Source organism: Mesocricetus auratus, unplaced genomic scaffold, assembly GCF_017639785.1.
Source record: "Mesocricetus auratus isolate SY011 unplaced genomic scaffold, BCM_Maur_2.0 Super-Scaffold_100003, whole genome shotgun sequence".
Classification (NCBI taxonomy): Eukaryota; Metazoa; Chordata; class Mammalia; order Rodentia; family Cricetidae; genus Mesocricetus; species Mesocricetus auratus.
In genome coordinates, this window is record NW_024429188.1 from 4,929,605 (window position 1) to 5,001,693 (window position 72,089).

At 40.0% G+C, this 72,089-nt stretch overlaps 1 long non-coding RNA gene across 1 annotated transcript; it reads right to left on the reverse strand.

Annotated features, from left to right (window-relative positions):
* Positions 1–14,218: 14,218 nt before the first annotated feature.
* LOC121139806 lies at positions 14,219–56,023 on the reverse strand. The gene is made up of 5 exons (XR_005876680.1): positions 55,945–56,023; positions 54,860–54,891; positions 47,121–47,152; positions 16,163–16,293; positions 14,219–14,286 (listed from the first exon to the last, which is right to left on the reverse strand). It is a non-coding gene; the product is annotated as an uncharacterized LOC121139806 (long non-coding RNA).
* Between the last annotated feature and the right edge of the window lie 16,066 nt (positions 56,024–72,089).

A 72,089-nucleotide genomic window follows, 5' to 3' on the forward strand; every position in this document is an offset into this window, starting at 1 on the left:
ACCCTCCTTTTAGTCCCCCTTCAACCAATAAAATCCACATGGGTTTGTTGATTGGCGGTTCATGTTTGATTACTGGCCGTTTCAGTAAAAAACTGATAATGTGTTTGTGTAGGTTCTCACTGTGTGTGTAAAACTCCTTGCAAGGCTACTTTCTCCAGGAAGCTATGTGCCAGTCTCTATTAGTCAATATTCTATTGCTGAGAAGAGATATGATAACCATAACAATTGGAGCTCCCTTACATTTTCAGAGGTTCAGCCCATTATCCTCATAGCAGGGAGCATGGTAAACTATAGGCAGATATGGTAGCTGAGATTCCTACATATGGATCTGAAGGCATCAGGAAGAGAGAGAACCACTAGGCCTGGCTTAGGTTTCTGGAACCCCATGCCCAATCCCAGTGACAATTTTCACCAGCAAGGCCACACATACCTTACAATAGCACACCCACTCTAACAAGGCTACTCCTAATCTCCTAATCCTTTCAAATGGAGCCACTCCCTAATCATTCAAATCAATTAGGCCATGGGGGAGCCATTCTTATTCAAACCAGCACATTCCATTCCTGGCCCCCTTAGGCTTATAGTCATAATGCAGAATTGCACTCACTTCAACTTGAGAAGTCCCCCAAAACTCTAACAGTCTTAACTCTGTGTAAAAATTCAAAGTCTCTTCTGAGACACATGGTAAACTCGTAAATGTAACCCCTGTAAAATCAAAATGCAAAAGCAGGTCACAAACTTCCTGCAATAATCCAAGTAAACCTGCCCCCATCACTTGGGAACTTGACACAGCCTGTCACCCCTCTGTGCATGGTAGGCAGTATTCTGGCCCTTTAAGAGTCAAACTCTACTTATTTCCACTCTCTTCTGCTCTTTTCCCTGAGGATGCAGTTCTATCTGTCTCCCTCTATCTCTCTGTCTCTTTTTCTGTCTATCTCTTTCTTTCTTCCTTTACCTTACTCCCTTACCTTCTACCAGTAAACTTTCTACAGAAGTTTTGTCTGTAGGTCTCCCTGTGTCTCCCACCCACAATGTGTTCCTCACCCATCACAGGACCTTCAGTCTCATGTATCACTGTATTTCTAACACTTCCAATATACAATGGCACAAAATACACATTACCCTTCAAAATGGGAGGAAAGGGAGGATAGTGAGGAAATACTGGACCAAAGCATGACTGAAAACTCTCTTAGCAAACTCCAAAGTCTACATCCCCATGTCTGATATAAACACACTCTTTAGGTACCAAACTTCTTTCTCTTTTGCTGACTGTAATATACTTCCCTCTCTTGGGCTTGATCTACATCCAGCTAGCAGCTTTCCTTGTCAGGTATCCTTTGGCTCTGGCATCTCCAACATCTTGAGGTCTCCAAGTCAATTCATGTTTCACATTAACTTCAGGGAATGGCCTCTCTGGGCCTCCGTGCAGGGATACATGCCTGTCCTCCCTCCTTAGCCATGAAGGGAGATTACCCAACCCTCATCTAGAATGATGTGGCTGAAGCTGCCAAATTCTTCTGCTTGTGGGGCTGGAACTTTTCCCCCTTGTTCAAATACATTTTCACCAGCTTTCTATTATTTGATGGTTTCCTTTATTGCTTACTATTTTCCTTAATTCCTCTTCACAAGATGGAAGCTTAGCTTGGTTGGATCCTGCCCTGTGGTTACCACTCCCTTCATTCCATTTAGCACCTGGCTTTTCTTTAAATGTTTTATCTCCTTCAGCATTGAACTTAGCTCCATTTCTCTTCCTGGTATCTCTTTTCTCTTCAATCTGTACATTTTTTAATTTTTCTTGTTTAGCTTGCTCCTTTTCATTATATACCTACATAAAATGAACACTAATAACCACAAAAGACAGTCAATACTAGGATGTCTTGAAATCTCTGTCAATGTTATTTATCCAAAACTCTTCAATTTAACCTCAAGAAGAATCTTTTTAGATAATGGTAGAAAGCAGTCATACTCTTCACCATCACAAGAACAGTGTCTAGGCCGTTTATTAATATTCTTCAGTGTTCTTACTACTATGGCCCATTAAGCCCCACATAAAGCATTTGACTGTTTTTCTAATCTAAAGTCCCCAAGTCCCAATTATACCCACAGGCAACCTGGTTAGGACTGTCACAGCAATACTCCACAGTCCTAATACTAAGTTCTGTCTTAGTGTTTCTATTGCTGTGAATAGACCCCATGACCTCTACAACTCTTACAAAAAATGCATTTAATTGGGGCTTGCTGACAGTTTCAGAGGTTTAGCTCATTATCCTCATAGCAGAGAGCAGGGTGACCTGCAGGCAGATATGGTAGCTGAGAGTCCTACATTTGGATCTGAAGGCACCAGGAAGAGAGAGAACCACAGGCCTGGCTTGGGCTTCTGAAACCCCAATGCCCAATGCCAGCAACACATTTCCTCCAATAAAGTCATACCAATCACAACAAGGCCATACCTACTTTTAGAGAATGCCATAAGCATTCTTATGTAAGAGCCTATGGAGGTCATTCTTATTCAAATCACCACATAAACTATTTTAGTATTGTGGAATCATTACCATATGTATAGCTCGTAGCTGAAAAACCTTCATTATGAAGTACATAACTGCACATAATAAATATAGTATTGTTGATCTATCTTTAGTATGCAATAGAACAGCAGACTTTTTCATTGTGTTTCATATATCTATATAATGATTTTTCATCATTTTCATCACCCATTCCCTTCTCTTATTCTCCTTCTACCAGAAACTCTCTTAATTACCCAAGCTACTTTCATGAATTATTTTGTTTGCATCCAGTTTCTTACGCAAATGTGGGTGCAAGGCAACTTCATAGGGAAAGGATACTATATCAATGGCTACACCACTTAAGAAAATGATAATCCCTTCTTCAACAAGAGTTAATTGCCAATAGTTAATGGACAGGAAGGGGTTGGGGCATCTTGTTCCCTTCTCCATCCATGAGGAAATATTAATGCTTCTGGTCTTGTATAGATCTTGTAAAGAACAAGTGAGTTCATGAGTGCAATGTTTTTCTGGTGTCTAGAAAACAGAGTTTTGCTCTATATTGTCCCATCCTCTCACTTACCTTCTTCCATTCTCCTTTCTGTATGTTCCTTGATCTTTAGAGGGGAAGTAATAAGATGAACATTCCACCGTCAATTATTGGCATAATGATAAAGTAGAAATACACTAGAGGAATACACAAAGGAAACATTTAAAGATATTAATATAAGTAATAAAACCAAAAAAGTCAAATGTCATTAAATTGAAATAATGTATATCTCCTCAGTAACGGGAATAATCAATACAACAAAGAGACAATACAGAGTGCAATAAAAATATCTATCAGGAAATAATTCATCTAAAAACATATATAGAAGATCACTAAATGAGTCATTAATAATAATTATTATTATTATCCCCAAGTGAGTCATCTACAAACTATTTGTTGTGAATATTCAGCAAGAAACCTGGGTATATAGTTTTCTCTATTGCATGCAGTCTTTGGCTTCTCTAGAAATATACACATAGGGGTGATGTAGCTGCAATATACAGTAGTTCTATTTTAGTCTGTGGAGTGACCTATATATTGATATCCATAGCATTGCCATCAGTAATATAGAGGGATTCTTATCTAGCACCAACCCAACATTTTTAGCAACATTTGATTTTTTTTTACTTCCTTTCTTGCAGCCATTCTCTGTGACATATGATGGAATCTCCAGACAGGTAAACAGCCTAGATGTCCAACAACAGGTGAATGGGTTAAAAATATAATACTTATATACAATGGTCCCATATTCAACCTATAGAAACAAAATCTCAGGCTTATTTCCTGGGGAGGCAAGAGTCAGTTCAGATGAGGCTTTTGTTCTCACGTAGTATACATCAGATGTTCTGCTTACTGGAAAGATCTGTAAATGTTCTTTCAACATCTGAGCTTTCTGTTTTGAAAGACATTTTCAAAGTGGAAAAAAAACCCTCACAAATATGGTCATCTGTGTTCTCTTTAAAGAAACTGGTTTTAAATAAAAGTTGTAAGTATGCTGCCAAGAAAACAATGAGGAATAGTGGGAACACCAAGGAGGAGATGGGGAAAAAGGGAAATATAAGAAAGCAGTGAGGACATTGGATGAATAGGAACAGAATATACTGATATATACATGTAAAAATACCATAATGAAACAAATTGTTTTATGTCTTAATTTAAAAATTAATAAAAACCAAATACTAAATAATAGAACACAATAAATTTGTAAATTTACATTTGTACTGTATATTTGAAGTAAAAAAATCTAGAGACAAAGAGAATGATTATATAACTTTATCAAGTCTACTTCCCAGGAATATGAATCTGTTGTTAACATGTGTTCAATATATGATCCATAAACAACAGAGCTTCAAAATGCATGATATAAAATATTCAAGTGTAATAGAAAATTCCACAATTATTAATGGGAACCTTAACACATCTCTTCTAATATGTGATAGAACAGATATTTGGAAATTATACTGAAGAATTCCAGAATTATAACAACTAGACAAAGAAAAATGTGTAATATGAACAGTAGCTTAATTAATAAGTAATTTAAAATTGTAGTTTAAATGTTTCAGATATAAAATACCATCATACTGATTATATCACTATTCAGGTATATGAAATACTTGAAGAAACCATGCCAGTTTTAAACAGTGTCTTCCAGAAAGAGGAGAAATCTTTTCAAGCCCTTTTCAAATCTAACATTCCTGTGATTGCATATGAGAAAAACTACACTAATAGAAACTATAGAATAATCTATATCATGAAAATAGGCACAAAGAGTCAATTAATCAACTAGAAAAAATAAAAAGTTGGTTATATCAAAAGCAGGCTTGTCATTTAACCGATAATATTGTGTCCATATCCATAATGAAGACTTGATAAACTTGTGGCCACATAAAATGTTGTCATTGAGGAAATCTTGGTAAATGGTACTGCTATTTTAAAATATTTTAATTGTGCTATTCTAAAGTTATCTAAACATGGTTTAAAGAATTAAAGATATCACGGACATGCATTTTCAATTTACTTAAAGTCTACTGGGATTGTAAACTTTTGGATCATTATCTAGAATTTTGGGTCAATAAAATGTTGAACCACATAGTATTTTCAGTCCACTTTTTTACCATGCCTATAGGCTGTGAAAAATTAAAATATTTATGGTGTGCTTGGATTTTAGACGATATGAGTTGGAACTGGAGATATGTAATCTTAAAAAGTTTATTAAACATGGAAAGGGAACTTGAGGGAGAGAAATGAAAAAGTAATGGATGATGAATAGACTGAAAATAAGTGGTATATTTAAACAAAAACAACATTATGAAGCCCATTGCTTTGTTGAATAAGTATACACTGATAAAAAATTTCTTAAGAAGTTAAAACACATTTTAACAGATCCACACGGTAAATGAAATTCTCAGGCCTTGCCAAGCACTGACAGGAATTGAGATGATTGCCAAAGCTGTGATTTTTATGTTCTTTAGAGATCTGGTCCCTTATGAAACATGCATGTGTAAGATAAACTATTTTTCAATTCAATCTGTAGGTTGACTATCAAAGTTAGATCTCTTAGGAGATAGATATATACATTCCAGATATGTCTTTTAGTTGTCACAGAGACGGGCACAAGAAATCAACAGCGAAGATGGTCTCCTAAGAAAGACCTGTTGAAGATTCCAGTCAAATGGGTATTACAGAAGGTGGGCCATTTAAAACCCAGGGATTCTGATTTTCTAACCCCAATGGATTTAGTATGCTAATTTCCCTGGTTCAGTCTTGTCTTCCACCTCATCATCATCAGATCTGGTGTTGCCCACATTTTAACTCATGCCCGCCCTTGATAACAAGTGATTTCTCCCTTTACATGATCAAGTTATTGACAATTGTCTTCCTTCCATTTATCACCAGTACTAATATTAATATCCATTTCCTGCCTTCACACTAGTACTTCACTAAACTTAAGATGCACAGGAAATTGCATTCTTTGCATAATAATAATTATAGAAGAATTCCAGTAGGAAATTCAGATTCACTTAGCAGTGTGGCACTTAAGTTCTTTTCTAGACATGTCTTTAAAACTCATCAGTACACACAGCAGGCCATAGACATATGCAAACAGAGAATCACTTATATAGTCAGAAAAATATTGATCTCTGTGTTTGTGTTATTTCTCAAATAAAAATCACAAATTAAGATCCACATGTTGATTTATTTAAGCTAATTTCACAAAGGCCTACATTTTAAAGTAACATTTGCTTTTGTAATCTAACAGGAGATTGAAATAGTCTGGCCTAGATTTCCTTTCTGCCACTTCACTGGTGACCAAACTACTTTCTGTGATCTCGAGACTTGATTTTGAACAAACAAGCAACTAAAAAACAACAGTGAGTTGGGTACCTCATGGGTGAGAATGCTAAGGCAAAATCAAATGTAACATTAAATTCTAATTGTGACTGACTGGGTTCAAATTCCTATTTCCACAGACTCCTTGGATACATCAATTCCTCTTATCTGCCCTGCTTCCAGTTCTACTATGGAAGAGTCAACATCTAAGCTGACAGAAGCCATCCCAGAGCCCACCGTTGCATTGGATGATGAGCTTAAAAATAGCAATCTGTCCAAACCATTAGAGAAGGCAGAATCAGGCAGGAGTGCTGAGTGGTCAAGTGACACTACTGATAGCGAATACTTGGGCCATAACTCATCCAAATGTTGCTGTGTTTATGATAAGTCACATGCCTTTGGTGAGAGCTCCTCAGAGTCAAAAAGAAGATTATGACAATTGTAAGCACTCTGTTCCTTGGGTCATCACAAGGGAAGATGTTGTGTTCTTTCAAGTACTGTTGCTAGTACTTCATCTTCAAAGACTCAAGACTCATCTGAATCCCTTCCTTCCCCCATTAATGGCTAAGTCTCCTTTTGCCTTTCCTACCCCTGAACCAGAATGAACCACAATATGTGTATGTATCTGCTCAGGGATTAAATGGTTGTTTGTTCTTGTGTGTGTGTGTGTATGTGTGTGTGTGTGCAGTATGTTTAATCTTTGCTGAATGAAAAAAGGTAACAATGAAGGAAGGCAGAGGGTAAAATATGGCTCATACAAAGTATTTCTAAGCTGTGGTATCACATAGTTCTTTGCTAACCACACAGGAATCTAGGTTCTCCAAGACACATCTGTTTACTTTTTTAATTCTAAGATACTTGGACTATCTGCACCTATCTCCGCCTGGTTATCCCATGGACATCACATCTAACTCCACAATTTCTCCAAGTCACCACCTTGTCCATACTACATTAATTACTTTTCTCATAGCTGTTTCAAAATAACTGACAAGAATCAATTCAAGGAGATTATTTTGGCTGACAGTTCTAGAGAATACATACATTCCACCATCGCAGGGAAGACATGGCAAGAGAAATGGAAGAAAGAGCTGGGTAGTGGTGCACACATGGTTAATCCCAGCACACAGGGGACAGGGGCAGGAGAATCTCTGTGAGTTTGTGGCAAGCCTGGTTTACAAAGTGAGTTCCAGGACAGCCAGCACTACAAAGAAAAACCCTATCTCAAAAAACAAACAACAACAACAAAAAAAGAAATGGAAGAAGCAGGCAGCTAGTTGGTCACATTGTATCTGGATTTTTGGAAGCAGCAGGAAATGAAACCCAATAGTTCACTTTCTCTTTTTCATTTAGTCAGGCAGTTAGAATAGGTTTCTCACCTCCATTAACCAAATCAATTAAATCCTCACAGACATGCCCAGAGATTTATCCTCTCAATGTCTCTAGATCCTGTCAAATTATAAATCAATACAGATTATTATGAGTCCACCCCCAGTCAACTTGACAGACAATCCTATTGATTAAAAATACTATGTGTTTGGAGTGTTTTTCCTTCATGTGTTCCTGTGTACCATGCACATGCAGTGTATTGTAGGATAGAAAAGGACATCAGATTTCCTAGAACTGGAGTTACAGATGGTTGTGAACTACCATTTGGATGCTAGGAATTGAACCCAGGTCCTTTAGACGAGAAGTTAGTGCTTTCAACCAGTGAGCCGTCTTTCAAGCACTCTAAACATTACTTTTATTTAATTTATTTTTCAGTTTAAATTTAGAGAAGAAACAAGGTTGCTTCACAAGTCAGTTCCAGGTCCCTCTCCCTTTCCCTCCCCTCCTCCCGTGCTCTCCCCCCCCCATTATCTCCTCATTTCCCCATGGAGGGCCTTGCCCTCCATGGGGGTGTCCATAGTCTGTCATTTCATATAGGGCAGGGCCTGACCCTTCCCCAAGATTTCAGGGTGAGAGTGCACCTCACATTGTTGGAGGGGAGTCCAAAGTCCGTGTGTATACTTGGGATGGGTACTGATCTGCTGCCCAAGGCTCAATAGATTACCTAGGCCTCCTCACTGACACTTGCATTCAGAGGGTCTTGATCAGTCCCATGCTGTATTCCCAGGCTGATGCCTGGGATTCAAGAGTTAACCTTTGTCATGTCAGCTGTTTCTGGGGGTTAAACCAGCCCAGTCTTAATCCCTTTGGTCATCAGTCCTCCCTCTCTGTTACTGGCTTTCTTGAGTTCAGCTCAGTACTTAACCGAGGGCGTCTGCCTCTTCTTCGATCAGCCACTGAATGAAGTTTCTGTTTCCCAGACTCTCTGGCCATGGGATTGTAGGCTGGCCCTCCCCAGATCTATGTCTAAAATCCATATATGAGAGAGTACATGCCATGTTTCTCTTTTTGTGACTGGGTTACCTCACTCAGGATGGTTTCTTCTAGTGTCATGCATTTGCCTGCGAATCTCAGGATTCCATTGGTTTTTTTCTGCTGAGTAGTACTCCATTGTGTAATTGTACCACATTTTCTCTATCCACTCTTCGGTTGAGGGACATCTAGGTTGCTTCCAAGTTCTGGCTATTACAAATAATGCTGCTATGAACATAGTGGAACAGACATCTTTGTTGTACGAATGGGCATCTTTTGAATATATGCCTAAGAGTGGAGTTGCTGTGTCTTGTGGTAGGTTTATTCCCATTTTTCTGAGGAATCTCCATACTGATTTCCAAAGGGGCTGAACCAGTTGGCATTCCCACCAGCAATGGACGAGTCTCCCCCTTTCACCACATCCTCTCCAGTATAAATTACCCGGGCGGGAACACTGCTCTATGTAAACATTGCTTTTTAGGAATAAACTGTTACCCTTTGTTCCTCTAAGTTCATGGCTGTCTTATAATAAAAAATGCATTCATTCAGTCCCGCTTCAAAAGTTCTCATACTCTTCAGGAATTCCAACATTACTTTAAAATTCAAAGTCTGTGTTTTATTGAGACTCAAGGCAATTTCTTAACTATAACTTTCTATTAAAAAGAAATTGGCATCATTATTCAGGGTACCCAGTCAGTGACCCAGTTTCAGGTTGACTACATTGAACCAGTTTCTTGTTGGAATGAGCTATACTTCATCTTAATAGAATAGGTTCTTCTGGTTATAGATTTGCCTTTCCTTGTGTGTCATGCTTCTTCCAAAAGTATCATCTGTTGGACTTATGCATCTGCACAGTATTCCACATAGTATTTCTTCGGATCAAGGCATTGATGTCACAATCAGAGAAGTGTTTCTCCACAATGGAGGTAAGAAAGATGATGTTTGGTGCGCAGGAGATACTTTAGGGCATCTCTTGGTGTTATCTTGTCCTGTGATTAAAGTTAATGGAAAACAACAACAGCCTAGTCCTGGCAGGATAACTAAGGATCATGTCTAATTTCCAAATGAAAAGAGTATCCATGTCATATTTCCACCTAACAAACATGACCCAGACCCTTCAGGAATAAAGGTATGGGTCACTTTCCTAGGAAAAGAGCCAAGACCTGCTGAGGTTCTTGCTGAGTGTAGAGGAAATACAGAAGGGGTAGTAGAAGAAGATAGTTTTAAAATCAGGTAAGGCCATGTGACCAACTACAGAAACAAGAATTGCAATTGTCAGTGGGCATTGGTGGCATTTGCCTTTAATCCCAGCACTCAGGAGGCAGAGGTAGGCAGATCTCTGTGACTTTGAGGCCAACCTGGTCTACAGAGCAAGTTCCAGGGCAGCCTCCAAGACAATACTGAGAAACCAAAAAAAAAAAAAACAACAGAATTGCAATTGTCATGTTTGTCTTATTTTGTCAAGACCACATTAAGCAAATATTTGTGCTCCATTTCTTTATCATGTAGTATAACATAGATTGAGATAATATCAGTGGTTACTATCATATTTAAGTTAAAAGTCATTAAAAGACTGAGCATTTCTAAAGGGGGAATTGTCGCTATTTAAAATTTAATGCATTTGTGGTTGTACATGTGATAGCTATATCATGTTAGGTGATATTATGAACTGGACTCTGTTTTAATTTGGAAATTAAGCATAGAGAGATGTGGTGATGTGTCAGGTTGACAAGGGATGGAAATGAGATGACTAATTTTGGTTGTTAAGGGATTCATCTAAAATTTAAACATCTGTGCAGGCCTGTGAGGGATTTTCTTGATTGGATCATTTTGCATATGAAGATCCACCTTAAATCTGGGCAATACCTTCTAGTGGTAACCCACATAAAAGAACACGGAAAAAGGAAGCATTTTCCCCCTGCTGTCTTCATTCTCTCTAAAATGTTCATTTATTCTGCTGTTTAAAGCATCCATCCACTGGTATTAGAAAGTACTCCTTCCATATTCCAATGAAAAATGTAACAGGGCCCCAGAGCTTAACATAACACACTCCATGGTGGAAATACTAATCAGGCTATAAAACTCAGCATGTAGATAGTACCCCCTGGCAAAAATGAAACAAAGACCTAATCCATCAAGTTCCATAGTTCTGAGAAAGTTTCTAAATTCTTTTCAGCTTCTGTAGTTCGGCTTCTGGCTAACTGTTTTTGTTAGCTGAAGTGTGTCAACCCAAGATGTAGTTTTTGTGCAGAGTGCTACACTGGGATCCTGAACACTCAGTGTAGTCGAGGGCAGCTAATAAAAACTTCATACTCTTTTTTTAACCTATGTCTGAGAAGGCTTCTCTTGTGAATACCCCATAATATCTCTGGAAGATCCACCAAGATCCCAGATATCAGAGTTTGAGACAACAGGGGTCTCAGAACTCTTTGAAGTAAGGAAGAGTACAATGGTCAGGGAACTTCTAAGAGGCTTATAACCTGAGATGTTCCAGGTCCCCAGGACTACCTATGCTTATTCACCACCTAACGCTTCAGAAGGGTCTGATACCTCCACCCTAAAAGGAAACATATTAGAAAGTCATCTGGTCTCTCACTTCCAGAGGTGAGTCTGGTTAAGGCGCCTTCTGTTTGGACACATAGGAGAGAGGTGGGACATGGCTGCGAATTCAGTGTCATGGATCCATGTGAGATGTCACTGGATCCCTCTCTCTATTCAGGTATATGAATGAATGATATGAATGATGTTCACTCTTCTTCTCCTTTCCTCTCTCTCTCTCTCTCTCTCTCTCTCTCTCTCTCTCTCTCTCTCTCTCTCTCTCTCTCTGTGTGTGTGTGTGTACGCGTGTATGTTTCTGTACACTCTGTTTCCCTATATTGACCAATGACTTACTTTGGTGTGACACCTTCCACGTACTCAACATCTGTACACCTTCCTTTTTAGGACCCCAAATCCTTTCGGCTCTGCCTGGTCATCCAGAGAACCCTGCCCCAATCTCCACTTATCTCAATCCTGGAGCAGGAGTGCTTGCTTGTTTTGTTGCTTGACTCCTGCTCACAGTCAGGTTTGGTCCCTATGGGGAGGTAGGAGGGGCCATGCCTCTCATCCAGGACCCTCAGCCATCGAAGTGGAATGTACACAGGGAGAGGGAAACAGTTTCCCCAAATGAGCATTCCCTCAGCTCTGTGCCTGCTCTAATTAGCCCCTGGAAATAGGAAAATTTCCCTTGTGTTGAACTCAAAGGTAAAGAGAAAGTTTCACTCCTTTTTCTTTCATGATTTATGTGTCTTTTTAAACCAGAGATCCATAAAATCCACTATTCTCTAAAAAAGGTAAAAATAAATAAAACAAACCCTCAAACCCCCAAAACAAACAACAACAAAAAACCATGGACAGGAAAAGGGGATCCTTGCTAGGCAATGCAGCCTGGAAAGAATGAACAGATTTTCACTTTTGTGGAATATTGATAAAGGAAACTTTAAACAACTTTTGCTAGGTCCTTTTAAGTGATTAAAGATAACTGCTAAAAAGATTAGAATAAATTCAAAGAGAGATAGGAAGGAATATATGAACAAGGGAGGTTAAGGTCATGATGGAGAAATCTACACAGAGAACTGAACCAAACTCATGGAAATGCATGAACTCTAGACAGACAGCTGTGGCGACTCCAGGGAACTGAACTAGGCCCTACATATGTGGGAGACAGTTGTTAAGCCTGGGATATCTGAGAGGCACCTGGTTGTAAGACCATGATACAAAGCTGGTACATGACTTAGTTTACTGGAGCCCATTCCCTATGGTGGGATTCCAGGCTTGGCCTTAATACATGTGAGAGGGGCTTGGTCCTGCCCCAACCTATTGTATCAGACTTTCTTGACTCCTCATGGGAGCCCTTACACCTGAGGAAGAATGGACTGGGCATGGGCTGCGGGAAGGCAAATGGGGAGCCTGGAGGAGGGGTGGGAGGAAGAACTGTGGTTGGAAAGTAAAATGAAATATAAGAGTATAAATAAATTTAAAAATTAACAACAGAGAACTGTTTGGAACAAGATTTTTTGCATAAATTGAAAAGCCACTGTCACCTTCTCTGATGGTGAGACACATTTAGACTTATAGATACTCCCCCAAAACATTGGTGTCTCACCCTCTGTCAGAAGGAACCGACCCCCAGGACTGGCCCATTCAGCTACCCACTTCCAGGTTAATCAATACCCAGTGACCCTGGACACAAACGGGGAATTTTCAGTCAATATTGCCTGTCCCAAAGAGACAGACATCCTAGTCCCCTGCCAGTCACCCTGGAATACAGTTCTCCTGCATGTGAAGACACCTGGGACCTTCGATTCACATAAGTCTGATTCTTCCAGAGAAATAGGCGTACACTGTCTTGGACTTGAAAGATGCATTTTCTGCTTCCCATAGGCAGAGATGAGCCAACCCATCTTTTCTTTAAAATGGACAGACCCAAAAGGAGGTTACAGTGGGCAACATATCTGATCAGGCTGTCCCAGGATTTAAAGGTATTAGATGCTGACTTCCTGCCCTTCCATGAGATGTTTCCTGGAAAAATAGATTATAGAAGGCCCACTGAGGGACTGCTGCATGAGTTACAGACCTTGGGCTACAAAATGTCAGTTACAAAAGCCCAAATTTGTAGAAGGCTGCCTGTCTTGGCTACGTGCTGAAGAGAGGAGCATGTCTCAGAGTAGGATTGCTGCCATCCTTCAGATACCAACTCCAAAGTCTAAGAGACAGGTTCATGAGTAACAAGGTATAGCTGGCTATTGCTCTCCCTGGATACCAGAGTTTATGGAAATAGCAAAACCTCTATACACCAGCACAGAGAGGGCACTGAGACCCTAACCTGGACTGAGACTAAACAAAAGACATTTGAGGCTTGAAAAACAGATCTGACATTGACTCCAGTCCTAGCACTTCCAAATGTCTCAAAACATTTTCATCTGTTTGTACACAAAACAAAAGATTTTGCAAAAGAGGTTTTAACCCAAAGTTTGGGTCCATGGAAACGCCCTGTGATATACTTGGCCGGATGATTGGACTCTGTAGCCACAGGATGGCCCACCTGTCTAAAAGATGCGACAGCTACTGCTAGGCAAATGAAAAAGGAAGCAAGCAAAAAAAGAAACAGAAACAATTAGCTCTGGGTCAAGACTGTATATGTATAGCATCCCCTGACATGTTTGAGGCCCTCTTCCTAGGAGCACTAGAGCACTGGCTATCTAATGACTGAGTGACCCAGTACCAGGCCACACTCCTGGCCCACCCTTAAGTCTGGTTTTAGAAACCCACTGCCTCTGCCATCAATTTGGTTACTCAGATTAATATTTAGGGACCTATAAGGGACTGAAACTTGTCTAATAAACAAGATAGATGCCTGCTATTCTATTCTGACTTACCAGGTAATTCATCTGGATAACAACAATATTACTGAGCCCCTGAGACTACTTGGTGGGGCACTTTCTGATGTTTTCACTAAATTTGCCTCTTCTGATGTTTTGCAGGCTAAGCAGATGGGTGGATCTAGACCTAGAGCTATTAAAACAACAGTTAAGGGTTCTTCGCAGGAATGATTATACAAAATTGGAGGAGAGCCTTAGACTTATTTCTCATGAGATAAAGGAAAATATGTCAGGCTTTGGGAGAGACGTATTGTTTCTCTGCTAATTTATCAGGAGTAATAAAAATGTCTTGCCAAAGTTAGGTAAAAAACTCAAAAATGAGAGAAAAAGAAATAAATAAGATAATTGGTACCAATCTCTGTACTTTTGGTCCTCTTGGATGTCAGTCCTGACTGGGCCATTAATTCTCATTCTGATTAGCAGCTAGCTCTTGCATCTTAAATTATTTGGCCAATTAGGTATGAGTTCAGTGAAATTAATGTTCCTTAGGACCAACTACACCTCTTTAGAGCAGGATGACTCATTCACTAAGACCAGTGGGGAAGGTAACAAGGTCCCAGCCTTAGAAGGCCCTAAGACTTTAACAAAACTGACTTTATGATGGAAGTACCATTCCGGCCATGAAACTCAGCATGTAGAGAGTACCATCTGCCAAAATGAAAACAAAGACCTACTCCATCCTGGAAAGTCTCTGAAAGTGCTAACCTTACTTTTGGGCTTCTGTAGTTCCACTTCTAACTGTTATTGTTAACTGAAGTATGTCAGCCAAGAGCATGGTTTTTGTGCTTAAAATCTCACCCTGTCTTACTGAGGGCCACCTGGGAGTTCTCTGCTCTGCATTGCCCTGTGTTTATTGATTCAGTTTGATTTGGTTTATTGCATCAATAACATCTTGCCTTAAAATAATGCTTTAAAGGTTATCTCTTTGTTCCTAAGGAGCATATTTATAAAATTGCTCTAAAAACTACAAAGAGGCCACTGATAACATTCTTTGCTCACAAATATAAAAGTCTAAAACTCTATGGAATTTGTTATTTTAACAAACATATATTCTCGTTCAATTAATAGCATCGTCTCAAAGAAAGTTCTTTTTGGAAATCTCTTCATAATTAGGATTTCATATTCTTTTTGGACATCATGAACTGGTATAATAAGGTTAAGACAATATCACCAGTTCAAAACAGAGTCATTGGAGATAAACTTGTAAAAGTAGATAGTATTTGTTGTGAAAGGTCTTAAATGCCATTCTAGAGAGAAAAGAAAAACTTTGCACATGAACTTTTTGCTGTGTACTCTATTTGGTAAAAGCATTTAAGATTTTGCCCATTTCTATGTTTTTTACCTGTAACGATGGAAAACTCACAAGAAATTCAGTTCTTTGAAGATATAGGGTTGTAGAAGTCTCTAAATTCTGTTAGTTTCATGTGTTCTTATTAAATTAAATAAATTTCTTCTATATTGAAATGAATTCTATATTCCCTATTTTACCTAGTGTGATATTCATATGAGTCTCTGTTCCCCTAGTTGCCCTTTGTGGGTTCTGATTCATATGAGATTATCATATTAACCTTACTTTCTTTAGGAGTGTAAATGGTTAACATGTCCCAGGTTTGATCTGTCTCTGTCTCTGTCTCTCTATCTGCAATGCTACAACTACAACCTAGTGCTGCATGAATGCTAGACAAATGCTCTAACACTGAGCTATATTCCAAACCCTCTTGTGTTTTACATAAGGTAGGGCCTCATCCTGTAGCCCAGGCTAGCCCAGAACTCACTGTTCAGCCCAAGCTGGCTTCAAACTCCAGGCATTCCTTATCTGTCAGTCTCATAATCATTGGAATTACAGATATTTAATTCCTGTTTAATTCCAATATCATACCTGGATATACAAATATTGATATGAATATGAATAGCACTATGAAAGCTAGCCAAGAGGAAGGAAGCTTCTAGCTAAGCTCTAGTATGATTTATTTATGTCTTGCAAACAGGATGTGATTATTTACCTTTTCTTGATATAAGAGGACTTATTATCTTGAATTTGCCTAGTAGCCTAGGCTACATGGACAGTAAGGCTCCACTGATCTGATTATTTCCGTATCATCAATGTTGTGATTACAAATATATAGCAATGATCCTGAATTAAAAAACAAACAAAACATGGGTTTTAGTGATCAAACATGACCTCTTGTGCTTGTAAAGCAAACGCTTTACCAATGGAGCTATCCCTTTCCATAACTTTTATACAAAATTTAATGCATGCTCTCACAATTAAATCATTGACTAACTTTCTCACTATTTGTTATTGAAAATAGTGACAGAATCATTCCATATAGAGATTATTTTTATATATACATATATATCATATCAGCTTCTAGAAATCTTTATTATTTTCCCAGTTCATATATGTTCATCATTTATTTCATGTTATTCAGAATAGAATAAATAATTTCTTGAAAATACCTTAGAGTCCTATGTTGCCCCTAGAGACTTTCATGCTGAGGACCATATGCTATGGTATTTCACTCTTAGTATGATCATGGTCCACACAATTCGCACGCAAGACATAGCCTCATCACTCCCAGATAATCCCTACTACAACTAAAAGTCCATAGACCTAGTAGAAAAATAATTTTCTGAAAAGAGAAATAATAAAGATGGTTTGCCTAAGGAACTAGGATCTTGAGGAATGTCAAGGTGTTAAGCAACTTTTTCCTTGTAGTGTTTCCTAAATATGCCAGATGGTGAGAGACAGACAGACATTAAGACAAAAGGGAGAGAGAGAGAGAGAGAGAGAGAGAGAGAGAGAGAGAGAGAGAGAGAGAGAGAGAGAGAGAGAGAGAGAGAAACATACATATACCTCCCAGGTGAACTGGACCCAAGAACCCAAGAACTTGAGCATAGGGAATCTGGCCCTGCCCCTCATCTTCCATATGGTGGCATGGGTGAGGGATAGATGGCTCCCTCACCCCTCATTGCCTGTGGCAGGTGGGAAAGCTGAGAATGGGAGAACAGATCTTGCACCTCATTTGGGCAGCACAACAGAGCTGATCCTGTTGACTGGGGTGCATTTAAGCCTGCCCTGCGTTTCTGAGAGTGGGAGAGTTGGTCACACATCCCTGTCTTTCATATGGTGGCAAGGGAGGAAAAAAGATGCCCTCTCCAACTCTCCACTCACCACTTCCTGCAGTGGGCAGGAGATCCTGCCCTCCACCAGCCTCAGTTCTCAGGGGAGTAAGCACTGCACCAGTCCTGGACAGCACAGTAGAGTTGACCCTGTTGGTGGGGCCAGTAGTAAGCTAACCCTGAAGGTGTGAAAAGAGAACTGGGCCCACCCCATTTGTCTGGCCTGCAGGGCTAATGATGGGGGAAGATGCCCTCACCCTCCCTACACCCTTCACCACCTGCTCCAGGCAGGAGCGCTGAACCTGCCCCCCCAGCCACAGCACAGGGGAAAGGTCCCTGCACCTTGCCTGGGCAGCTCAGGAGAGCTGACCCCCATTGATGGGCTCGGGATGTGCATTGGTCCTGAGAACATGAGCAGGAGAGATCTGGGCTCACTCCTTATCTATCAGACAGTGGTGTGGGTAAGGGAGAGAAGTCCCCCATTACACCATTTGTGTCTGTGGCAGGTGAGAGAGCTGGCCCTGAGGTCAGTAGAACAAGAGAACTGGCCATGCCTCTCACCAGCCGCAGCACTGGGCTGAGCGGCCCCTGTACTATACTTGGGCAGCTTAGTATATCTGACCCTGGTGCTGTAGGTGTGAGTGACTCAGTCCCGAGGGTGTGAGAGCAGGAGAACTGACCCCCTTTTCTGGTTATGGAATAGGGTAAGCTAGCCAGGCAGGATAAATACAAGCTCCTGCTTAGCTGCCTGCTTCCACTTATATAGTCCAGGATTGCCTGTCTACAGAGCGGTAACACCCAGAATCAGCTGGTCCTTCTACCTGAACACAATCATACACCCCCACAGCTATGCCTAGAAACCTAACTGCTAGGTGTTTCTGGAGTTTTTCAAGTTGACAATTGACACTAATCATCACAGAAAGCATAGTAATCGCCATCCTTTTCAGAGGATAAGCACATAGGACTCCAACTCCTCTCCTGGGATACGATTAATGATGCTGATATGGGAGAATTTTCTTGTCTTATGACTGAAAGAAACAGGGAAGTATCATGATTCCCTGATAGATTGGTGCAGAAGGCTGATGGACAAAGCAGATCTTTTACATTTCTTGTCACCAATAAGGAATCAATCAGGGAATTTAATCAGTTTTTCTTTCCTCCCTCAACATAATGTCAGCAGGGTCCAGCTGAGGATTAGTTTCTCTCTACTCTAGTGATTTGATACAATTCAGTTTTCTGCCTCACAACTCTATGACATATAAAAGCTAGAGCAGTTAAATATTGTTGAACTCTAGCCATTTCAGGAAACACCTAAACAGGATTAGTATCTATAAAGTGAGAAGATTAAATAGAATTCAACTTATCATACCATAATACACAAAATACTCAGGATAGAAATGAAAACTAATCACAACTTGAATAACCAAAGATACAGATATTGAAAACTAATATTACACATGTTAGAATTATTTGATATTTTCCACAGTAATCATAAAAATTTTTCAATAATGAATTGCAAGCACTCTTGATGGAAAGGAAAGAGTATAAAATTTCAAACAATATATAAATAAGGAAAATGATTAAAGAGAACTTTAAAATGGGAGAAAATAAAGATTATCAGATAGACAAAATAATGGATGAAAGTGAAATCAATATCAATATAAATCACTCAATATGTCAAATAGAGGGCATACACATTTAAAACAAAAATAAACCAAGAACCCCTAGGGACCATAATAATAATAACAATGAAATCTCTGACTTTTTCAACTCAAATTTCCAAAGCAGAGACATGTGGGATTCTAAGGAAATAAAAAAATGACTAAAAGTAGGATCAATATATGGTGGGCATAATTACAAATTCAAAGTGATAGTATGCCATAAACTGTAAGAATCAAATGTGCTTTATATTAGAATACATGGCAATCAATCCTCTGTAGTCTTAAGAAAATGAAAAATCACCGAGACAAGTGAAATTTATGGCATATTGAACAATTAAAGAAGGCAACTTTAAATGACATCATATTTCTCATCTGAAACCATGAAGTTCTGTTGGAACAAACCCATTCTTACAAGTACAAAAAGTAATTCTCAATCATGAAATTTATATCTGATGAAAGTACATGTTGGACGTGAAGACACAAGACATTCTTCAAAGGAAAAAATAACACACACACACAAAGAGAGAGAATTTACTGCTAAAACACCTCCCTTAAACCTGGCAAAAGAAACTTATTCCAGGCTGGAGAGATGGCTCAGAGGTTAAGAGCACTGGCTGCTCTTTCAGAGGTTCTGAATTCAATTCCCAACAACGTCATGGTGGCGCATAAATATCTATATAATAGAATGTGATGCCCTCTTCTGACATGCAGATTTATATGCAGAGAACTCATACATAAAATATAAATGAATTATTTAATTAAGAAACTTATCAAAAAAGAAAAGTCATACAATGAAATAAATCTTAAAACTGCAAAGAAGAAAGTATATGAGAATGAGTAAAAATGTAAGTATAACAGATTAAGCTTTTCATCATGAATTGCTTTAACCTTTGTGGATGAATTACATATTACAACAGCTCATGTAGTACTTTGCTACACCCACATGGCAGCCCAGAACTGTAACTCCAGTTCCAGGGGACCTGACACCTTTACACCAAAGCACATAAAATAAAGTTAAATAAATTATATAAAAAGAGTAACATAGTAATATAATTAATATCATAAATAAATTTAAAGATAAATTTAATTAAGTAATACTGAAAAAAGAGAGAAAAATGAAATATATGGAACAAACATATAAAGTTTAAATGCCGATGTAATTTTGTGTATAAAATTTAAAACTTTTGCCAGGCGGTGGTGGTGTACGCCTCTAATCCCAGCACTTGGGAGGCAGAGGCAGACAGATCCCTGTGAGTCTGAGGCCTGCCTCGTCTACAGAGAGTTCCAGGAGAGACTCCAAGCTACACAGATAAACCCTGTTTTGAACTCCAGCCAAGAAAAGCCATCATGGAAAATATTATCAATGATTAAGAGACAAAATCTAAGTATTGTTGGAGTAGGAGGAGGTAAGATACAAATTAAAGACATACAGAATATGTACACAAAACTTCCCAAAGTAAGGCACCGACTCAGACATGTACTTCCAGAAAGCATTTAAGATACCAAATAGACATGGTAAGTAAAGAACTTCTTCACATCACATTATACTTGAAATGTTATGTCTATAGAATAAAGATATTATGCTTACAAATTTAGCATAACATCCACTTAAAAGGACAAACTCAGAATATCATTAAATATCTCAATGGTGATCCCCAAAGACAGAAAATTTGTTTGTTTCTAACCCAGAGAATAAACCGCCAACAATGGTTACTATACTCAGCAAATCTATCTTTAAAAATGATAGTGAAATCAAAATAAGATAAGCTTTTGAGACCATCGCAAACCAAAGTAGTTCATGAACATTAAACCAGCACTGCAGAAGATAAGGAAAGCTATCTTACCAGATAGTTCACCTGCTTTCACAGCAAAGAATTAAAACAAGACACAGACACTGAAAAGTATAACACAGGATTTACTGTAGGAAAAAAATGCACTGTTAGTAAGAGTGGGCATTGCAAAGCAGAAGCAGCCCCAAGGTGAAGCAAGCAGATATCTTTTGTTGACTTTTAGAGGATTTCCATCTAATTATCTTCCATTTCTCCCCCTCAGGACTGATGACTATCAGCTCTCCTGACTCATATATGTATCAATTGAAGATAACCACACAGAATGAGGAGTAGGTGGAACTGAGATTACTTTCACCAAAATATATCTTTTCATGATAAAAGCAAGATTTTAGGAATTCAAGGATCATAACTCAAATTAATGAATGCTACATATGATATACTTATAAAATAATGAAACTAAATGGAAGACAATTTAAACTATTATCCAGAGACAAAGATACATATTGATTTACTCTATGCTTATTCAATACAATGTGTTTAAATTTCTACTCAAAACAATAAGAGAAAGAAATGAAAATGATTCTCAAATTGAAGTAAGTGATCAAATTACTTGTGTTTACAAATGATAATATTTGATACTTCAAAGACGCAAATGTATGACTTTTTGATATAATAAGTTTTTCAACAATGTAGCTGTGTATAAAATCAAAATGTTTTTCTATATACTAAGTGTGATGCTTTGGATAAACATACCACCACCACCCCATGCTCAAATTCAACTGCTTGGTCCCTAGTTGGTGGAACTGCTTGAGAAGGATTAGGAGGAATGGCATTGTTTGAGGAAGTGTGTCACTGGGAGTGGGATTTGTGGTTTCAAAAGTCAATAACATTTCCAGTTAGGCCTCTCTCTGCCTCATGCTTATGGATAAGGATGTAAGATCTCTGCTAGTGCTCTAGATCTATGCCTGACTGTCTGCTGCCATGGCCCCTGCCATGATGATCATGACTCACCCTTTAAAACTGTAAAGCCTCAAATAAACCCTTCCTTCTATAAGTAGCCATGATCATGATGTGTTATCACACTAATACAAAAGTATTGACAACACTAAGTATTAACATTCTTAGAAACAAATCAGAAAAAACTGAATTCACAGTTCCAATCAATACAGGAATATGACAATATTGGAATATAACTAACTACGATGTAGAAAACTCTGCAATGAAAATCATAAAGTATGGAAGAAGGAAACTCAATTGGATACTATAAAATGAAAAAAAATCATGTGCTCATGAATTAGGAAATTACTACCATGAAATAGTAACAAGTATGATCTATAGATTAAATGCAATTACCATCAAATTCCCAATGATATTCACAGGAATAGAAGAAAAAAAAACAACAAATAAAACAAACTCCTAAAATTTATATGCAATCTCAGAAGACTGTGAAATCAATATTATCCTGATGGAAACAAAAGCAATATTGTCTATATCACAAAAGCTGATTTAAAATAATACTACAGAGGCATAGTAAGAAAAAATTCATGGTCCTTGCACAAAAACAGGTATGCAGACTAACTGAATAGATGAGATAATCAATAAACAATCCCATGTAGCTATAGATATCTAGTTTTTGACAAAAGTTTCATAAACATAGCCTCTATAACAATTAAATGCTTTGAAAAATAGTCGTATATGGAAGACTACTCTCTTATTTTACACAAGATTTTATTCAAAATGACAAATGTCTTTAATATATGTGTAGAAACTTTGAAAGTTGTATAGGAAAATACATTAAGATATAATCATAATCAAAAACTTTTTGAATAATTCTCCAATAGCTTAAAAATTAAGAACTAGAATGGTGAAGTAGGATTCCATCCAACTCAAACACATAGCAACCAATTTGCCAATCTATAGAAAACCTTCACAGTGAGAGAAAACTGCCAATTGTTCTAAAGGAATATATAACTATCAATAATATGTAAAGAGGTAAAACAGTTAAACACTGGCTGAAAATAAATCATCCTATCAATAAATGGGCCAATTAATTTAATGGATAATTCCCAAGAAGTAGAGAAGGCTAAAAATCCATACCCATGGCAGAAATTCAAATCAAACTACATTGAGATTCTACCTCACTTCAGTTAACACATGATCAGCAAAAAAAAAGTAGCAAACATTACTGAGAAGATGGTAAAAATGGAACAGTGTATCTGGAGTTCTTAATTGGTCTATAAAATAAAAACCTGGGGTAAGATATAGAGGAAAATGCTGAGAGATCAGAGAGAAGGAGGATCAAGCCACCACCACACCTTACCTCTTAAGTATCTTAGGAGACCAGAGAGCAAGTTACTGTTTCTCCTGCTTATATCCTGTTTTCAGACTAGTTACCTCACTCCCTGTCTCTCTGTAGAGACCTCCAGTCCTCTATGGTTAGCCAGTGGAAAGCTCAATTCTCTGAACCTCAGACAGGCTTTATTTTTAGAAGCAAGATATCACCACAGAGCACTGATTACACTTGCAACAGTAATGCAAATTAGTTCATATACTATGGGAATCAATATGGAGTAATGGTAGAATTATGTATAATGATCTCACAACGTGTGTGTGTGTGTGTGTGTGTGTGTGTGTGTCTGTGTGTATTCAAAAGAACCAAAATTTCCATGAAGAACATATACCCAAATCCCCATGTTCATTGTTGCACTGTTCACAAAAACAAGTCATGGAATTGTCCTATATTAAGATCAACAAGTGAATGGATAAAGAAAGTGTGATAGTATATTTATGAATTAAATTCTCAAACAATGAATATAAAAATGAAAATAAATCCCACCATGAAAAATAGCACCTTAGAGAAAGCATATAAAAGAGATAAAATCATCTATTTGAAATTTAAAAACTCATTCACACATACACAATGAAGTATATTCAGCCATACGATGAATGAAGTTATGTAATTGGTATGAAAATGGAGATTGTAATGCTGAACAAATAAGGCACTTTAGATAAACATCATGTGTTCTGTCCTGTGTAGAACCAAGAATTGAAAAGACATAAATATAGAATGGTAATTACTGTATGAGGAAAGGATCAAGAGAGGTTGATGGATGTTAAATATTAACATTGTACTTTATATACATAAAAAATAAATGTTATAATGAATCCATTATTTGGTATAGTTAATATACATTAAATATATTGAAAGCCTGAATAGGCTGGATTAAGTAGAGAAAAGAATATCTGAACTTGAACATGACTATATAGTCATATTTTCTTACAAGAAAAGTGAAAAAACAAGACCCAAGAGTAAACAGATCTCTGAGACATAAGATCTTTATGATACCACTATAAGAACAAGCATCTGACACACTGATATACCTGAGGAAGTTAAGCTAAAGGCAAAGAGTATATTAAACATATTCAGTGGAATACAGCACCAAATTTCCCCCATTTTAAGAAAGCCATGTATGTGCAAGTACAAGAGGTGTTTATTTCAAATGGATCTGACCAAGAGAGAACTTCTTTACAGCATATTATGACCAAAAGTGCAGTTCAGAGAAAGAATATTAAAAACTGTGAAACAGAAATGAGAAATCGCACTTAAGAGTAAACTAATTAGTTGAAAAGAAGAAATCTTCCTTTAAAAATTATTTAATTGTTAATTATTTCATAATACCATGAGGTATTTCAAAATGCACATATTTTGTAGAAATTAAACACACAACTTTGCATTCACTCATATGTGTACATCACACATGAGCAAATACACTAACAGAAAGACATAAACTTGGAGAAAAGGGAATATACATACATACATACATAGGAGCATTATTTGCAATAGCCAGAACCTGGAAGCAACCTAGATGCCCCTCAACTGAACAGTGGATAGAGAAAATATGGTACATTTACACAATGGATTATTACTCAGCAGAAAAAAACATTGGAATCTTGAAATTCGCAGGTAAATGGATAGAACTGGAAGAAACCATCCTGAGTGAGGTAACCCAGTCACAAAACGACAAACATGATATGTACTCACTGATATATGGATTTTAGACATGGATCAGGAGAGTGCCAGTCTGCACTTCCACTGACAGAGAGTCTGGGAAATAGGAAAGAACCTAAAAGATATGCATGGTACCCAAGAGAAGAGAAATGTGGCAAGATCCTCTGAACAGATGGGGAACACGGTAAGGGGTGGGCAGGAGGAGAAGAAGTGGAAGAGAGAGTAGGTCGTGGAGGAACAGGAAGGTTGACTGGGGGATAGGATAGGCGAAAGAGGGAATCATAGGTTAGAAGACAGATCAGGCACCAATGTGACCTCTAGTGATCTAAACGGATGACACTAATTGGCAAGCTAAGCAATAGTGTAGAGACCTCCTCGAATGCCCATTCCTGATAGTGAACTTGATATCTATAAACATCCTGTAGCCTTCATCCAGTGACTGATGGAAGCAGAGGCAAACACCCACAGTTAAATGCTGAACAGAACCGAAGGAACCCAGCAACAGAGAGAGAGGAGCGATGAGCAAATTGGCAAAGAATGGGCTGGCAAAACCAGCAGAGACAGCTGATCTGAACAGGGGAGAGTTCTTGGACCCCAGACCGACAGCTGGGAGGCCAGCATGGGACCGATCCAGACCTTCTGAATGTGAGAGTCAATGAGGAGGCCTGGGCTACCTATGGGGTCCTGAGCAGTGGATCAGTGTTTATCCCTCGATTACTAACAGACCTCGTGTGTCCATAACACAAAGAGGGTTGCTCTCTCTGCCTGGACTCTTAGGGAAGTGCCTGGAACCTACCCTGAGTGAAATGATAGACTCTAGATATCCCCTATGCTGAAGGAATTGGTAATAGGGTGGGAGGATGGGGGGGATGGTGGGGGAGTGCGGGAGGAAGGGAGGGAGAGAGAACTGGGATTGACATGTAAAACAAGCTATTTAAAATTAAAATAAAAAAATCTTTACAAAAAATTTCTTAATTCAAAAAGTTGATAAAGTCATTCTAAAAACCTTCACTCTTCATTTTCATATGTAAACATAAATATCAAACTTAGTTACATATCAGCATCATACTAAAATACAGACAGTATAAGAATTATCACAATACATAACAGAGATTGACCATATATCTGTGTACAAAACATGCTCCTCAAACATTGAGGTGTTATTATGATACTTAGGTGTGAACTTCCAGTGTAATACTGACCTCTGGGTGGGGCAGCCTATGTAATTTACAGGAATGTTCCCCCAGGGACATCAAATGTCGATTCCCTTTCTGTGGTATCTATTGGAATATAATCACTCCTGTAAAAAGGAGAGCTGACTCTGGAAACTAGGAGTAAACATGGCTGCAATAACCTTCCAAGGTTCCCAACTGTCCTGAACCTTCATGGCCATCACTGATGTTAGAGGAAAGAAAGAAGTCACCTAGCATCTTTTTCCTAGACTTTGCAAGGCCCCACTAGAACTCCATGATTTGCCCCCTTTCCAGCTCCAAACTTGACAAGGGACCAATATGAAGGTACACTACCGGAGGACTATTCAATCTGAGGCTTTTCTGTGCTGGGACCTCTGCCGGGCTTTAGGGATAAACGGGTCCTCTACGTGGTTATAGTCTGGTTGCCCTTGTGCCTAACTAGGGCTCTCCTGGCTCCAACCCAGTTCTAAGGAGCATCTCCCCAGGAGCATCGTGACCTGTGCCTTCCTCCTCCACCCTACTTTTAATCCACCTGCCACGTCCAGATAGATGATTGTCACTTCATGTGAAACTTTCAAGGACAGAAGGGCACTGATGATGCCTTTCAAGTCCCCAAAGAAAACAACTTTCCCCTGAGATCAGTATACACAGCGCTATTGCCCTCCAGAATAAAAGGAGAAATATGATCTCAGAAAAACACTAATTGTGGGAATGCAGGACCACTAGATGAGTATTAAAGAAGTACTTTAGGAAACCTCCACTCAGAAGAGGAAGAAACAGGCACAAACATGACTGTTCCTGAAAGAAAATATCCCATTATAAGAGTAGACATGCAAATGAGAAATGGAAAGGAATCAAACATTACCAGTACAACAGAACATAAAACTTGTAAAATGAGAGGAGGAAATGAACTCAGAATATTTGAAACAAGAAGAATAAAATTTAGTTATTACCCAGTTTTTACAATGAGTATAATAATCTTAATTATCCAGTTAAAAGATACAGAGAATCTACTTGGGCTTAGGCATATCTCAAAAGTATGTTGTTTACAAGAAATTAATCTGTTTCCAAAGAAACAGATTGAGTGAAAACATGGAAAATGAAAATCCAAACAAATGTAATCAAGTAGGAGTAGTCATAATCATAACTAGCAAAATAGGCTTTAAGACACAAAGAGTCTTAATCCCAGCACTCGGGAGGCAGGCGGATCTCTGTGAGTTCGAGGCCAGGCTGGACCGACAGCCTCCAAAACAATACAGAGAATCCCTGTCTCGTAAAACAAATAAACAAAAAAAAAGATACAAAGAGTCACTATACAATGAATAAAACAAGAATACATGAAGAAGAGATAACTAACGATTGGAAAATACGAGAGTGCTTGCCTGGCATGTGCAAGGATCTGAATTTGATCTCCACACCACAAAAAGAAGATAAAGCTACTAAAAATGTAAATGTTACAAATTCTGATATCCCTAGTTTTTAAAAAACCACAGCTAGTCATAAGGCATCCATAAAATAATAGCAGGTTACTTCATTCAGCTAAGAAACATCAAAACAAGAATGTATGTAGTACAATGACTTAAAAAGTCATCTGCATAATATTCCACTCAACATCTCCAGAATACACATTTGATTATTAGCACATTATTCTAACATAGACCATTTATTAAGACTGAGATAGAGGAGTCTAAAATGGCTGAGAGGCACTTGAGAAAGTGCTCAATATCCTTAGCCATCTGGGAAATGCAAATCAAAACGACTCTGAGATACCATCTCACTCCTGTCAGAATGGCTAAAATGAAAAACACCAATGACAACTTATGCTAGAGAGGATGTGGTGAAAGGGGAACACTTCTCCATTGCTGGTGGGAGTGCCAACTTGTTCAGCTACTTTGGAAATCAGTGTGGAGACTCCTCAGAAAAATGGGAATAAACCTACCACAAGACACAGCAACTCCACTCTTAGGCATATATCCAAAAGATGCCCATTCATACAACAAGGATGTCTGTTCCACTATGTTCATAGCAGCATTATTTGTAATAGCCAGGACTTGGAAGCAACCAAGATGCCCCTCAACCGAAGAGTGGATAGAGAAAATGTGGTATATTTACACAATGGAGTACTATTCAGCAGAAAAAAAACAATGGAATCCTGAGATTTGCAAGCAAATGGATGACACTATAAGAAACCATCCTGAGTTAGGTAACACAGTCACAAAAAGAGAAACATGGCATGTACTCTCTCGTATATGGATTTTAGACATAGATCTGGGCAGTGTCTTAAATCTTAGACAATGTAAAATGTGTTACATTTGCTTTTGTCAGAAAGAGTTGTTTCAATGTAAGCGTAACACATAGCACAACTCTATTTGACATTCATAATAAAAATTTGGTACTCAGAATTGGGATGGCCAAATACTGCTTAGTGTCAGAAATTCAAAATTAATCAGTTCTAAGGGGACAAGAGCTAACAGAATTGCTCATTCCACTTCTGGGCCCATCTTGTACAAAATATGTAGACTTCTAAACTTCACTAAAATTTTCAAAACAAAACTGGTATGCTGAGTTTCTGGAATTCAGAGAACATAAAAACGTTGAATGCTGTATAATGATGCTTAAACATGGGTAAATTGCAATGGTTCTCAAAGCAGTTTTGTTTTGATAGCATATTTGTACCATATTTTGTGAAGGCAGGTCTCTCCTTTTTGGAAGGGTCTATGCAGCTCAGGCTGGTTTTGAATTCACAACCCTCCTAGTCTACCTCTCAAGTAATGGGATTATAAGTGTATACCATTACACCCAGCAAGACAATGTCTTTTAGTACTACTAAACTTGCACATATTCTATCTTTTCTTGAGTCAGGGCATCATGCACCTAAGGCTGGCCTGGAATTTGCTATGTAGATGAGGATTATATTGATTTCTGATCTTCCTATCTTCACTTTAGTCTTAAGTTACATTTTTTAAAGTCTGTTTAAGATAATTTCTTTTCATCGTGGACTATAGGATGAGGATTGCGAAAAGGGAGTGATTCTTACTATTCTTCTGAAGTTGGGGACTTACCTGCAAAAGCTCCAATCTGTTTAATGACATTTGTAAGATACTGAATAACTCACCTCATTAGACTAGTCTAGTTAAAAAATGTATAAAATCTGCTCTCATTTAACTCTTTTAGGTGATTTGTAGCTTTTACAATTTCACCTTTAATGCCAAGTTGTTAAAACTTTTCTAAATCAATTTTATATCATCAGATTCTTAAGTGAGAAAGAACAAGAGATAAACTCCATAAAATTTAGCTTCCTCTATTCCAAGAAAAAGCCAACATGTCTCTTAAAATACAAGGGCATTGTGCTGGAGAGATGACTCAGCCCTTAAGGCTAGGCTCACAACCAAAAATATAAAATACAGGGGCATGCTCCTTAGAACACAGGTTAGCAAGCTTTTTTGTATGTTTGTGTTTAGAATACAGAAGTGATCATTCCACTCAATTGGAAAGCAGTCTTAAACAGTATGCAAGAGTTGACCTGTAGAGCAGCTGACCAATCCTGCCTTAGAACTAATGTAGTATTATGAGTCACCTTGAAGAAACTAGTGTCTATTCAGATATTCTTTTTATAGGTATCCTCATTTAAAATTTTTAACTTAAAATCAGGAAAGCAAGAAAAATAAAGGTTTCCAAAGCATAGCATTCCCCTTGCATGACTGAAATACCTACCTTGAGACCTGTGATAGTAAATCTTTACTAACACACATGTATTTACACATACACTATTGGCAGAATACTGTCCTAATTTCAGATGAGGGCAATGATATTTTACTATACTAGGAAACAAACAAACAAAAACCTCATTCATCAACTAAAAGTAGCATGTCTAGTGAGCATAAACCTTAGACATGGACCCTGAAGTCATTTTTCTTTATCATTGTTTTGTTTGTTCTGGTGAAATCTGATTTTATTAGCAATTATACAAATTTACCTAAGGTCAACAATTAAATAGGCACTCACGCATGTTAAATAAGTGCCAGTTTCACTTACAAGCTATTTTGAAAGGGAATTCCCACTGTGCTTATAATAGAGAATAAGCATTATTAATACATTAATTATATTTTATTATTGTGATAAAATAGCAAGGCATCTACCTATTAAGCAAATTTCAGAGTAAAGTATATAATTAGTAAATATATAACAGAAGCTCTACCATCTTCAGAAACAATTTCCATTTATCCCTCCCCTCAGACAATAGGAACATTTTTTCTACTCTTTGCTCTTATAAGTCAGAATACTTAAAACCATTATGTAAATGAAATCATGCAGCAATTTTACCAAAGTAACAGGCTTATTTTGTTTAGCACAATGCCCTCAAATTTTACCTGTTTTCTTACATTAATAAAAAAAGATTAAGTATAAGGAAGGGCAAATATCTAAGATGTTGAATAAAATACACGACAAATGAGGACAAAATGAGTCCTCTAGGTCACATAATTGGGCCAAATTTGACCAACTACTTAGACTAATTTCAAGGCAAATGAAAAACTTTTAGAAAAGGCTTTTCTAAAACAGAAGAAGCCTGTCAAGATTTAGACATGGGGCTGGTGAAATAGCTTAGTCAGGAGAGGCCTGACAACCTGAGTCCCATCCCTAGACCTTACAATTTAGCAGTATAGTTCAATTTGATCTCTGTGTCCACCTGCCACACACATGCACATGCACAATTGAAAATCGGTACATTAACTTCTAAGATTGTTAAAGAAACAAGGAAAAAATAAAAGATAGAGTAATAGTAGTAGATAAATAAAAATAAGTAAAAAAAAAATAAGTAAAAATGGAAAATACACAGAGAGTCTGGATACTGTATGCTATTGTGTTGTCTTTGAATTGTTTAATTCCTGGGAAAGGAGCAACAATTGCTAAAAGAGAAAGGAAAAAGGTACTGATATTAGCCTGGTATATGGAGTGAATACCACATAGGCAAAAGTAAACAGAGAAACCCTGTCTCATCAAAGTAAATGTAAAAAATAGAGTAATAATAATAAATGAATGAATAAAAAAGCCACATAAAGATGGAATATACACCGAGAAACTGGATACTGTATGCTATTCTGTTTTCTCTGAATTGTTCGACTGTTGAAGAAATAGCAACAACTGCTGAAAGAAATTCTGATGGATTAATCCAACTTATATATTTTAAAAATGCATTGACTTCAAAATTTAAGTATAAGAATATGTTACTTTGGAAAAGAGATTTTATTTGTGTTTCCACAGAAAATGAAAACCTGTGGATTCCTTCCAGACTAATATTGTTTGATGAAGCAAGACCGCTGAAGCAGTGGCACAGGTGATCCAACATTCAAGACACCTGGGATGATGCAGCCTTGCAGAATACTACAACTAGGATTTGACCAGGTTTCCGTTTTCTGATGACCCCTCTGTGTCAGTGCATAGAAGCTAATATAGCTGTGGCCCAAGCTGGCAGCAGAACTTGGCAGTATTTATCACATGACAGTGGCTTTGGAGGCATGAAGGATACAAGATTGAGGGGTGTCATAGAATGCTATTTTGTAGTTTCAAAACTGATTGAAGCCAACTAATGTGTAGCATGGTTGGAGTCTGTAGGAAGGTCTTGAGAAGACATTGTGTGAAACTGTGAGGGTAAAACCTGAGTTGCAGTGGAGACATCAACATGTTGGAGATACCAGGACAATCTCTCCTGAGGAGAGCAGTAGAACTGGAATTTAGCCAGCACAGAAGAGAATGTACATATTTTGAAGGGGGCCAAGATGGACACATGTAGCCACCAAAGCCTTTTGGAGCCTCAAGTTGATTTCATCATGAGTCCCAGACTCAGGATCTATAGATACAGTACATGTTGTTTTTCATGCTGGATTTTGGTCTGATTATTCTTTGATAACGCTTTTCTTTTGAAATAATATTTACTGTGTGCCCTTATTTGTTAGTAGCATGTAACTTATTATTTTCAGTTTATAGGAGTTAACAGGTAAGAAACTTTAGGCTTTTGAATTGTCTGATTGTTAAACTGCACAGACTTTTACAGTTGGGTGGAATACATTTTACATTATAACATGGTCATCAGTTTATGGAGACCAAAGATAGAAAGTTCTGACTTAAAAGTGATGTAATTTAATATCAAGTTGTGAAGGGGTGAAATTGTGATGGTTTGTGCTAATTATCTATTTTATGGAGAGTAGGATCACCTGTGAGTCAAGGCCTCTGGCTAAGTCTTGCGGAATTATCTTGCTTACATTATTTAATGTGTGAAGACCCATTTTGCTTATTTCACAAATGGTATACAATAAAAAAGCAAGCTGAGCATTATAAAATATTTACAACTCTTTGTTTAACTATGGATATAATGCTACCAGCTGCTTTAAGCTCTTGCTGTCTTAACTTTTCTGCTATGATGAATTTTCCCTTGAACTGTGAGACAGACTAAACACTTCCTCTCTTATGTTGCTTTTGTCAGAGTGTTTTATTATGGAAACAAAAAAAGAAACTAAGACATTATGTATCTGTAAACATGGGAAGAACAGCTGATTCTGCTCTTCTGTGTCAGATAGATCTCTATGATGGCTTAGGTCCCGGACAGAGACATGTGTGCTGTCAAGACATACACAGTTTAAGCGTGAGTCAGAATGAACTGTTAAGTGCCTTGATATGCTCTTGACACCATGCGTCTCCCAGTGACTTTGAGATAAATGTACGATACAGTTCATCATCCAAATTGGGTAGTCAAATGTTAGCCATTACAGTAGTACTCTAGACTGAAGTGGAATAGCAAAAAACAGTGCCATTTTCATGGGAGGGTAGGTCAAGGTAATGAACTCTGACCAGAAAAATAACAAAGACCCGTTATGTCACATTTCTGTTCCACCCAGAACTACCTGTATTTGTTGGCAGAAGTATGAGACACAGGTATACCTCAGCAGTAAGCATCCCACAGCAGTGTGAGTCTTGGCCCATCATCAGTGGTATGCTGATATTAGTGAATTATATGCACATATTTGAGAAAGTGTGGTGGGATTGATTGTCATAGATGTGGCATAGGAATCTAGAGCTAAACTATGCACTGATACTGGGAAATTTGCTCTGAATCCCACAGTTCCTGTCCAAAGGTAGAGATATTTGTGAATAGCCAAACCCCAGGACACCTTGATTTGATGAAGCACCCTGTCTATGTTACTCCTCTTCTTCATTCTAAAGATAACTGTGGATTTAGTATAAAACAATAATTAGAACACTCTATGGTGTTAGAAAAATGACAACATATCAATTGCAAAATCACAGAAAATTTGGAATTCAGATTGGAGCCTCCAGCTCACTCCTGCTTGATCTGAAAAGCCCTTTTCCCATCTCTCTCTCTCAAAACCCACCCTCTCAGAGAATCTTCAACAAAGAAAAGGTGCCAAAATTACCTGGTCTATATTCTTAGTGACGATTACAACTTCCTCCCCTGTTGCCACCAGCAGCTCAAGTCTCCACCTGCCTAAGCAGTCAGTGTTTGACCATACTTGGACACAAACCCAGCTTGTGGCAGATATGTCATCACCCCTTGCCTACAACCTATATAATCCCCCTTTCTTTCGTTCATAGATACTGTTGTTCTTTTGTTTAAGTTAAAGACGTGCTATGGAACATGAACCATACACAAGTCATTATCCATGCAGTTTACCAAAGTGGGGGAGAGAGAGATGAAGCCAGAGAAAGAGAGGAGAGATAGATAGATAGATAGATAGAGATAGAGATAGATAGATAGAGAGAGAGAGAGAGAGAGAGAGAGAGGATATACAAATTAACACACTCAGAAACAAACGGGAGACATAAGAGTAGACATTGAGGGAATCCAGAGAATCATAAGGAGGTATTTTAAACACCTGTACTCCATCAAATTGAAAAATATAAAAGAAAATATTTAATTTTCTTGATAGGTATTCCTTACCAAAGTAAAATCAAAATTAGATAAACAATTTAAACAGATCTATGACCCTAATGAAATAGAGGCAGTCATTAGATATACAAACTACATAAAGAATTATAGACCAATTTCTATTATGAACATAGATGCAAAAATACTCTGGAAAATACTTGCAAACTGAATAAAAAAGATGATTAACCATGATGAAATATACTTCATCTCAGAGATGCAGGGACAGTTCAATATATGAAAAATAGTAAATGTAATCTACCTTACCAATAAATTGAGGGAACAACAACAAAAAACTTGATCATCTCATTAGATGCTGAAATAACCTTTAGCAAGTATCCAACACCCCTTCATGATAAGAGTCCTAGAGGGATTAAGGATTCAAGGGACATACCTAAACATAATAAAGGCAATTTATTGCAAGCCAGTAGCCAATATCAAATTAAATGGAGAGAATTTCAAAGAAATGCCACTAACATCAGGAACAAGACAAGGTTGTCCATTCTCTCCATATCTATTCAATATAGTACTTGAAGTTTTTGTTACAGTGATAACACAACTAAAGGAGATCAAGGTGGTACATATTGGAAAGGAAGAAGTCAAAGTATCTTCATTTGCAGATGATGTAATATATGTAAATGGCCTTAAAATTCCACTAGGGAACTCCTACATCTGATAAACACTTTCAGGAGAGTGGCTGGATACAAGATTAACTCAAATTATTCAGTAGTCCTTCTATATTCAAATGAAAAACAGACTGAGAAAGAAATCAAGGAAAGAACATCCTTATAATAGCCTCAAATAATCTAAAATATCTTAGAATACCTCTAAGCAAGCAAGTGTAAGAATTTAAAAACTTCAAGTCTTTGAAGAAAGAAATTGGAATGGTTATCAGAAGATGAAAACATCTCCCATGCTCCTGGATCAATAGGATTAACATAGTAAGAATGTTCATTCTACCGAAATCAATCTACTGATTCAATGCAATCCACATCAAAATTTCAACACAACCCTTTGCAGATCTTGATAGTACAATTCTCAACTTCATATGGGAAAACAAACGAATGAACAAACAAAAAACAGGATAGCTAAACAGTCCTGTACAATAAAAGAACTGTTGAGGTTATCACCATCCCTGATTCAAGTTGTGCTACAGAGCTCTAGTAATTAAAAAAAACACATGATATTGGAAGAAAAACAGACACACTGACGAATGGAATTGGACCAAAGACCCAGGCATAAACCTACACCCTTATGGATACCTGATTCTTGATTACGAAGCCAGAAAAACACAATGGAAAAAAGAAAACATCTTCAACAAATGGGGTTGGCATAACTGGATATTGTCATGCAGAAGAATGTAAATAGACCCATACTTATCACCCTGAACAAAACTCAAGTCCAAGTGGATCAAAGACCTCAACATAAAAATAGATACACAACTGGGGGACTTGGACAGTCTATGGGGCTGCTGGAAGTTGAACCAGTATTTATCCCTAGTACATGAACTGATTTTTGGAGTCCCACAGAGAGATACTCTCTCAGCCTAGATACAGTGGGGAGGGCCCCGGTCCTGTCCCAAATCATGTGACAGTCTTTGATGATCCCCCATGGGAGGCCTCACTCATCCTGAGGAGTGGATAGGAGGTGGGATGAGGGGATAGTGGGGGGAGATGGGAGGGTGGGAGGAATAGGGAACTGGGATTGGTATGTAAAATAAGATTGTTTTAATTCAAATCAAAAATTAATTAAAAATAGATACACTGAACCTGATAGAAGAGAAATTGAGGACTAGCCTTGTACTCATTGACACAGGAGACAGCTTCTGTAAGTAAGGCACAGGACACTGTCAACAAAATGGCAGCCTACAGAATGGGAAAAGAATTTACCAACTCCACATCTGATAGAGGAGTATATCTGTAGTATATAAAGCACTCAAGAAACTGGTTATCAAAAATAAGTAATCCAATTAAAAATGGGGTACAGATCTAAACACTGAATTCTCAATAAAAGAATCTCAAATGGCTGAGAAACACTTAGAGAAATGTTTAATATCCTTAGCTATCAGGGAAATTCAAATCAAAACTACTTTTAGATTCTATCTTACACTTGTCAGAATGGCTAAGACAAATAATAAAAGTGATAGCTCATGCTGGCAAGGATGTGGAGAAAGAGGAACACTCCTCCATTGCTGGTGAAAGTACAAACATCTACAACCACTATGAAAACCATTATGGTGGTTCCTCAGAAAATTAGGAGTTAATCTCCCTCAAGACCCAGCTATACCACTCTTGGGCATATACCTAAAGGATACTCAATCATACCACAAGGACACTTGTGCAAATATGTTCATTGTGGCTTTATTCATAATAGGCAGAAACTGGAACCAAGCTAGATGTCCCTCAACAGAAGAATGGATTCATAAAATGTGGTACATTTACGTAATGTAGTATTACTCAGCTGTTAAAAAAGTAACATCATCATCTAGTGAGATGATCATGTGATTTTTGTTTTTCAGCTTGTTTATATGGTGGATTACGTTGATGGATTTTCGTATGTTGAACCATCCCTGCATTCCTGGGATGAAACCTACTTGATCGTGGTGAATGATTGTTTTGATGTGTTCTTGGATATGATTTGCCAGTATTTTATTGAGTATTTTTGCATCAATGTTCATGAGGGATATTGGTCTGAAGTTCTCTTTCTTAGTTGTATCTTTGTGTGGCTTGGGGATCAAGGTTATTGAAGCCTCATAGAAAGAGTTTGGCAAAGACCCTTCTGCTTCTATTGTGTGGAACACTTTGAGAAGAATTGGTAAAAGCTGTTCTTTGAATTTCTGGTAGAATTCTGCACTGAGGCCATCTGGACCTGGGCTTTTTTTGGTTGAGAGACTTTTGATGACAGCTTCTATTTCCATAGGGGTTATAGGTCTATTTAAATTGCTTATCTGTTCTTGATTTAGTTTTGGCAATTGATAGCTGTCCAGGAAGTCATCCATTTCCTTTAAATTTTCGAATTTTGTGGAGTACAGGTTTTCAAAGTATGACCTAATGATTCTCTGGATTTCCTCAGAGTCTGTTGTTATGTCCCCCTTTTCATTTCTAATTTTGTTAATTTGCGTGTTCACTCTCTGCTGTTTGGTAAGTTTGGACAAAGGTTTGTCTATCTTGTTGATTTTCTCAAAGAACCAACTCTTCGTTGCGTTGATTCTTTGTATTGTTTTCCTGGTTTAACCCCCAGAAACAGCTGACCAGACAAAGGTTAACTCTTGAATCCCAGGCATTAGCCTGGGAAGCCAGCATGGGACTGATCAAGACCCCCTGAATCTGGGTGTCAGTGAAGAGGCCTAGGGAATCTATTGAGCCTTGGGCAGCAGATCAGTACCTATCCCAAGTATACACAAGGACTTTGGACTCCAATAGAACAATGTGAGGTGCACTCTCACCCAGAACTCTTGGGAAAGGGTCTAGGCCCTGCCCTATATGAAATGACACACTATGGACACCAACATGGAGGGCCTCACCCTCCCTGGAGAAATGAGAGGATAACGGGGGGGGGGGGGAGGGCACGGAAGGAAGGGAGGGAATGGGAGAGGGACCTGGAACTGACTTGTGAAGCAACCTTGATTCTTATCTAAATTTAAACTGGAAAATAAAATTTAAAAAAAAAGTAACATCATGAAATTTGCAGGCAAATGGATTGGAACTAAAAACAAAACAAACAAACAAAAAACCTCATCCCGAGTGAGGCAGCCCAGACCCAGAAAGACAAACAAAGTATGTGCTCACTCATAAGTGGATATTAGCTGTAAAGAATAACCATGCTACAATCCACATATCCAGAGAGGTTAGGTAAAGAGTAAGGCTCTAGGGGTGACATGGACCTCCTGAAAAGGGGAAACATAATGGATTTTCAGGTGACCTGGGGGCAGGTGAGGAAGTGAGTGGGAGGTATCAGGTGAGGGATGGAAGAAGAGCGTGGGAAGAGAGATAGTTGGAATTGGAGGGCATTTGGAGGATGGTGTGGAAATCTAATGCAGTGGAAAATTCTTGGAATTTCTGAGGGTGAATCTTGTGAGGTCTCCTAGTAACAGAGGATATTGGGACTGTACTGGTCATCTTTCGTAGATAGGCAAGGCTTCCAGTGATGGCCGTGGTTGCATTCTTTTGAGTTGTTGGCTGAGGGTGTCCAGTGGAGATCAACAAACAACCCAGGCTGATGCTAGGACAAGGGATCAATCTCAGAAAACTGACAATGGGGCCCCATTGAAAGGACAGCATCTATAGGGCTAATTGAATATGGAGAGGATGAGCTGGTACATGAAGGGAACATTTGCCTTTATGTTCCTTGTTTGTTTGGAGTAGGAAGATACTCTGCAGGCTACAGAAAGAGAAACCCAGATTCCAATCCAGTCACAAAACCTTGGATCTACAATCTGTCCTGCCTGCAAGATTTGCTGTGTAGGGAGAACACAGTTGCAGCTGGCTCCTGAATGCCAGCATGTAGTCTGCTCTTTGTCCTTAGCACCTCCTGTTTAACATATGTGAAGCCTGTGTGAGAGTTTAACAAAGTCTATGCAATCTTGGTTGGGAAAAATCCACCATACTGTGATTGATATTCCTTAATCAGGAATTTGCATTGGCATTGTCACTTGGAAGCTCAGTTAGGATGTTTTGGGGAGAAGGAAATCAAGTTGATAAAGGTGCAACCTGGAAAACAATAAAGATGCCCTTGGCTAAGGGAAAGTGTCTCAGTCCATGAAAGACTGCGCCCTGCTGCAGCTGGAAATGCTAAAATCATACTTAGAGTGCCTCTGCCTTTTTTCCACTAACCAGAGTAAACCCACACCCACTGCAGGGCTGGGTTGATGGACACAGAACTTTTGGGAGTGGCTAACCAATGTCTGGTTCAATTTGAGGCCCATGCCATATACTGCCTGGATGGCCAGGAACTGAAGACTGCATGGCCCAAAGACTTGGGTAGAGCTGAACGTGACTTATCAAAAATCAATGAAATGATTCCTAATGATAGTCTATACTAGATTGGTGCCATTTCCAGTCATCATCACAAAGGCTTTCTCAGGCAGCAGATGGGAGGAGTGCAGAAACTCATAGCCAAGTATTATGAGTAGAAAGAATCTAAATTGAACATTTCCATTGGATCCCTCCCCTCAAAGCTCAGGGAACCCCGTGGATGAGGGGGAGGAAAGACTATAGGAGTCAGAGTGTATGAAGGATACCAGGAGGGCATGGCCCACTGAATCAACTAAAAAGGTCTCATAGGGGCTCACAGAGACTGAAACAGAAATCACAGACTATGTATGACTCTGCACCAGATGCTCTGTGTATATGCTATTGCTGTTAGCTTGATGATTTTGTGGGGCTCTTAACAGTGGGAGTGGGTATGTCCTTGACTCTTTTCCTGCTCTTGGGACTTTTTTCCTGATTGGGTTACCTTGTCCAGCCTCACTATGAGGGCTTTTGTCTTGTTGTACTGTATTTTGTTTTGTTGTATTTGGTTGTTATTTCTTGGAGACCTGCTCCTTTCTGAAGGGAAATGAAAGGGGAGTGGGTGTGGAGGAGAGAGAGGAGGTGGGGTGGGCTGAGGGAGTTGAGAGGAGTGTAGGGAGGGGAAACTGGTTGGGATGTATTATATGAGAGAAGAATTAATTTTCAATACATAAATAAAAGAAAGAAGAAGAGAAAATACAGTCAAAAGGGGGAAACAATGAATAGAAATCAACAAAGATTTAAAAAACATTGTTTCCCCAAGAACTCTACCAGGGAACACTTACAGTTGATTAACACCTTCTGCAAAGTGGCAGGCTACAAGATCAACTCAAGAAAATCAGTAGCCCTACTATATACAGATGATAAAAGGGCTGAGAAAGAAATCAGATAAACATCACCCTTTAAAATTGCCACAAACACCATAAAATACCTTGGGGTCACTCTAGCCAAACAAGTGAAAGGCCTGTATTGCAAGAACTTTGAATCTTTAAAGAAAGGAATTAAAGAAGCCCTCAGAAAATGGAAAGATCTCCCATGCTCTTGGATAGGTAGGATCAATGTAGTAAAAATGGCAATCCTGCCAAAAGCATTCTACAGATTCAATGCAATCCCCATTAAAATCCCAGCACAATTCTTCACAGACCTTGAAAGAACAATAATCAATTTTGTATGAAAAAAAGACCAAGGATAGCCAAAGCACCCTGTTCAACAAGGCAACACCCGGAGGCATCACCATCCCTGACCTCAAGCTCTATTACAGAGCTATAGTCCTGAAAAGAGCTTGGTATTGGCACAAAAATAGACAGGTAGACCAATGGAATCTAATTGAAAACCCAGATATTAACCGACACACATATGAACATCTGATCTTTGACAAAGAAGCTAAAAATATACAATGAAATAAAGAAAGCATCTTCAACAAATGATGCTGGCATAACTGGAGGCTGGCATGTAGAAGAATGCGGATCGATCCATGTTTATCGCCATGTACAAAACTTAAGTCCAAATGGATCAAAGACCTCAACATAAATCCAGCCACACTGAACCTCTTAGAAGAGAATGTGGGTGGTACCCTTGAACGAATTGGTACAGGAGACAGCTTCCTGAACATAACACCAGTAGCACAGACAGTGAGATCAACAATTAATAAATGGGACCTCCTGAAACTGAGAAGCTTCTGTAAAGCAAAGGACACAGTAAGCAAGACAAAAAGGCAGCCAACAGAATGGGAAAAATATTCACTAATCCCACATCTGACAGAGGATTTATCTCCAAAATTTACAAAGAACTCAAGAAGCAAGTCTCCAAAACACCAAAGGGTCCAATTAAAAAGTGGGCTGCAGAACTAAATAGAGAATTTTCAAAAGGGGAGTCTAAAATGGCTGAGAGGCATATGAGAAAGTGTTCAACATCCTTAGCCATCCGGAAAATGCAAATCAAAACAACTCTGAGATAGCATCTCATTCGTGTCAGAATGGCTAAAATCAAAAACACCAACTACAATTTATGCTGGAGAGGATGAGGTGACAGGGAAACACTCCTCCATTGCTGGTGGGAGTGCCAACTGGTTCGGCCACTTTGGAATCAGTATGGAGATTCCTCAGAAAAATGGGAATAAACCTACCACAAGACACAGCAACTCCACTCTTAGGCATATATCCAAAAGATGCCCAATCATACAACAAGAATGTCTGTTCCAGTATGTTCATAGCAGCATTATTTCTAATAGCCAGGACTTGGAAGCAACCTAGATGCCCCTCAACCGAAGAGTGGATAGAGAAAATGTGGTATATTTACACAATGGAGTACTATTCAGCAGAAAAAAACAATGGAATCCTGAGATTTTTATGACACTAGAAGAAACTATCCTGAGTGAGGTAACACAGTCACAAAAAGAAAAACATGGCATGTACTCACTTATACATGGATTTTAGATATAGATCTGGGGAGTGCCAGCCTACAATCCCAAGGCCAGAGAGTCTGGGAAACAGAAACTTCATTCAGTGGCTGATGGAAAAAGAGGCAGACTCCCTTGGTTAAGTACTGAGCTGAACTCAAGAAAGCCAGTAACAGACAGGGAGGACTGATGACCAAAGGGATTAAGACTGGGCTGGTTTAACCCCCAGAAACAGCTGACCAGACAAAGGTTAACTCTTGAATCCCAGGCATCAGCCTGGGTATCCAGCACAGGACTGATCAAGACCCCCTGAATTGGGGTGTCAGTGAGGAGGCTTGGTAATCTACTGAGCCTTGGGCAGTAGATCAGTACTCATCCCGAGTATACACATGGATTTTGGACACCCGTCCAACAATGTGAAGTGCACTCTCACCATGAACTCTTTGGGGAGGGTCTAGGCCCTGCCCTGGATGAAATGACAGACTATGGACACCCCCATGGAGGGCCTCACAATCCCTGGGGAAATGAGGGGATAATGGGGGGTTTGGGGGAAGGGCACGGGAAGAGGGGAGGGAAAGGGAGAGGGACCTGGAACTGACATGTGAAGCAAACTTGTTTCTAATCTAAATATAAACTTAAAAGTAAATAATAAAAAAATTAAAAAAAACTTTGTAACTTATGTGGGAAAAACAAATGCATAAGTTCTTGATATGCCAGAACCACTTGAAAAAGGCAAAGGTTTATATCATTACTGGGAGAAATAATTGCAGAAAATTTTCCAAACCAAGAGTAAGATACAAGTAAGAAATAGGAAATTCAAAGGTAACCAGTCAAGTTTAAGGCCAAATCTCCTCTAGCACATCTTAAAATGAAGTGAATGAGGAAGCGTTTTAAGGCTGCAAGGCAATAAATATGTGTGTTTTGATGCTTCTGAGAGAGGATTCCTTAGAAGAATCCAAATTAGTAAATAAGCATTAGGAAAAACCTGAATCCTTACATCCACCAGCATGATTTTTCTGTGCCCCATCCTCCACACCTTTCTGTACCCAGAATCCCCACATCTTCCATAAGAATTTTATCTGGTTCCCCCTTCTTGTTCTCCAGGCTTGTTTGCTTCTTCTGCCCACAATGGAGGCACCTGTCCTGTCTGCAACTGCCAATAGTGACCTTCTACGGAGCATCTACCACTCCACTCCATATACACATTCCCCATGTCATCCTCTAGTGTCTAGCAAGGTAAGCATCCCAGACTTCCTAATCCAAGTGTTCTCTGAAACCCTCCAGATCTAGTCTGCGTCCCACAACTTGTTCCTTGGACTATTCTGGACAGCTCCAACTTGTAGCACACAACTTCTTGGCTTCCTCCAGAATCCTACAACCATTGCTCCTGCATATTTTGACCAAAACCACTTGCACCAAAGGCAAACTCTAGGCTTTCACCAGAACGTACCTTCCTACAATCACTCACAGGCACCTTCTGCACTGCCTCTATCATATAACTTGATACCCAGACTTCCTACAGCCTGCTCTAATGTCTAGACTGATTCATTCTGTGTGACCCCCATGAACCCACTCAGTACACAGAGCCAACCCCACAATCTCTTCTAGGGCCCAACAGGGGACCCATATGCTTTGCTCTAGCCTAATCTGACCAACCATACTTACGCTGTAAACAAGTTGTATACTTCAAGTAGGACCCTTCCTAACTTGATTTCAAGAGAGTCCCACATTCTTTACCCAGTCTAACCAATATTGCCTGCCTCCCAGCCAGTTCTGGGCTGCAAATAGGACACACCCTATCTGCAATCACCAACAAGTCCCTTTTGGACTACTTCCAAAACCACACTTGGTAATACACTTCCTATATCCTCCTTCAGGTTATAGCCTGTTCTGTTTATCATAGGCTCTACCACCACACTTGGTACCCAGACTCCCTAGATCCTCCACAAAGGTGTTGCATACCCCAGCCTAGTCTGAACATTCAGCTTTTACAGAAAAATATCTATGTTTATCCAAGGGCCCTCCCTAATTGCAACCCACCACAAGTCCCTCTGCATTGCCGCCTCCATCCCACTGGGTTCACTGACATCCTAGTTCCTCTTCCAGGGTCAAGTAGGTGAGTCCCCTTGAACTGCCAATCACCCCATTTCTGCAATCTTCCAGAGCCAGGAAAGTCCCACAATCAGTGCATTGTTACATTTGGGAGCCCTGCACCTGCCCAGCAGCCATTATGAAGGCTCTTACAGGGTCCCACATCCTTGCACTTGCCTAGTCTGCCCACCACTGCTAGGGCTAGAAATAAGTTCTAGGCCTCAGTAAGGACCTGTCCTACCTGCAACAATCAATAGAACCCTTCTGAACAAAATGAACCACCCCATTGAGTACCAAGACCCTCATATAATGTTCCAGGTTCTATCATTGGTCCCATATCATATGCACCTCCATAATCTGACCACCCATGAATTTACCACAACCAAACTATAGATTTCCACCTGTACCTGCCCTACTTGCAACTAGCCACAAGTCCCTTCTGCACAGTTACCTCAGTAGATATCCAGACTTTCCATATCTTCCTACGGTTGAGTCCTGTATGTTCCCTAGATACCCCATCCATTCGTTTTCTTCAACACCCAGATCTAACACGGGTTCTACAACCAGTACCCTGGCCTAGTTTGGCCACCCCAGCCTGAACAGCCAACATCTAGGTTTTACAATGTCTCAAATCTTTTTTATCAGCCTAGTCTGAAGAGTCTAGCCTGTGCTATAGATGAGCTCAAAGTTTCAGCCAGTACCCACGTTACCTGAATCCACCTACAGGTTCTTTCTGGGCAGCTTCCACCAACCACAATAGCTAACCACACTTCTTCACCTGCTATACTCTAGCAATGGTCAAGCCTAGTGAGTTCCCGATTCAGCCCAAGTCCCACAATCAGCAAGTGGATGACCGCCCCATCTGATACTTTTCTGCAACCTACTAAATCTAACCCTTGTCCTATATCCTTTGCCTGGTCTAGTATGACCAGCCCAAAGCTCTAGGCTTTGACCAGGATACTTCCTTCCTGACACCATGTAGTACCACCATGCCACTAAGTACTGAGACTCCCCATGTTCTTCCAGGTTCTAGCAATGGACCCATATCTTATGCCCTCACCTAGACTGACCAATTTTGCCATAGAGGAGAAAATTAGCTCTAGGTTTCAGGTAGAACCTATGCTAACTGCAACCACCTACAGATCCCTCCCATGAAGCCCTCACCAACCCATTATGTACCCAATTGTTCATTTGTGATCTTTCAGGGGGAGTATCACTGACTTCTTAATCCAAACACTTTTTTCAGCAAAGAGCTAGGTAAGCATCCCAAACCTCCTAATCCAAGTGTTCTCTGAAACCCTCCAGATATAGTCTGGGTCTTACAACCAGTGCTTTAGCCTAGTCTGTTCAGGCTCACCTGCACAGAAGCCAACATTTATACTTCTGCAGTATCCCGCACCTTTTTCCTAGTGGGACTACTAAGGCCTGTACTCCAAAAAAATGGGCATTAGGCAGGACTGCTCTACCCCCCACCTCCCACCCAATGGTCCCTTCTGCAATCCTCTGGCACTGCACTTGTTCCCCGACTTTCCATGTTCTCATGAACAGTTTAACTTTGTCTGTAACTCTCCCCTCCCTACCTAAGATTTTCACCAAACCCAACGGATTTAGTCCAGGCCCCAATCCATTGCCCTTGCCAAATGATGCCAGCTATGCTTGCTCAGCATCCAAATTCTTAGCTTCCCCAGGGCCCCACATCTTTGCCTCTGCCTATTTTATCAAAACCAAGTGTACTCCAGAAGAGCTCTAGGCTTATAGCAGGGCTCATTCTAACCTGCAGACACCCACAACTGATCGTGTCCCACCAGAAGAGGGAGTGATCCAAGATGACAACCATTGACATTACAACATGGCACTGGGAGGAAGCTACAGAGACAAGCCTTCAAGTGTTTACTAAGAATATCAATTGCCTGCCCAATCTCACACATGATGAGGTTATCATACTCCCAGATGGTGCCCGAGAGGGAATAGGACACTAGATACATAATAGGCATACCTTTAAAACTACAGGGTAATACTATTGCCACTCTGCAAATTTCTGATTTAAGAGAGCGTTACTGTTATACAATAAATGAGATCTGGCTTGACTTGATGCCCTGTTGCATCTGATTGTCTCTGGGTTTCAGGGATGATTCCAGATGGGCTACCACTGCACACTCCGACCTTGACTAAGGGGCCCCTATAGACCCCAACAACCTCAGAAAATATTATAGGTAGCCTTTATCATAATACTGGATAATGAGATTGGCCACATCATTGTTCAGGGTCTAACCTGATCCCTTCTGTTTAGCATCATATCCTCCTTAAAAGTCTAGCCTGGTGACTTCGCTTGATGTCTACATATACCTCGTTTCTGCAACCCTCCAGTTGTAGCTCAGATTCCACAGCAGCTGATCTCTAGGCTTCCTAAGAATTCCACATCTCCTGTCCTGATTTAGTCTGACTAACTCAGCTGTAACCACATCCATGCTCTCGGCTATGACCAGGACTTACTTACCTGCAATAACCCACCAGTACTTACCATGATGCTTCACCAATGCTCCTGAATAACCAGGTTCCCCACCTCCTTTTTCAGGGTCTATCCTGACCCCTATTATGTGACCCACATCAACTGTGTTGTTATCCAAACCCTGAATGTTCTTCCATTGCCTAGTCTGTACTCGACCACCCATGTTCCAACCTAGTCTGATTCCAACACCCTACTTGCGGTGCAGCAAAAAACTAGGCTTCTGGCAGCACTCACTCTACATGTAGCCAACCAGTTTCCTCCTGTGGTTTTTCCGTCATATTCCTCAGCACCTAGACTTACCTTGCCCTCTAACAGGTGTGCTCTGATCCCTTCAGTATGACCCCAGAAGTTTTTGGTGTTCAGATTACACAGGACTTCATTCACAGTCTAACACTTGTTAACATACAGTGGCCAGGACAAGACGAAATACCCTCTGCTGGGATACATCCAAACTCTAGGATATATCCAGGACACCCTAGCTGTGATCACCCACAGACACTTTCTGGGATGCATCCATCAACACACTCTAAATATACTTCTCTAGGGTCTAATATAGGTCCCATATTCCATGCACCAGCCTTGAGAATACCATACCCAAGTTCAAGGATTTCACCAACACCTGTCTTCCCTGTAAACCCCACAAGTGGCCTTCCTCCACTACCTCATTAGGTACCAATATTTCCCATGTCCTCCTGAAAAGCAAGGGCAATGAGTGCCCTTGGTGTTCCCACCAAACCTTTCTGTAACCCAATAGATGTAGGTCTTGTCCCAAGACATTCTCATAGTCCTACTATGTCCACCCCCAGTGGCAAAGGAGCCAAGGTCTAGGTTTCAACCAAACCAGTCATAAGTTCCTTCTGTTTCCCTTAACCATGTCCCTCCTTACCTATTTGTGATTACTACTCTTAATTATCAACTAACTAAATCTGATATTACCTAAAAACCCAAGTCACTGAGCACACCTGTGAGGTATTTTAGTTAACTGGATCATTCGAGGTAGGAAGTCCCACCTTAAATCCACATGACTTTATGTAGGAAGAATAACCTATATAGTGGGGTAGAATTGGGCATGGCAGCCTAGGTAAAAAACAAGGAAGAAAGAAATTATTGCTCTTTTCCTGCTTGCACATGCTCTTGATTCACTGGCATTAGAGCCTACACAGGGATTTTAGTTAACAGGATCATTTGAGGTAGGAAGTCCCACCTTAAATCCAGATCACTTTAGGTGGGAAGACTTACCTATATTGTAGGGTAGAATTGGGCGTAGCTGCCTAGGTAAAAGACAAGGAAGAAAGAAATTATTGCTCTTTTCCTGCTTGCCCAAGCTCTTGATTCACTAGCATTAGAGCCTACTTTTTTGGGATTTAGATGCCTACTGAAGACCAGCTGAAACAATCAGACCTGTAGAATGAACATCTCCTGCATTCCTGGAACTTCCATTGTAGACAGCCATTGTTGGATTAGTCAGATTACAGCCTGTAAGCCACTGTAATATATCCCACACATACTCATTTTATGAGTTATGTTCTCTAGAGAACCCAGACAATATACCCTTCTTCCCACCTTTACCTCCAAGGTCCACCCTGACCCTTTGTTCTTGGCTGCAATCAAATGACTTGGTATACAGACACCCAAGGCCTCGTCTGGGGTCAGCTTGGTTGGTTCCCTGGACTTCACCACTGAAGCCTTCATGTAACCTGGTTTTTCAACCATGGTCCCACATTCAGTGTACTGATCTAGTCTGGCCACCTAACCTCTGTGGTAGCCAATATCTAGGCTTCCACATGTTTTTACTAACCTAGGCTTAATTCAACCACCTTTGTATCAGAGAAGCTATAGCCTTCGTCTGGGATGGCCTTTTTTCTAACTTGCCTCAGGTCTCTTATCTATTGTTCTCCATCACCCCAGTTGGTACTCTGAATTCCCATGTTCTCTTCCAGGTTCTAATGTGTATGTCCTAACTTCAACATCCAACATTTTTTTCTGCTACTATATGTAGTCTTGATCCCATAACCAGGGCCATGGACCAATGTGACTCTCCCTGTCTGTGCAACAGAGACCCGTAGACTTCAGCCAGGTTCATATAATTTACTCATTAGTACTTTGACCAACACTGCCTACACTGAGGCCAATCTCTAGGATTCTACCAGTACCTGACTTACCTGCAAGCACCCATAGGCCTTCTTGGAACTCTGTCCACCCACATACAATGGACACAGACTCACCATGTTATTTTCCATGTTCTATCATGGGTCCCATAGCCCCAGCTCCTTCAAACTCTGTCAGCCTAGTCAAGCTCTAGGCCTCAACCATGAAATGCCCTTCCTGTAACCAGTCACAGACACTCCTAAAGAAGGTTCCTCTGTACCAATATCTATCCACCTCCACACTTCTCCACTAGGCTTGAGCCCAGTGAGTTTCCTTGACTTCAGAATCCATGACATTCTGAGAACACTCTAGCCTTTGTGATGCATCCACTGTCATAGCCTAGTCTGACCACCCCTGACTGCTCAGCATTTAAGCTTTTGCCTTTATCCATACTTACTTAGATGCAATCATAGACAGACATATTTTGCCCCTCTTCACTTTTCCCCCTAGACTTAGCACATCCTCTAGAATGTAGCCTCGTACCTTCTGTGTAACTTCCATGAACATATTTAGTACCCAAACACACCAAGACCTCCTCCTCTGATCAGATCTTGCAGACACAAACAGTTGAATGAAACAGGGAAATCAATTCAGTGTAGGAAAATAGCTAAAGGCCTCTCAATCTGGATACTTCCTTAAGAAATGAACTAAGTAGAGAGCCATGGGAAGAGACTCACAGAGTGAGGGAACAACCAACTTAGTAAAATCAAAATAGATAAAAGGAGAAAAATATAGCAGTTACTGAAAAAATTCATAGGAGCATAAGGGCATATGTTGAAAGAGTCTATCCCCCTAAACATGAAAATCTCAAATAAATGGATAAAAATAGGAACCAAACTGAGAAAAAATCAATTGTAGTGCTTTGAATGACAGTGTCCTTCCTAGCTCTGGCATTTGAATATTTGTTTCACAGTTGATGTCCCATTTTGACAGTTTTTGGAGATGAGGACTTGCTGGAGGAAGTATTTTACTGAGGGCAGGTTTTCAGAGCTAAAATAACTCCTGCCAATTTTTTTTTGTTTTTCCTACCTCCTTCACTGTGCTTCTGTTTCAAGATAAGAGCTCTCAGCTTCTAGCTGTTACTCTGTTACCTGTTGCCTATTGTCATGCCTCCCAGACATGATGGACTTTCAGACCACAAACCCAAATGAACTTTCACTTCTGTCACCTGTGTGTGTACTGGTGTTTTATCAAGAGTGCTCAAGGAATCCAACAGAAAAGAGAGCTGAAGAATGCACCAGCCATAGCGACTCATATGAACTCATAGAGATTGAAGCATCATACACAGGGCCTTCACTGGTCTTTACCAGGTCCTCTGCATTTAAAGTATGTTTTCCAGATTAGTGTGTTTATGTAATACCTGGGTGTGCAAACTCATGATTCTTTGACTCTGTGACTTCTCTTTGGATATCTTCCTCTATTTGAGTAACTTTGAGGTGATAGATTTTGTTTCATAAAACAATATGTTATTTCCCTTATTTTATTTATTAGCTACCTAGTTAGTTAGTTAGGTAAATAGTTAGTTAGCTAGTCAGTTAATTAGTTAAAAACGAGACAATAGTGTAAAGGTTAACAACTATACTGCCATTGCTACAACCTGGGAGAGGGAAACACATTTTTCTTCAATGAAATGATACTGGATATGTCAGTCACTCCAGGGCAGGTCTCATAATCAGAAGGAGTTGATAACAAACAACAGATCCAGCATTTCTGTGTGTGTTTTTATTTCATTACATTTGTTGCTGTTCCTGCTGGTTTCTTTTTGCGATGCTGTGCTATTTTCTCTAGGTTTGGGGGATTTTTGTTGTATTGGTTTTTTTTTATATTTAAAAAAGACCAAAAGATGGCATGGTCAGAGAGGAAGAAAGGATCTGGATGAACTTGAGGAAGAAAAAGAGTAAGATCAAACTACATTTAATGTAAAAATGTTTCAAATAATCAAAAATGATGAAAAAATTAAAAAGCCCACAACCAAATTTTCCCTAAATAGAGAAAACAAAATTGTAGGATTTCATTAAAATCAGGGACCGTGGAAAAATATTTAAAGATGTCCATTCTCTCCATTCTTGTTCACTACATGGCTTGAAAATACCCTTCTGGAAATCATCACCAGTATGAAAGAATGCAGGTTTGTGTTCAAGGACAACACTTAGACACATTGTCCTTTGAGGATCAAAGATTAGAATTATTAATTCCATAGACAGACAGATGGGATCATGAAAGTGGTTCTGGATCAAGATATAGCTCATGAAGTAGAGAGGGGTCCCTCCTTATAGACTTCAGAAGAAGGAGAAATGTTCCTTGCTCTGTGACTGATGAGCAGTCTATCATGCACACGTGTACCTAGGCTTCTATATTTCCTGTGTGACAGGGGAAAGGAAAGTGATCTTACATTTTAGGTAATCAACACATGACTTTCAGTATGGAAGAAGAGGGGTGCATTTAGCTACTGTTGTGCCATCACACAGAATACACTATTCATACCCCCCACCTTCTTGGAGCCTAATAGTGTAGAGTCTCAATACAGCTGCAGATGGGAGTGTACACAGCAGCAGCTGATCTGGGCTCTAAGATTATGATAACTTCCTTAGAATCTTTGTCAATTGCAATGTCTCAATCAACTTTTCCTTTATGACTGTTGTTATTCTTTTAATGATGCAATGAATCTGATTAGTGTTGTCTAAAAATTGCCCATTGTTGAGTCATCTTGTGTATGGCCAACCCAACAGTGGCTCAAAGCCCTAAAAACTCTGATTCTCCTTCTCCTAACTGTCATCAACTGCCAATAAGTCCTCAGTTAATGATGTCCCTAGCTCATGTGTCCCTGCCAATTCATTGTAGGGGAGTTTACTGGTTTGATCTTGGGCAGTCTATCACAACCACAATGATTTCATCAATGACATAGTCATGCTTTGTTCAAAAGACACTGTTTCACCCTGATCCTTTCTAACCTCTGGCTCTGACAATCTTTCTGGCCCCTCTTCGATGATGTTCCCAGAGCTTTAATGAGACAGAGTGTGATATAATGGCCCCTTGTATGGCTAAACACTCCATAGACATGGCGTTTTTACCAGTTGTGAGTCTCATAGGTAACCTCAGCACACTACAGGAAGAAGGATCATTGATGCAGACAAAGAACTACACTAAAATAGGGATATCAAAATACATATTTAGAAGGCACATTCTCATTATGCACATTTAACAAAATAATTGTAGGAAGTCTCTTTTTGGGCCTATGATTTCTTTAGTCATGGGCTCTTGGTTAGGTTAACTGTAATAGCCATTGGATTTCCCTTGTGGAGTGGGCCATAACCCTAACAAGAAAGGGGCCAGTTACTTCTATAACATTCATGCCACTATTGTACCCATGAGCAAATCTTTACCAGAACCATCAGTGTTTTAACGTGCAGCTTTTGCAGCTGGGTATAGCAATGATTGACTTTTCTTGCCCAGCTGCTGGCAAAGCATCCTTTGACACTATAAAACTAAGGATCTCATGTACTGAGATCAAAGCTGTGATGTTCTCCACAATAGGGTCTCACTATCAAGTTCAGGCTCCATGCAGCTTTCCAGAGGCCAATTTGAGAACATCTGTACCAACTCTTCTGTCGGCAGACTTCCTATTTAAGCCTGCAGTGTCTGTCATTCATCTGACACCAACCAGCCCTGCATAGACTGACCACTACTTCATATTTCAGAACCCAACTAAAGCCTAAGAACACATATTGCCCTGTCTGAAACCATTCCTAGGTCCTTTCTGTGATGTGCACAACTCCTCATTAGGACCTCAGACTTCTGTCCTCTTACAGGTTTGATCCCAGTGGATTCCACAAATATCCCCATTCATTATTCTTTTTCAAGTCTCCAGATCTAACCTAGATCCCACAAGCAGCACCCTGGCCTAGGTTGGTCACACAAGGCTGCACAATAGCCAACATCTAGGCCTCTTCAAGTTATCACTTCCTTTTTATCAGCCTAGTCTAAACACCAAGGCCTGTTCTTCAGACAAGGTCTAGGCTTCAATCAGGAAAACCCTGTATGAAGCCACCTATAGGTCCCTTCTGAGCAACCTCCACCATCTACTTTGTACCCAGAGTTTTCATGTCATCCTCCAGGGTATAGCCAGGTAAGTTCCCTTGACCTCCCTGTCATGCCTGTTCTGAGGCCCACCAGATCTAAGCATGGTTTTTGACACCCAGAATCATGGTCTACTCTAGCCAGCCATGTCTGTGCAACAGACAAATTCTCGACTTTACCAGGGTCACACATCTTTGGTACTAGCATAGTCTAACCACACATTCTTGGCACAGAGAGAAGCTCTAAGATTAATCAAAACCTACGTTCCCAGGGTTCGGCTACAGGTACCTACTGTGAAACCTCTGCCACCACATTAGGCAACCAGACTTCACATTTAATCATCTAGGATAAGGCCTGACCTTGACATACTCATTCATACATTTTCTAAAACACACCTGATCTAGACCCTATCCTGTTGGGGGGAAGTCCTGTACATTTGTCAATAAAGCACTGCTGGCCTATAGGGAATCAAGATAGGTGGGACTAGGACTCCAGGAAGACTCTGGGAAGGAGAAACAGAGGAGATTCAAGATGTAACGCCATGGGGTAGGAGCTCGGAACTATTCTCCGGTAAGAAACATACTTAGATTAACAATTATGGGGTAATTACTTGAAGCAGAGCTAGCCAGTAAGAGACAAACAAGGCCAACAGCTTCATAACTAATATAGCCTCCTGTGTGTTTATTTGCGACTGATGAGGCTCTAGAACCAGGCTTGCGGGAAGGCTTCTCTCAAGGAAAAAGCTTCTCATTACACTATCCCACAGCTTTTTCCCATGCCCAGTATGACCACAACAGATTGTACTACAGCCAAGTTCTAGGCTTTGATCAATCACCACATGGCCTACCTGCAGCTATGCGTAGGCACATTCTCGACAAGCTCTAATTCACTGCTTGGTATCCAATTGTTTTACAACCTCAATCGAGGTTTAGCCTGATCCTTTCTGGGTGCCAACCCAGCTTGACCGCCCAATCAACGTACTTAACACAAAGACTCTTCATGTACTCAGCTGAGGTCCATCAGGAGACTCAATGAGCACTTTTGGATTCCCATCCAAACCTTTCCCACAACTGGCCAGATCTGGCCTGGGCTCAAAACCAGCAGGTCCTAAAACCTGAGTCTCACAGCCTGGGCTGGTCATGATCACCTGTACATCAGGTAACATCTGTACTTCTTTAAGGTTCCATATCCTTTACTCTAGACTTATGAGAACACCATGGATTTCCTGCAGACAAATTCGAGGTTTTACCCAGGACCTGTCCTACAAGCAATTATACATAGGGACCTTAGAGGCAGCATTCATAAAGCCACATGTTGCAAAGACTCTCTGTGTCGTCCAGTAGTGTGTAGACAGGTAAGTAGACCTGACCTCACCATCGAAGCTCATTAACATCTTTCCATTACATGCAAGATCTATTACAGTTCATAAAACTAGTTTCTTGGCCTAGTTTGCACCTCACACTGTAACGACACAGCAGCCATAACCAGACATTGTCAGTGAAGCAAATATTTTGCAGCAGCCTAGTATGACCACGTGAGACTTCACTGTTCCCCAGCTGCAGGCTTTGTCCAGGATTCACGTTACCTGCATCTACCCACAGCTACATTCTTGGCTGCCTCCAACATGCTATTTAGTACCAGACTTCCTACCTCAGCTTCCATGGTCTAGCACAAACCCTTCTGTGTGGCCATTACTGCTCAGTACACAGATTCCTCACAGTTGTCTCCAAAGTCCTATCCCATATTCTCTGCCTAGCCTACTCTGAAAACCCCTGCCTGTGCTTGCAAACTAGCTCTGTGCTTCAGATATTACCCATCCTAAATGCAAACATTAATAGGTCCAAACCCTGAATGTTCTTCCATTGCCTAATCTGTACTCGACCACCCATGTTCCAAACTAGTCTGACTCCAACACCCTACTTGTGGTGCAGCAAAAAACTAGGCGTCTGGCAGCACTCACCCTACATGTAACCACCCAGTTTCCTCCTGTGGTTTTTCCATCATATCCCTCAGCACCTAGACTTACCTTGCCCTGTATCAGGAGTGCTCTGATCCCTTCAGTATGACTCAAGCGGTATTTTGTGTTCAGACTACACAGGACTTCATTCGCAGTCTAACACATGTTAACATCCAGTGACAAGGACAAGATGAAATGCCCTCTCCTGGGATACATCCAAGCTCTAGGATATATCCAGGACACCCTACCTGTGTTCATTCACAGACCCTTTCTGGGATGCATCCATCAACTCACTCAAAATATATTTCTCTAGGGTCTATGATGGGTCCCATATCACATGTTCCAACCTTGAGAATACCATACCCAAGGTCAAGGATTTCACCAACAACTGCCCTCCCTATAAACCACACAGTTAGCCTTCCTCCACTACCTCATTAGGTACCAATATTTCCCATGTCCTCCTGAAGAGCAAGGACAATGAGTGCCCTTGGTTTTCCCACCAAACCTTTCTGTAGCCCAATAGATGTAGGCCTTATACCAAGACATTCTCATAGTCCTACTATGTCTACCCCCAATGTCAAAGGAGCCAAGGTCTAGGTTTCCACCAAACCAGTCATAAGTTCCTTCTGTTTCCCTTAACCATGTCCCTCCTTACCTATTTATGATTACTATTCTTAATTATCAACTAACTACATCTGATATTACCTAAAAATCCAAGTCAATGAGCACAACTATGGATCATATGAAGTAGGAAGTCCCACCTTAAATCCAGATCACTTTAAATGTGAAGACTTACCTATGGTGTGGGGTAGAATGGGGTGTGGCTGCCTAGGTAAAATAAAAGGAAGAAAGAAATTGTTGCTCTTTTCCTGCTTGCCCAAGCTCTTGATTCACTAGCATTAGAGCCTACTTCTTTGGGATTTAGATGCCTACTGAAGACCAGCTGAAACAATAAGACCTGTAGAATGAACATCTCCTGCATTCCTGGAACTTCCATTGTAGACAGCCATTGTTGGATTAGTCACATTACAGCCTGTAAGCCACTGTAATATATCCCACACATACTGATTTTATGAGTTATGTTCTCTAGAGAACCCAGACAATAAACCCTTCTTCCCACCTTTACCTCCAAGGTCCACCCTGACCCTTTGTGTTTGGCTGCAATCAAGTGACTTGGTATGCAATCACCCAAGGCCTCCTCTGGGGTCAGCTTGGTTGGTTCCCTGGACTTCTCCACTGAAGCCTTCATGTGACCTGGTAGTTCAAACCTGTCCCACATTCAGTGTCCTGTTCTAGTCTGGCCACTTAACCTGTGTGATAGCCAATATCTAGGCTTCCACATGTTTGCACTAACCTAGGATGACCACATCCACTCTTGTCTCAGAGAAGCTCTTGCCTTCATCTGAGATGGCCTTTCTTGCAACTTGCCTGATGTCTGTTATCTAATTTTCCCCACCACCCCTGTTAGTACTCTGAATTCCCATGTCCTCTTCCAGGTTTCAATGTGTATGTCCTAACTTCAACATCCAAGGTTTATTCCTGCAACCATATCTAGTGTTAATGCCATAACCAGTGCCATCAACTAATATGATTCTTACTGTCTGTGCAACAGAGACCCGCAGACTTCAGCCATGTTCATGTAATTTACGCATTAGTACTCTGACAAACACTGTCTACAATGAAGCCAATGTCTAGGATTCTACCAGTACCAGACTTACCTGCAACCACCAATAGGCCTCCTTGGTACTGTCTCTATCCCCATACAATGAACACAGACTCTCCATGTTAATCTCCATGTTCTTTCATGGGTCCCACAGCCCTAGCTCCATCAAATTCTGTCAGCCCAGCCAACCTCTAGGCCTCAACCATGAAATGTCCTACCTGTAACCATACCCAGGCACTCCTAAAGAAGGATCCTCTCTCCCACTTGTTATCCACCTCCACACTGCTCCTCTAGGCTTAAGCCCAGTGAGTTTCCTTGACTTCAGAATCCAGGACATTCTGAGAACACTCTAGCCTTTGTGATGCATCCACTGTCATAGCCTAGTCTGACCACCCCCTTGAATTCTCAACAGTTAAGCTCTTGAATTTGTCTATACCTACTTAGCTGCAATCATAGACAGATATATTTTGCCCTTTCTCCTTGAGTTCACTTTTCCCCCTAGACATAGGTAAGCTTCTAGAATGTAGCCTTGTTCCTTCTGTGTAACTTCCATGAACACATTTACTACCCAGACACACCAAGAGCTCTGCCTCTGACAAGATCTTGCAGACACAAACAGTTGCATGAAACAGGGAAATCAATTGAAGATAGGAAACTAGCTAAAGGTCTCTCAATCTGAATTCCCTTCTCACATAATAACCTCAAAACTGAGACACAGGGAGAGACACACAGAGAGAGGGAACAACCTAATTAGGAACATCAAAATACAAAAAAGGAGAAAAATATAGCAGTGATTGAAGAAATTCATAGGAGCCTAAGGACATACGTTGAGTCTATTCCCCTAAACATGAGACTCTCAAATAAATGGATAAAAATAGCAAACAAATTGAGAAATAAGTCAGTGGTAGTGGTTTGAAAGAGAGGGTCCTTCGTAGGCTCCCATATTTGAATGTTTGTTCCATAGTTGGTGGCCCATTTGTGAAGTTTTTGGAGATGAGGACTTGCTGGAGGAAGTATGCTACTGACGGCAGGTTTTCAGAGCTAAATTACTACTGCCAATTTTTTTCCTACCTGCTTCACTGTGCTTGTGGTTCAAGATAAGAGCTCTCAGCTTCCTGCTGTTACTCTGACCTGTTGCCTACTGTCATGCCTCCCAGACATGATGAATTTTCAGCATCTGGGACCACAAACCCAAATGAACTTTCACTTCTGTAACTTGTGTTGGTACTGGTGTTTTATCACCAGTGCTCAAGGAATCCCACAGAAAAGAAAGCTGAAGAATGTAAGAGCCTTAGGGGCTCATAAGAACTCATAGAGATTGAAGCATCATGCACAGGGATTTTTCTCATCTGTACCAGGTCCTCTTCATTTAAAGTATGTTTTCCAGATTCGTATTTTTATGTAATACCTGGGTGTGCAAACTCATGATTCTTTTACTCTGTGACTTCTCTTTGGCCATTTTCCTTCTATTTGTTTTGTCTAATTCTGAGATGATAGGTTTTGTTTCATACTACAATTTTTTATTTCCCATATTTTATTTTAGTTAATAAGATAGCTAGCTAGTAGGCTAGGTAGTTATTTAGTTAGTTAATGGTTAGTTATCTTGTCAGTTAGTGAGAAAATGAGCCACAAGTGTAAAGGTTAACAACTGAACTGACATTTCTACCTCCTGAGCAATGGAAAGCTATTTTTCTTCAATGGAATGAAACTGGGTGTGCCAGTCACTCACAGGGCAGGGCTCATAATCAGGATTAGTTGGTAACAAAAAACAGATCCGGCATTTCTCTGTGTGTTGTTATTTCATTACTTTTGTTGTTGTTCCTGCTTCTTTCTTTTTGGGATGCTGTATTTTTTCCTCTAAATTTGGGGGATTTTTGTTGTATTTTTTTTGTTGATTTGTATAGAAAGACCAAAAGGTGGGGTGGTCACAGAGGAAGAAAGGAGCTGTATGAACTTGAGCAAGATAAAGAATAAGGTCAAAGTATATTTAATATAAAATTTTTTAAAAATGAAAAATGATGTAAAAATAAAAAAGATGCCCACAACCAAAGTTGCGCTAAATAGGGCGATCCCAACTTCAGCTGAGATTGGGTCTCCAGGGGACCACTTACCATCACCTGATCAATACCCTTGCCCTCGATCTTCCGGAGGCCGCTTCTGGCATCCTGAATACCCGCACACACAGGAAAGACATCAGCCCTTATAGGCCCCAAACTCAGGAGATCCCAACTTCAGGTGAGCTTGGGTCTCCTCGGGGACACTCCCCATCCCATATCCAACAACCATCCCCTGGGGGGCCACTCCTGGCATCCAGACACCCACCCATACAGGAAAGATATCAACCCTTCCAGGCCCCACACTCCGGAGATCCCAGCTTCAGGTGAGCATGGGTCTCTGGAGGGATACTCCCGATCCCCTGCACAACACCAAACACCTCAGGCTTCCGGAGACTGCTCCTGGCATCCAGAAGACCCCCACACACAGGAAAGTCATCAGCCCTTCCAGGTCCCAACCTCTGGTGACCCCAGCTTCAGCTTAAGCTTCAGTGTCAGCGTCCCCAGGTTCAGCTTCAGTAAGGAAGGAGACCAGTGGAGAAGGGAAGACCCCACCAGCACCCACTGGAAGAAGAGATGGGAAGAAGACAGAATAAAAGTTCACTTAGCAATAGAAAGACCAACATGACTCCACCAGAATCTAGGGAACCAATGCCAGCAAGACCTGAAAAGTGCTACATAGATGAAGCAGAGGAGGCAGACCTTAAAAATTATTTTGTGAAGATGATAGAGACCCTCAAAGAAGAAATGAGGAAATCCCTTAAAGAAATAGAAGAAAAAACAAACAAAAAAATCCAGGAAATGGGGGGAAAGTTCAAGAAATAAACAAGTCTCTCAAAATATCTAAAGAGTATCAAGAAAAAAACAATCAAAAAATGAAGGAAACAACTGAAACAGTTAAAGGATTGAAAGCTGAAATAGAAACAATAAAGAAAACACAGAACGAGGGGATCTGGAAATAGAAAAGCTGGGTAAACGATCAGGAACTACAGATGCAAGTATCTCCAATAGAATACAAGAGATAGAAGAGAGAATCTCAGGTGTTGAAGACTCATTAGAGGATATAGAGGATATAGAAAATCTCAAAACCAACAAATCCTTAACACAAAATATCCAGGAAATATGGGACACCACGAAGATGCCAAACCTGAGAATAATAGGTATAGAAGAAGGCAAAGAAATACAGCTCAAAGGTACAGAAAACATATTCAACAAAATCATAGAAGAAAACTTCCCTAACCTAAAGAAGGATATGTCTATGAAAATAGAAGAATCTTACAGAACACCAAATAGGCTGGACCAGAAAAAGAAGTCACCTCGCCATATAATAATCAAAACATCAAACCTACAGAATATAGACAAAATATTAAGAGCAGCTAAAGAAAAACGCCAAGTGACATATAAAGGCAGACCTATCCGAAAAACATCTGACTTCTCAATTGAAACTATGAAACCCAGAATATCCTGGACAGATGTCCTACAAATGCTAAGGGAACAAGGATGCCAGCCCAGACTACTATATCCAGGAAAGCTTTCAATTACCATAGATGGAGAAAGCAAAATATTCCATGACAAAGCCAGATTTAAACAATACATATCCATGAATCCAGCTCTACAGAAAGTGCTAGTAGGAAAACCTAGATCCAAGGAAGATAACTACACAAAGACACAGGTAATATATAATCCCGCTTTACAAAACACCAAAAGAAAAAGGGAGGAGATACTACACAAAATAACTTCCCTACCAACAAATCAAGCACAAAAAAGAATCATCAATCAATGGTCATTAATATCCCTCAATGTCAACAGCCTCAGCTTGCTTATAAAAAGACACAGACTAGCAGAATGGATATGAAGACAGAACCCATCCTTCTGCTGTATACAAGAAACTCATCTCAACATCAAAGACATGTTATCTCATAGTAAAGAGTTGAGAAAAGATTTTCCAATCAAATGGACCCAAGAAACAACCAGTTGTAGCAATCCTTATATCTAACAAACTAGACTTCAAATTAAAAGCAATAAAAAGAGATGAAGAAGGATATTTCATATTCATCAAAGGAAAAGTCCATCAAGATTAAGTCTCAATTTTAAACATCTACAGCCCAAATACAAAGACACCTACATTCGTGAAAGAAACATTACTAAAGCTCAAATCTCACATAAAATCTCACACAGTAGTAGTAGGAGACTTCAACACTCTGCTCTCACATCTAGACAAGACCTCCATACAGAAATTTAAAAAATTAACAAAAGAACTACTAGAAGTTATGACCCAACTGTGTTTAACAGACATCTTTAGAACATTCCACCCAAGCACAATGGTATATACCTTCTTCTCGGTGCTACATGGAACCTTCTCTAAAAATGGCCACATAATACGAAACATAGCAAATCTCCACAGAAAAAAATTGGAATAATTCCATGTATCTTATCAGACCACCATGAATTAAAATTAGAACTCAAGAATAACACAAATCACAGAAACCCAACAAACTCATGGAAATTGAACAATGCACAAATGCACCATCCCTGGGTAAAGGAAAAAATAAAAAAAAGAAATTAAAGACTTCCTGGAATTCAATGAGAATGAAGACACATCATATGCAACTTATGGGACACTTTGAAAGCAGTGCTGTGAGGAAAGTTCATAGCACTGAGTGCCCACATGAAGCAACTGGAGAACAACCATACTAGAGAATTAGTAGCATAGCTGAATGTTCTAGAACAAATAGAAGCAAACTCACCACAGAGGAGCAGATGACAGGAAATAATCAAAATGTGGGCTGAAATCAATCAAATAGAAACCACAAAAACATTGAGAAGAATCAATTAAACAAAGAGTTGGTTCTTTGAGAAAATCAACAAAATAGACAAACCTCTGTCCAAACTAACCAAAAGACAGAGAGAGAGCATGCTAATTAACAAAATCAGAAATGAAAAAGGGGACATAACAACGGATTCTGAGGAAATCGAGAGAATAATCAGGGCATATTTTAAAAATCTGTACTCCACAAAATTCAAAAATTTGAAGGAAATGGACAATTTCCTGTATAGATATCACTTGCCAAAACTAAATCAAGAGCAGATAAACAACCTAAACAGACCTATAACCCCTATTGAAATAGAAGTAGTCATCAAAAGTCTCACAAACAAAAGAAGCCCAGGCCCAGGTGACTTCGGTGCAGAATTCTACCAGAAATTCAAAGAAGAGCCAATTCCAATACTCCTCAAAATATTCCAAACAATAGAAGCAGGAGGCTCACTGCCAAACTCTTTTTACAAGGCTCAATTACGTTGATACCCAAGCCACACAAAGACACAACTAAGAAAGAGATCTATAGTTCAATCTCCCTCATAAACATCAATGCTGAAATACTCAATAAAATACTAGGAAACCGGATTCAAGAACACATCAGAAAAATCACCCAACATGATCAAGTAGGTTTCATCCCAGGAATGCAATGATGGTTCAACATTAGAAAATCTATCAATGTAATCCACCATATAAAAAAACTGTGAAAGAAAAACCACATGATCATCTTACCAGATGCTGAAAAATCCTTTGACAAAATCCAGCAGCCCTTCAGGATAAACATCCTAGAGAGATCAGGGATAACAGGAACATACTTGAATATAATAAAAGTAATATGCAGTAAACCAACAGCTAACATCAAACTAAATGTAAAGAAACTCAACACAATTCCTCTAAAATCAGGAACAGGACAAGGCTGTCCACTCTCTCCATATCTCTTCAATATTGTACTTGAAATTCTAGCTACAGCAATAAGCCAACAAAAGGAGATCAAGGGGGATACAAATAGGAAAAGAAGAAGTCAAGCTTTCACTATTTGCAGATGATATGATAGTTTACATTAGTGACCCGAAAAACGCTGCAAGGGAACTCCTAGAGCTGATAAACACCTTCATGAAAGTGGAAGGATAAAAGGTTAACTCAAAATAATCAGTGGCCCAAATATATACAGATGATGAAGTGATTGAGAAAGAAATCAGAGAAACATCATCCTTTACAATAGCCATAAACAGCATCAAATATCTGGGGATAATGTTAACCAAGGAAGTGAAAGACCTGTATATCTAGAGCTTTGAGACTTTAAAGAAAGAATTCAAAGAGGACACAAGAAAATGGAATGAACTCCCATGATCTTGGATTGGTAATATCAACATACTAAAAATGGCAATCTTATCAAAACCATTCCACAGATTCAATGCAATCCCTATCAAAATTCCATCACAATTCTTCACAGACCTGGAAAGAACAATAATCAACTTTATATGGAAAAACAAAAGACCCAGGATAGCCAAAACAACCCTATACAATAAAGGAACTTCAGGAGGAATCACCATACCTGACTTCAAGCTCTATTATAGAGATATAGTCCTGAAAACAGCTTGGTATTGGCACAAAAAATAGGCAGGTTGACCAATGGAACCGAATTGAAAACCCTGATTTTAACCCAAACACCTATGAACAAGTGATTTTGGACAAAGAAGCTAAAACTATACAATGGAAAAAAGAAAGCATCTTCAACAAATGGTGCTGGCAAAACTGGGTATTGGTATGCGCAAGACTGCAGATAGATCTATGTTTATTGCCTTGTACAAAACTTAAGTCCAAATGGATCAAAGACCTCAACATGAATCCAGCCACACTGAAACTTTTAGAAGTGAAAGTCGGAGATACTCTTCAACGAGTTGGTACAGGAGACCACTTCCTGAACATAACAGCAGTGGCTCAGTCACTGAGATGAACAATTAACAAATGGGACCTCCTGAAACTAAAAATCTTCTGTAAGGCAAAGGACACAGTCAGCAATACAAAAAGGCAGTGCACAGAATGGCAAATGATATTCACTAACCCCACATCTGACAGAGGGCTCATCTCCAAAATTTACAAAGAACTAAAGAAGCAAGTCTCCAAAACAGCAAAGGGTCCAATTAAAAGGTGGGGTACAGAACTAAATAGAGAATTCTTAATAGAGGAGGCTAAAATGGCCAAGTGACACTTAGGAAAGTGCTCAACATCCTCAGCATTCAGGGAAATGCAAATCAAAACAACTCTGAGATACCATCTTCCTACTGTCAGAATGACTAAAAGCAAAAACACCTAAGACAATTTATATTGGAGAGGATGTGGACAGAGGGGAAAACTCCTCCACTGCTGGTGGGAGTGACAACTCGTACAGCCACTTTGGAAATCAGTACGGAGATTCCTCAGGAAAATGGGAATCAATCTACCACAAGACCCAGCAATTCCACTTTTAGGCATATATCCAAAAGATACAAAATCATACAACAAGGACATCTGCTCCACTATGCTCATAGCAACATTATTTGTAATAGCCAGAACCCGGAAACAACCTAGATGCCCCTCAACTGAAGAGTGGATAGAGAAAATGTGGTACATCTACAAAATGGAGTATTACTCAGCAGAGAAAAACAATGGAATCTTGAAATTCGCAGTAAATGGATAGAACTGGAAGAAACCATCCCTAGTGAGGTAACCCAGTCACAAAAAGACAAACATGGTATGTACTCACTCATATAGACATAGATAAGGATAGTGCCAGTCTGCACTTCCAGTGACAGAGAGTCTGGGAAACAGGAAAGTACATAAGAGATATGCATGGTACCCAAGAGAAGAAAAAATGAGGCAAGATCCTCATATTGTCTATAAAATGCCCATTTTTGAGCCATCTTGTGTACGGTCAACCCAATAGTGGATCATATCCCTAAAAAACCTGATTCTCCTTCCCCTAACAATCATCTGCTGCCAATAAGTCCTCAGTTAATGATGTCCCGACCAATTCTTTGTGAGGGTTGATTGACAGGTTTGATCTTGACACAACTGCAATGATTTCATCAATGACATAGTCATGCCATGTTCCCTAAACTCTGGCTCTGATAATCTTCCTGGCCCCTCTTTTATGAGGTTTCCAGAGCCTTAACTAGATGGAGAGTGATATAATGGTCCCCTGTATGGCTAAACTCTCCAGAGACATGGCATTTTAACCATTGTGAGTCTCCATGTTAACTGGAGGGCACTACAGGAAAAGCTTCCTTGATGCAGACTGTGAGCTACACTAATATAGTGATATCAACATACATATTTAGAAGGTGCCTTGTCATTATGCTTATTTAATGAAAGAATTGTAGCAAGTCTCCTCTTGGGCCTATTATTTAATTAGCCATGGGCTCTTGGTTAGGTTTACTATATTAGCCATGGGATTTCTCCTGTGGAGTGGGCCTTAACCCTAACAAGAAAGGGGCCAGTTACCTCCATGAAAATCATGCCACTATTATACCTGTCAGCAAATCTTTGCCAGGCCCATCATTGTTTAACTTGCAGGGTTTGCAGCTGGGTACAGCTATGATTGACTTTTCTCACCCAGCTACTGGCATAGCACCCTTTGACACTATCAAACCAAACAGCAGGGAGTAAGCTTATGGTCAGTTACCAGATTGACTTTTTCATGTACTGTGATCAAAGCTGTGATGTTCTCCTCAATAGGCTCTTACTATCAAGTTCAGGCTGCATGCACCCATCTAGAGGCCCCTTCTGGAACACCTGGACCAACTAATTCTGTCCCCAAACTTCCTATTTAACCCTCTAATGTCACTCATACATCTAACAATACCCAGCTCTGCATAGAACGACCACCCCTTCCTAGGTCAGAACCAAATTTTAGACCAAGAACAAATTCTGCCCTATGTGCAACCATTCATAGGTCTTTTCTGTGATGTGACCATCAACCCAGTAGGATATCATAGTTCCTTTTTTTCCATGGTTGATCCCAGTGGATTCAAACAACATCCCCATTCATTTTTTTCTTCAAGTCCCCAGATCTAGCCTGGATCCCACAAGCAACACCCTGGCCTAGCTTGGTCACACAAGCCTGTACAGTAGCCAACATCTAGGCCCCTTCAAGGTATCACTTCCTTTTCATTAGCCTATTCTGAAACCAAGGCCTGTTCTTCAGACAAGCTCTAGGCTTCAGCAAGAACAACCCTACATGAAACCTCCTATAGCGCCCTTCCGTGCAGCCTCCACCATCCACTTTCTACCCAGAGTTCTCATGTCATCCTCCGGGGTCTAGCCAGGTAATTTCCCTTGACCTACCCTTCATGCCTGTTTGAAACCTACCAGATCTAAGTATGGTTTTCAAATACTGAACCATCATGGTCTATTCTGGCCAGCCATGTCTATATAACAGACACCATACCGGTGATCACCCACTGACCTCTTCTGGGAAGCATCCCTTAACTCTCTCACCATATAATTTTCTAGGGTCTTCTATGGGCCCCATATCCCGTGCTCCAACCTTGAGAATACCATACCCAAGGTCAAGGATTTCATCAACTCTTGCCTTCCCTGCAAAACACCTCAGGATCCCTTCCTCCATGACCTGAGTAGGTACCAATATTTCCCATATCTTCCTGAAGAGCATGGACAATGAGATCCCTTGGTGTTCCCACCAATCCTTTCTGTAACCCAATAGATGTAGGCCTTGTCCCAAGACCTTCTCATAGTCCTACTATGTCCACCCCCATGGGCAAAGGAGCCAAGGTCTAGGTTTCCACCAAACCAGTCATAAGTTCCTTCTGTTTCCCTTAAACATGTCTCTCATTACCTATTTGTGAATTAGTAGAATTAGTCGTGGCTGCCTAGGTAAAAGACAAGGAACATAGAAATTATAGCTCTTTTCATGCTTGCTCATGCTCTTGAGTCACTGGCATTAGAACCTACATAGGGATTTTAGTTAACTGTATCATTTGAGGTAGGAAGTCCCACCTTAAATCCAGATCACTTTAGGTGGGAAGACATACCTATGGTGTGGGGTAGAATTGGGTGTAGCTGCCTAGGTAAAAGACAAGGAAGAAAGAAATTATTGCTCTTTTCCTGCTTGCCCATGTTCTTGATTCACTAGCATTAGAGCCTACTTCTTTGGTATTTAGATGCCTACTGAAGACCAGCTGAAACAATCAGACCTGTAGAATGAACATCTCCTGGATTCCTGGAACTTCCATTGTAGACAGCCATTGTTGGACTAGTCAGAATACAGCCTGTAAGCCACTCTAATAAATCACACACAACCTCATTTTATCAGTTGTGTTCTCTAGATAACCCAGACAGTATACCTTTCTTCCCACCTTTACCTACAGTGCCCACCCTAACACCTTTTGTGGGATTGTGAACAAGTGACATGGTATGGAGACATCCTCAGGCCTCCTCTGGGATCAGCCTGGTTGGCTCCCTGGACTTCCCCACTGAAGCCTTCATGTAACCTGCAAGTACTACCCAGGTCCCACCTTCAGTGTCTTGATCTAGTCTGGCCACGTAACATGTGTGATAGCCAATACCTAGACTTCTACTTCTTTGCACTAATCTAGGATGACCACAACCACCGTTGTCTCAGAGAAGCTCTAGACTTCATCTGGGATGGCCCTACCTGCAACTTGCCTCATGTCATCCTCCGGGGTCTATTTTTCCCCACCACCCAAGTTGGTACTCCGAATAACCATGTCGTCTTCCAGGTTGTAATATGTAAGTCCTTACATCAACATCCAAGGTTATTTTCTCCTACCACATCTAGTCTTGATGCCATAACTATTGCCATGGACTAATGTGACATACCCTCTCTGGGCAACAGAGACCCATAGGCTTCAGCTGGGTTCATATAATTTACTCATTAGTACTCTGACCAACACTGCCTACACTGAGGCAAATCTCTAGGATTCTACTAGTTCCTGACCTGCCTGCAACCACCAATGGGCCTCTGTAGTACTGTCTCCATTCCCATACAATGAACACAGATTCTCCATGTTAATATCCATGTTCTTTCATGGGTCCCACAGCCCCAGCTCCATCAAATTCTGTCAGCCCAGCCAACCTCTAGGCCTCAACCATGAAATGCCCTAACTGTAACCATTCCCAGGCACTCCTAAAGAAGGATCCTCTCTCCCACTAGTTATCCACCTCCACACTGCTCCTCTAGGCTTAAGCCCAGTGAGTTTCCTTGACTTCAGAATCCAGGACATTCTGAGAACACTCTTGCCTTTGTGATGCATCCACTGTCATAGCCTAGTCTGATCACACCCTTACTTCTCAGCATTTAAGCTCTTCCTTTGTCCATACCTACTTAGCTGCAATCATATCCAGGCATATTTTGACCCTCTTCCCTCAGTTCACTTTTCCCCCTAGACATAGGTGATTCTCTAGAATGTAGCCTGGTACCTTCTTTGTAACCTCCATGAACACATTTAATACCCAGACACCCCTCACCTCCTCCTCTGACCAGATCTTGCAGAAACAAACAAACAGTTGAATGAAACAGGGAAATGAATTCAATATAGAAAACTAGCCAATGGTCTCTCAATCTAGATTCTCTACTCAAAGAATAAACTCACTAGAGAGACACACAGAGAGACACACAGAGAGAGGGAACAACCTAATCAGTAACCCAACATAGGCAAAAGAAGAAAAATATAGCAGTTATTGTAGGAATTCATATGAGCCTAAGGACATGTGTTAAAGGTGTCTATCCCCCTAAAAGTGAAAATCTCAAATAAACGGATGAAAATAGGAACCAAATTGAGAAATAAGTCAGTGGTAGTGGTTTGAAAGAGTGTGTCCTTCCTAGACTCCTGCATTTGAATGTTTGTTTCACAGTTGTTGACCCATTTGGACAGTTTTAGGAGATGAGGCCTTGCTGGGGGAAGTATTTTACTGAGGGCAGGTTTTCAGAGCTAAAATACTCCTGATAATTATTTTTTGTTTGTTTGTTTTTCCTACCTGCTTCACTGTGCTTGTGGTTCAATATAAGAGCTCTCAGCTTTCTGCTGTTACTCTGTGACCTGTTGCCTACTGTCATGCCTCTCAGCCATGATGGACTTTCAGCATCTGGGACCACAATCCCAAATGAACTTTGACTTCTCTAACTTATGTTGGTATGGGTGTTTTATCACCTGTGATCAAGGAATTTGACAGAAAACAAAGCTGAAATATGTAAGAGCCATTGGGACTCTTATGAACTCATAGAGACTGAAGCATCATGCACAGGGCCATCACTGGTCTGTACCAGGTCCTCTGCATTTAAAGTATGTTTTCCAGATTAGTGTGTTTATGTAATACATGCATTGCAAACTCATAATTCTATGACTCTGTGACTTTTCTTGGGCTCTTTTCCTTCTATTTGTTTCGTATAACTTTGAGGTAATAGGTTTTGTTTCATACCACAGTATTTTATTTCCCATATTTTATTTAATTAATTAGGTAGTTAGTTACTTATTCAGTTAGTTAGGCAAACAGTTAGTTAGTTAATTAGCTAGTCAGTTATTTATTTAAAAAAATGACCCAGTAGTGTAAAGGTTAACAATTGAACTGTCATTTCTACAGCCAGGGTAAGGGAAAGGCATTTTTCTGCAATGGAATAACACTGGGTATATCAATAACTCCAGGGTAGGGCTAATAAATAATAATTAGTTGATAACAAATATAGATCCGGCAGTTCTGTGTGGGTTTGTATTTCATTATAGATGTTGTTGTACCTTCAGTTTTCTTTTTGGGATGCTATATTTTTTTCTCTACGTTTGGGGGATTTTTGTTGTATTGGTTTTTTGTTGATTTTTAAAGGAAGAGCAAATGGTGGGATTATCAGAGAAGAAGAAATGATCTGGATGAACTTGAGGAAGACAAAGAATAAGATCAAACTACATTTAATGTAAAAATGTTTTAAATAATGAAAAATGATGAAAAATAAAAATGAAGCCCACAACTAATGTTGCAAGAATAGAGAAAACATAATTTCAGGATTACATTAAAACCAGCAACTATGAAAAAAAATGTCCATTCTCTCCATTCCAGTTCATACAGTGCTTATAAGTACTCTTCTGGGGTTCATCAACATTATGAAAGAATGCAGGTTTGGGTTCCAGGAATACACTGAGGCACATTGTACTTTGAGGATAAAAGATTAGAATTATTAATGCCATAAGCAGACAGATGGGATCATGAAAGAGGTTCTGGGACAAGATATTGCTCATGAAGTAGACAGGGGTTACTTGTTATACACTTCAGAGGAAGGAAGAAAGTAACTTGCTCTGTGACTGAAGAGCAGGCTATCATGCACACTTGTAGCTAGGCAGGCTCCTTTTCAGGTTGGCAAGGGAAAGGAAAGTTATCTTACTTTACAGGTAATCAAAGCATGACTTTTAAGATGGAAGAAGAGGGTAGGGAATAGGGGTGCATTTAGCTACTGTTTTGCCATCACACAGAATATGCTATTTGTAGCCCCAACCATGAAGGAGCCTGTATAGAGTCTCTATACAGCTGTAGACAGGAGTGGACACAGCACCACCTTATCTGGGCTCTAAGATTATGATCGCTTCTTTAGAGTCTTTGACCATTGCAATGTCTGAATCAACTTTTCCCTTATTATTGACGTTATTCTTTTAATGATGCAATGAATCTGATTAGTGTTGTCTATAAAATGCCCATTGTTGAGCCGTTTTCTATAAGCCCAACCCAATAGGGGGTCATAGCCCTAAAAACACTGATTCTCCTTACCATCAAATGTCAATAAGTCCTCAGATAATGATGTCCCTGCCAATTCTTTGTGAGGGGTAGTTGACTGGGTTGATCTTGGGCACAACCGCAATGATTTCATCAATGATATAGTCATGCCCTCTTCTCAAGACATGATTTCACCCTGATGCTCCCTAAGCTCTGGCTCTGACAATCTTTCTGGCCACCTTTTCTATGATGCTCACAGAGCTTTAATGAGAGGCATTGTGATATAATGGTCCTCTTTATGGCTAAAAACTCCATAGACATGGCATTTTGAACAGTTGTGAGTCTCCATGTTAACTGCAGCACAATGCAAGAAGAAGCTTCCTTGATGCCAAATGAGAGCTACACTATAATAGGGATATCAAAATACATATTTAGAAGGCACCTTTGTGATTATGCTTATTTAACAAAATAATGGTAGTAAGTCTCCTGTTAAGACTATGATTTCCTTAGCCATGGGCTCTTATTTAGGTTAACTGAAATAGCCATGGGATTTCCCTTGCAGAGTGGGACTTAACACAAACAAGAAAGAGGCCAGTTACCTGCATGACATTCATTCCACTATTGTAGCTTGAGTAAGTCTTTGCCAGGCCCAACATTGTTTTAACTTGTAGGGTTTGCAGCTGGGTACAGCTATGATTGACTTTTCTCACCCAGCTTCTGGCATAACACCCTTTGACACTATCAATCTAAAGAGTAGGGAGTAAGCTTATGGTCACTTACCAGACTGACTTTTTCATGTACTGTGATCAAAGCTGGGATGGTCTCCTCAATAGGGTTTTGCTATCAAGTTCAGGCTGCCTGCAGCCATCCGGAGGCCACTTCTGGAACACATGGACCACCTTATTCTGTCCTCAATATCTTTCATGCCTCTAACACCACCAAGCCCTGCATAGACTGACTTCTTACTTCAGAACCAAACTCTTGGCTAAGACCACTTAATGACCTGTCTGAAACCATTCATAGGTCCTTTCTGTGATGTGCCAATCAACCTAGTAGGACTACCGACTTCTGTCTTCTTCCAGGGTAGATCTCAGTGGATTCAACAAACATCCCCTTTCATTCTTTTTCTCCAAGTTGCCAGATCTAACCTGGATCCCATAAGCAGTACCCTGGCCTAGATTGGTCACTGAAGCCTGCACAGTAGCCAACACCTAGGCCTCTTCAAGTTATCACTTCCTTTTCATTAGCCTAGTCTGAACACCAAGGCTTGTTCTTCAGACATGATCTAGGCTTCAGCCAGGAAAATCCTACCTGAAGTCTCCTATAGGGCCCTTCCAAGCAGCGTCCACAACCTACTTTGTACCCAGATTTCTCATGCTATACTCCAGTGTCTAGCTGAGTAATTTCCCTCATCCTACCCTTTATGCCTGTTAGAAACCCACCAGATCTAAGCATGGTTTCCACACCCAGAATCGTGGTCTATTCTGGCCAGCTATGTCAGTACAACTGATAACTTCTATGCATCACCAGGGTCACGCATCTTTGGTACTAGCATAGTCTAACCACCCCAGCCCGGGTCAGAGACAAGCTCTAAGCTTATTCAAAACCTGCATTCACAGGATTCGCCTACAGGTACTTTCTGTGAAGCATCTGCCACCACATTAGTCATCCACACTTCACATGTAATCATATAGGGTAAGGCTTGACCTTGACCTCCTCATCCATAACTTTTCTGAAATATAACTGCTCTAGACCATATCCCATACCTTTTTCCCCTGCCAAGTATGACCACACCAGATTGTATTGCAGACACCCTCTAGGATTTGACTAACAAATGGCCTACCTGCATGTATGCATAGGCAACTTCTGGAGAAGATCAAATTCACTGCTTCCATGCAAATGTAATACAACCTCTATGGAGTTCTAACCTTATCCTTTCTTTGTGACAACCTTGCCTCCCCTGTGCAATCAAGGTCCTCAATACACAGACTCTTCATGTCCTCTTCCAAGGTCCATCAGGAGAAACAGTGAAAAATCCTGTCTTCCCATCCATGCCTTTCATACAACAGACCACATGTGGCCTCGGCTCACAAACAATGGGTTCTATAACCTGTGTGTCACAGCCTGGTCTGCTCTGGCTCAGCTGCACAGCAGGCAACATTTCTACTTCATTAAGTTCCCCAAAACATAGCTCTGGCCTTAACTGTCCACCATGTTTTTGCTGCAGAGAAACTCTAGGCTTTAGCTAGGGCCTATCAAAACTGACATAACACACAGGTCCATTTGAGGCAGCATTAACAATACTGCTTGTTATCCAGATTTTCCTTGTCATCCTGTAGTGTCTAGACAGGTAAGTTGCCCTGACCTCCTCATCTGAGCCCATTAATATCTTTTCTTCAACTTGGAAGATCTGGGACAGATCATAAAACTAGTTTCCTGGCCTAGTTTGCTCCTCAAACCCTACCGACACAGCAGCCATCACTAGACATTGTGAGGGTAGTAAATAATTCACGTCAGCATAGTATGACCACATGAGACCTCACTGTTCCCAAGCTTCAGGCTTTGAGCAGGAAACACCTCATCTGCATCTACCCACAGGTACATTCTAAGCTACCTCCACCATGCTACTTAGTACCCAGACTTCATACTCCAACCTCCAGGGTCTAACACAACCCCTTCTGTGTGACCATCACTGCTCAGTACACAGATTCCTCACAGTTGTCTCCAAAGACCTATCCCATATTCTGTGCCTGGCCTAATCTCACAACCCCTCACT